This window comes from Hylobates moloch, unplaced genomic scaffold (genome assembly GCF_009828535.3).
Source record: "Hylobates moloch isolate HMO894 unplaced genomic scaffold, HMol_V3 SCAFFOLD_8, whole genome shotgun sequence".
Taxonomy (NCBI): Eukaryota; Metazoa; Chordata; class Mammalia; order Primates; family Hylobatidae; genus Hylobates; species Hylobates moloch.
The window spans coordinates 92550140-92622228 of NW_026652283.1; the positions used below are offsets into that span (position 1 = coordinate 92550140).

The 72089-nt window shown below is 43.7% G+C and overlaps 1 protein-coding gene and 1 pseudogene across 1 annotated transcript; both read left to right on the top strand.

The window, feature by feature from the left end:
• Positions 1 to 396: 396 nt before the first annotated feature.
• On the top strand, positions 397 to 2108 carry LOC116472354 (60 kDa heat shock protein, mitochondrial-like; annotated as a pseudogene).
• A 2552-nt stretch (positions 2109 to 4660) lies between these two features.
• Positions 4661 to 56892, top strand: DCLK3 (doublecortin like kinase 3). Its single transcript, XM_058442945.1, has 5 exons — positions 4661 to 5025; positions 30147 to 32023; positions 47702 to 47834; positions 51145 to 51312; positions 53800 to 56892. Exons 1-5 carry the CDS (start codon positions 4944 to 4946, stop codon positions 53991 to 53993), a joined length of 2454 nt encoding a protein of 817 aa, XP_058298928.1. The 5' UTR covers positions 4661 to 4943; the 3' UTR covers positions 53994 to 56892.
• Positions 56893 to 72089: the final 15197 nt, after the last annotated feature.

Sequence of the window (72089 nt, forward strand, 5' to 3'; positions counted from 1 at the left end):
ACCTGTTGAAGTTTAGGTCTGCATCATATTTCTCCACATTTATCTTGGACCAGCAGCTATCTAGGCTATTGGCAGAAGCATACCTGGGCAAACGAAACCATGGGAGTACTTTCTAACCCCTGTTCACATTATGTTCAATAACGTCCCACTGGCCAAAGTAAGAAAGATGGTCACTTAGCCAGGTGTGGTGGCGTGCGCCTGTAGTCTCAGCTACTCAGGAGGCCGAGGCAGGAGAATTGCTTGAACCTGGGAGGCAGAGGTTGCAGCAAGCCGAGATTGTGCCATTGGACTCCAGCCCGGGCAACAAGAGTGAAACTAAGTCTTAAAAAAACGGCCTCACTCACCGCCGACCTGCCTCGCCATGCCCCGGGCATGCCCTGCCACCACCTCACAGAAATGCTTCAGTTCCCCACAGTCTTTAGATAAGACCATTGTCCAGGGTATTGGCTCCTCATCTCACTCAGGCTTATGCCAAAGAAGTAAAATTCAGTGCAGATGCCCGAGCCTTAATGTGTGAAGGTATAGACCTTTTAGCCAATGCTGTAGCCATTATAATGGGGCCAAAGAGAAGAACAGTGATTATTGAGCAGAGCTGGGGAAGTCCCAAAGTAATAAAAGATGGTGTGACTGTTGCAAAGTCAATTGACTTAAAGAATAAATATAAAAACATTGAAGCTAAACTTGTTCAAGATGTTGCCAATAACACAAATGAAGAGGCTGGGGATGGCCCTACCACTGCTACTGTGCTGGCATGCTCTATTGCCAAGGAAGGCTTTGAGAAGATTAGCAAAGGTGCTAATCCAGTGGAAATCAGGAGACGTGTGATGTTAGCTGTTGATGCTGTAATAGCTGAACTTAAAAAGCAGTCTAAACCTGTGACCACCCCTGAAGAAACTGCGCAGGTTGCTACAATTTCTGCAAACGGAGACAAAGAAATTGGCCATATCCTCTCTGATGCAGTGAAAAAGGTGGGAAGAAAGGGTGTCATAACAGTAAAGGATGGGAAAACACTGAATGATGAATTAGAAATTATTGAAAGCTTGAAGTTTGATCGAGGCTATGTTTCTCCATACTTTATTAATACATCAAAAGGTCCGAAAGGTGAATTCGAGGAGGCATATGTTCTGCTGAGTGGAAAGAAAATTTCTAGTGTCCAGTCCGTTGTACCTGCTCTTGAAACTGCCAATGCTCACCATAAGCCTTTGGTCATAATCACTGAAGATGTTGGTGGAGAAGCTATAAGTACACTTGTCTTGAACAGCCTAAAGATTGATTTTCAGGTTGTGGCAGTCAAGGCTCCAGGGTTTGGTGACAAATAACCAGCTCAAAGATATGGCTATTACTACTGTTGGTGCAGTGTTTGGAAAAGAGGGGCTGATCCTAAATCTTGAAGATGTTCAGCCTCATGACTTAGGAAAAGTTGGAGAGGTCATCGTGACCAAAGATGATGCCATGTTCTTAAAAGGAAAAGGTGACAAGGCTCAAATTGAAAAACATATTCAAGAAATCATTGAGCAGTTAGATGTCACAACTAGTGAATATGAAAAGGAAAAACTGAATGACTGGCAAAACTTTCAGATGGCATAGCTATGCTAAAGGTTGGTGGGACTAGTGATGTTGAAGCGAATGAAAAGAAAGACAGAGTTACAGATGCCCCTAATGCTACAAGAGCTGCTGTTGAAGAAGGCATTGTTTTGGGAGGGGATTCTGCCCTGCTTTGGTGCATTCCAGCCTTGGACTCGTTGACTCCAGGTAACGAAGATAAAATAATTGGTATATAAACAATTAAAACAACACTCAAACTTCCAGCAATGACCATTGCTAAGAATGCAGGTGTTGAAGGATCTTTGATAGTTGAGAAAATTATGCAACGTTCCTTGGAAGTTGGTTATGATGCTACTAGGGTCGGAGATTTTGTGAATATGGTGGAAAAAGGAATTATTGACCCAAGAAAGGTTGTGAGAACTGCTTTATTGGATGTTGCTGGTGTGGCCTCTCTGTTAACTACAGCAGAAGTTGTAGTCACAGAAATTCCTAAAGAAGAGAAGGACCCTGGAATGGGTGCAATGGGTGGAATGGGATGTGGTACGGGAGGGAGCATGTTGTAACTCCTAGAATAGTGCTTTACCTTTATTAATGAACTGTGACAGGAAGTCCAAGGCAGTGTTCCTTACCAATAACTTCAGAGAAGTCAGTTGGAGAAAATGAAGAAAAGGCTGACTGATGTTTAAGAAATCATTATAACCATCAGTTACTGGTTTCAGTTGACAAAATATATAATGGTTTACTGCTGTCATTGTCCATGCCTACCAATAATTTATTTTGTATTTTTGAATAAAGAGACATTTGTACTTTCCTGATATTGGGTACAAGAGTCATGTACCAATGTACTACCTTCAACTTAAATAACTGAGGCATTTTTACTACTATTCTGTTAAAATCGGGATTTTAGTGCTTACCACCACCAGATGAGAAGTTAAGCAGCCTTTCTGTGGAGAGTGAGAATAATTATGTACAAAGTAGAGAAATATCCACTTATGTGACAACCTTTGTGTAATAAGAAATTGGTTTAAAGTTAAAGACAAAACAAAACAAAAAAGAAAGAAAAAGAAAGATGGCCAAGCCTAAAGTCAAGGTACAGGGAAACACACTCCAAGTACCGTAAAGGGTGGATTGTCTAATTCAACTGAGGAATGGAGTGAATAACTGAAATTAATAATCTCACCCACCACATCATTATACCTGGATTCCAGGACGAAGGAAAAGGGACAAAGGAGTGCATCTGTCAGCCACATCAGCATCTTTAAGGCATCTACTGAAAATCCAATACAACACTTGCAATTATATTTCATTGGCCAGAAACTTTTTATATGGCCACTCCTTGCTGCAAGGGAGGCTATAAAATGTATTTTTTTAAATTGCAGGTTGTAGTATGCTTAGCTAAAAAATTGTTTTTTTAAACACCAGATCAGAAAAGAAAATAGGTGTTGAGTAGGCAATTAGCAATTTCTTTGCCAATATTCAACAAGATGTATCCCTCACTCTTGTGAAGTAATCTGATAACTTACAGTGTTCATTGTGATTGCCTGATATGTGTATATCTAGTTCATATTTAAATCGTGATAATCCAGCCAGTAATTAAACACTGTGAGATTGCTGCTTTTGCAAGGAAGAAAACACAAGTCATCTGATCTCTCCTTTACAAAACTTAAACCTTTTACTAAAACTCAGTTTATTTAACTTTTATTTTCTCCTAAAATATAGGTGATAGGGCCAGGAAGAGTGGCTGTTAAAGAGAAAAGTAAGTGCTTTTAAAAAGAAAGTGTGTAAGTATCTCAAGGACCCTTGTCTCCCAGAGAGATTTCCAATAGGCTCTTCCTTCGGGTTTTTACTCAAATGTTACCTTTCCCAACCACTCAACTTGCATAAACACATTCCCTTTTTCTTGGTTCATTTTTCTTCATACTATTTATCACCATACTTGTTTATTTTATTACTTGTCTCCCCCTACTAGAAGGTGAGTGACTTGAAGGCAGGGCATTTGTTGTGCTCACCATTGGTGAACTGGATTGCTGAAAACGGTCGTTGATGATGACTTCAGAGTACCTGGCCAACAAACCAGCTAGAACCAGGAGTTATTTTTTGCACAGCAGCATCATGGGGCTGTTGCAGCCATTTTGGAACCTTGAGGCAACAAGTCTGAGGAGAAAAGGCAAGATGTTGAAGGTGGCCATGTGGAATCATGGAAAGAGACTGAGTCCTTAACGTCATCCCTGAACAGCCGAACACACACAGAGGAGCCTTCTTCCAGGCTTCTTGTTATGTGTGATAAAGAGTAAGACAGCCCCTGCCATCTGGGAGCTGGTCTGGTTCCATCAGCTCAGCCTGGGCGTTCTGTTGAGCATAAACAATTTCACAGAACAGCAACATCAGACCCAACAGACAAGACCACTTTGTGACTTGATTGATAAAGGCAATAGCCAGACCACTCCGTAATCATGTCAACGGCCCTGTGGAGAGAAGGGTATGGCTGATCCAGTGAATTTATTATCTGTCGCAGGAGAGGTCTGGGTGCCAGTACCCGGGAATATGGGTCCCCAGACCCCGCACTGCAGACCTGAGGGACCTGCAAATATGAGGAACAAGTGTGTGGTGCTGGGAAGAGGTACAATAACGCAAGGAGCCATCGAGCTGCCTTCAGATGGTACCAAGAAGCCACTAGGCTGGAGGAACGTTTTGCAGCCTATGTCTCTGAGACCATGGATGTGGACCAGAGTGTAAGCAGGTCTCTGAATCTGGGAGGCAACAAGGGTGTTAGAGTAGGACGGCCTTAGGACCTACGGTCAGTGTATCCAAGGAGCGGGAATGGGATAGGAGGAAGGGAGTGGTGTGGAAAGTCTGGCCCCTGCACTGCAGGGAGGCATGAGGATGGCTGGTGGTCCTGGGGTCGCCTTTGGGCTGCCACCCACCCACAGAGAACAGGGGCAAAGCTCATGTTCAAAACCCAGCGCAGCCAGGTTCCACGGCGGAACTGCGCGGGGAAGGAGAGCAGAGAGGCTGGACTCCGCGGACCGGGGAGAGGCGGGACCGCCTTTGGGCGCTCACTGGAGAAGCAGGGGGTGTGGGAGCAAGTTCAAAGCCCGGCCCCGCCCGGCCTCCAGGGCCAGGAGCCGCGCGCATGGCGGGACCGGCGCAGAGAGGGCGGCTGCGGCTGGTGCGCGGTTGCTAAGCCCCGCGCCCCCGGAGACGTTCCCGGTGGCTGTCGCCGGGCGCTGCGCGGCTCGGGGCTGGCAGGCGGGCGGCGGGAGGGAGAGAAGAGGGAGAGTCGGCGCGGGCTCGTGGCTGCTTGTCGCGCCCCGCCTTCCCGCGCCTGCTCGACCGTCGAGCCGCGTCCCCGCGCTGCCACCTCTGCTCCAGGCTCTCCCCGAGCCCGCCGCCGCGCCATGCCCGCCGCCACTCCAGCCCCGCAGCCGCCGCCGCCCCCGGCCCGGCCAGCCCCAGCCTGCCCGGCGCGGCCTGCCCCGGGTGAGTACCGTGCGCTCCGGCACCGACCAGTCCTGGGAGCCACCTTGGCGGGGGCGGGAGGACTCATTCGCCCTAACTCTGGACCCCGCTCCGTGCGGGTTGGAGCAGCAGTGCCAGACCCCGCGTGGGTGTACGGAGGACTGTGTGTGTGCCTATGTGTGTGTACGTGTGTATGTGTGTGTACGTGTGTGTAAACGCGCGCGCTTGTGGGTGTACACCACCTGAAACTCGCTTGCTAGGGGGGATAACGCTGTCCGGAGCTGATTTTATTTCCCTCGCCAGCAGGGGGGCCCTTCCTGGGAAACGCACTGGGCGTCTTTCAAGGTGCAGGTGCGGTGAGGCTGCAGAAGGGAGAAGGCGCAGGGAGGGAGCTGACATTTATTGTGCAACTCAACATACCAAGGGCTTCACCTAGAGTTAAGCTTATTTCATCCTCTCCACAAATCTGTAAAGAATGGAATTATCCCCATTTCTCAGATGAGAAAACTGAGGCCCACAGAGCTCGTGCCTTGCCCAGGGTCATACGGCTCCATAGCAGCGGAACTGGAGGTGGACCCAGGTCTCTAGAGGTCTCTGACCCATCTAAATGGCAAGAAACCCTTCTTAGAACTAAAGAAACACAGAAGAACCAAAGATGATTAGGAAAAAGGATACAGGCAGAGCATTTGGGAATTAATATAAAAAAATCAGAGCTCGTGAAATATCCTATCAATTAATTTCAAATATAGGATCACGTTTGCACTCCTTTCCATGTCTGGCCCTGGGGGCGAGGTGTGGCGAGGAAGGGAGAAGGCTGTGCCAGTGCTTGGCAGAGGCATCTGGGGACACCTTTTCAGAGTATCTGCCTGCTGGGAGGGGGGAAGTGTGTGAGAAGTTGTGGAGGGAATTCGGTTGTTATTCATTCCTGACAGTTAGTCATTCCTCCACCTCACCCCCTCCTAGTTGATTCCATTTCCTTTCCTTGATGTATTGTCCAAGATGACAGCTGTCAAATTGAAGCAGGGTCCCACCTTCATCATTGGCTGTCCTAAAACCTCTTGGCATTAATTAGGTGGCCCTGCACTTTGATGATTGTATTAGGAGCTGTGACATGTCTGTGTTACTGCTTACAGAGGAGATCTGTTGGGCTGATGTTGAGCTAATGATCTCGATCAATGAGGCATCTACAGCAATAGGCAAGCATTGTGCTTATATTTAGGACAAAGTAGCAAGAAGCAAGACCCTCAGGAAGAAAAAAAAAAAAAAGAAAAGAGTATTGGGTTTGCCTCACCGCCCAACTTTAGGAAAGCATTTCAATTTAATATTTAAATTGCTTCACTGAAGAAAGAACAAAGAGGGACAGAAAGTGATTTCTGAAAGATGTTCTGTAACTCCTTTCATTTAGGTTTGAAAGATTATTGAGTCATGTTCTTTTATGGTGAGCTTTGCCATCTTGGTGCACATTGGTACCCTGGGTGTCTTCACTTCCAATTGCCAGTCCCTCCATCTCTTTGTTGGAGGATGACCCTTGGGCTGCAGAGCCTATGTTTGTAGGGACTCAGAACAGGGAGTGCATGGGAATTTACATCTTCCCTGGGGCAGCCCCTCCTCAATGACTGATGGGTGCTGGAGTATAAATAGTCCAGCTTCTTTGCCCTTGATTGGGACACTCTGAAGCATGACATCCTTTGTTTCCAGAGATCCAATGTGGAGTTGTGTCAAATTGACCTCTATGGTTCTTTGCTTGGCTTGTTTCCCTTGCTTGGCTTGCTACTCTTTCTTGTTTTACTTCTTCACATCCCTACCATTTTTTTCCTAGGAATACCTCCTAATACACTTTCATAGGAATTCATATCTCAGGATCTGATTCTAAGGAATCCAGATAAAAACATGGACCCTTCTCACTGTCAATGTTTTTATTCTTCCTATGTTATCCAAATATGACTAACATTGGTAATAGGTAGCCCATGCTAACCTGTAGGGTGCCTTTGTATGAATTCACAAAAGGTGTTCCCTTCTGGGCAGATGGATCCCCATGCCCAGACAACGGATTGGCAGACAGGTGTTCAGTGTCCACTAGCCCCCTGATCAGTGCATCTTTGGCAGTGCACACAGTACTCAACGATCACGGTGGCGTGGTGCTCAGAAAAGCAAAAAACAGAGTTGCTTAGTTGTCCCAGGATATCGTTTCTTGGCTTCTCTTTTTTCCCAAGAAAAAATCCCCTAAAGAGGGATTTTCCCCTTTTTTCCCCAGTTTTCCCCTAAATATTTGAATATTTCAGGCAGATGTTTTGGTTTTCTTTGGACAAGCCAGTCTTAGTTTCTTTCTAAAGCCGACAAAGGGGAGGAAAAGGGCTGCTTTGGCTGGTGGAATCTCAATCCTGCAGCCTGCAGGAGGGTGGTGGTGCCTGGTCAGGGAGGGTGGGTAGGTCTCCACCAGCCTCCAGAAGCTCTCAGAGGGGTCTTGTCTTGATGGTGAGGTTACTGGGTAGGGGCTTGGATGGGCTGCTTTAGTTGAAGGCTCTTGCTTGAAGATGTTTTCCTTTCCTTGGATCCAGGAGGGTCATTGTATCTGATCTGGCATCCTGAGTTTCCTCACCTTTTCCTTTGGTGGCCTCTTGATAATGTCTAAATTTTGCCTGTCTGCTGGTGGAGCAGAGCCCCTTTTGAAGATGCATATGTGGGGGAGTCCTTTGAAAAGAATGTTTTTGTTAACTGCTTGGTAATGTAGGTCAGAAGAGAGAAATCTAGGGAAAGTGAAAGAGTGGGAAGAAGACATCTGTACTGGGAATTGGGGAGGGGAGTTTGGCTCCATCCCCAGAGTTCTGAAGCCTCCTGGTGACCCGGGGCAAATCACTGAACTTCTCTAGGAACCTCAGTATCTTCACCGTTCATTTAAGAACAATTGTCCAGCCAACCTCAGAGTGTTCTTTGATGATCAAAGGGGAAATATTTTCATGGACTTATCCAGTGATTGTAGGGGAAGCCCGTAAAATCTTTATACAGAGACAACTGGCAATCTCTTGGGGACAGTGGTGTATGTAGAGGCATCATGATGTGGATAGCAAGTGGTAGAATAGAGATAATCACCAGATCAGTGGCTGCATGAGGTGACAGGGGAGTCTCCAGAGCTGCTTGGGCTGGTTTTGAAAGCTAAATGTTGACAGAATTTTGCAAAGGGCAGGGTGTCATGTAGTGTGTAGTTATGGGGGTGAGTCCATCAGAATTGCTTTCACATTTGGGCTCTGACCCCTCAAACCCATGTGATCCTGAGAGAGACACCCAACTACTCTGAGCCTCAGTTTCCTTATTGGTAAAATGGGCATATTCAAATTGCTCTGAGGATTTAGTGATGTAAAGCAATCACCAGATATTATTACAAATGAAAAGTATTATTATTAAAGTTACCTTTTAGCTGAATGGATTCTGTTTGGCTGCCTGGGGCCAGTACTTTTTGAATATTACTGGACATATGAATCATCTGGGGATCTTATTAAAATATAGATTCTGATTCAGGAGGTCTGGGGTGGGGCCTAAGATTCTGCTTTTCTCCCTAGCTCCTAAGTTCTGTAGATGTTGTTTCTTTTTTTTTATTATTATACTTTAAGTTTTAGGGTACATGTGCACAACGTGCAGGTTAGTTACATGTGTATACATGTGCCATGTTGGTGTGCTGCACCCATTAACTCGTTATTTAACATTAGGTATATCTCCTAATGCTATCCCTCCCCCCTCCCCTCACCCCACAACAGGTCCTGGTGTGTGATGTTCCCCTTCCTGTCTCCATGTATTCTCATTGTTCAATTCCTACCTATGAGTGAGAACATGTGGTGTTTGGTTTTTTGTCCTTGCGATAGTTTGCTGAGAATGAAAATGTGGCACATATACACCATGGAATACTATGTAGATGTTGTTTCTTTAGGGACCACATTTTGAGAACAAGGCCCTAGGCTACTCCCTCTTGGGTAAAGTCTGAGTCCTTTGTGGGACCTGAAGAGCACTGTGTTTGGAGAGATGATGGGGAGGGTTCAGGCCTCCCAGGCAGGTCTGGCCTGGAGCTGGGGTAGAGACAGCTAGGAATTGCTGCTGTTGAGTAGGATGTTCCTACTGGGTAGGTAATGGATCAAACCCAGCGTCCTTCAAATGCCCTAGGACCAGCCTCCTGGAGGAAATTCTTCCTGGCCAAATGGCCAAATACTGCCTGCTCTTGCATGCTGGCCCTGAGGATGTAGAGATGAATAAGCCATTGGCCCATCACTGCCCCTGCCACAGTGTGATTGCGGGGAGTGGGTGAGGAGGTGTGAGACATAGAAAGGTACGATTATGACATGGTGAGATGAGCACTCTGTGGCGTTAGGGTAATGGAGAGGCAGGTAAGAGAGTTAAGAAAGGGAGGAACACTTCTTGGTGGTAATTAAATCTGAACTGGGTTTTGATGGATGAATCACTGTGTCTGGGATTGGAGGAGGGCAGAAGAGTGTGTGGAATAGTATTCTAAGACTGAGGAACGGCATGTGCAAAAGTAGGATGCCATGATGAAACAGCTTGGTGTGTTCAGGTCATTGAACTAAGAGTTGTTTGGAGCATGGAGTGTGATAGGGAGGACTTGATCAGGGAGCAGAGCTCAGTTCATGAAGCTGTGTTAGTCAGGAGGGTTTTCTAAGCTTTGCTGCAGGAACAAATCAACTTCATCATCTTGGTAGTTTAACTTAACAAAGGTTACTTCTCACACATGATGTGTGTCCCTCACAGGTCAATTGATAGCCAAGTAGACAGAGCTTCTCCCAGCTTTCAGCCTTGCCATCTGGAAAATGTGGCCACTGTAGTCACCAGTGCAGGAAGAGATAGAGGGAGAGTGTCTCTCTGGCTCCTCTGGAATGAATGCAATGTTGCTTTTATCCACAGCCCATTGGTCAGAACTAATTGTGGGGTGGTGGGGGGGGCGCTGGGAAATAGGGGATGGGGGCTGGGATGGAAGAAAAAGTCAGAGAATATCAACTCTCCCACATATGTCTTGTTATGAAGCTTAAGCCTCATTCTGAGGCCACAGTTTCTCAAATAAGAGTAATATGGGAATTCCTTTAAAGGAAAAAAATTCTTGTAGATTCCTAGTGTTGCTTAAATTATTTTTATTATAATGCAGTTCAGATATGTAGTAGTTTTACATGGGTCTAAACTCTTTATACTTAGAGTTCTCATATGACCACATAACCAAAACAAATATATAAATAAAATATCAACACAGCTACAAGTCAAATACATTTGGATTAACTTCATGAATTTAATGTTCTGGATGAAGTTATTTTTGCTAAAATGAAATCCCTATTTCTGGTTATAACAGCTGTTGTTCAGGTTCTTATGAATTTGGTGTGCAGTGTGCCATGCCACAAGGTTGTATGATGGCTCAATTTTCTCATCAGTTTCCTTTCTATACACTAAGCCTGATTTGTTATTTTCTCATTAGCCTGTGATAATTGAAATAATGTTTCTTGATGCCAACTGTCTCAGTCTGTTTGTGCTGCCATAACAAAACACCTGAGCCTGGGTAATTTGTAAAGAACAGAGATTCATTCCCAACAGTTCTGGAGACTGGCAGGCCATGATTAGGGCACCTGCAAGCTTGATGTATGGTGAAGGCTCATTCTCTGCTTGTTGCTACACACTCCAAAGGGGATGGACCTTGTGTCTTTACATAGTGGAAGGAACAGGAACCAACAAAGGGCCTAAGCTAGTTCTTTTCAGCCCTTTTGTCAGTCACTCATCCATTCTGTAAGGCAGAGCCCTCATGACTTAATCACTTCCCCAAAGCCCCCACCCTTCAATATCACCATAATGGGGACTAAGTTTTAACATATGAATTTTCTGGGATATTCAGACCATAGCATCAACTACAGTATAAATGCAAGAGTATATATGGTGAAATTATGTGGTAGCACTTAGTCATAACATGGCCATTCAGATGATCCAGAATATGTTTCTATTGATTCTTAAAAAAAGGTGATCATGAAAGTGAAAACAGAAAGTTAAACAAAACACAATTTTGAGAACTCGTGGACCCTCCTAAAATAGGTTTGAGGATCTCCTGGAATTTGAGAAACAGCTGGAAAACTACTGGAGTGTTTAATGAAGGGGACATAGATGACCAGCTTTATAGTTTAGAGACATCACTTTTCCCAGGGTGTATGGGGTGGCTGAGGGGGAGAGAGGAAGGCTGAGATAGCAGAATCTGGGGTGGCTTGCAGGTAGCTGAGCTAAGATGTGATGAGGGCAGGTGCTCAGATGTAGTTAAGGGAATGGGAGAGAGGAAGCATGGATTTGAGAGACACGTAGGAGCTGGAATCCACAGGACTTTGAGGTTGACTGCGATGTGGGAGGGGATGGAAGGGAAGAGGAGTCAGGGATGACTCTTGGTCTTGGAGGTCGAGGGTGGTTGGTGGTACCACTGACCAGGATGAGGACCACAGGTGTCAGATGTCCATGGCAAGAACAGGAGAGCTCAAGACCAGAACTGTGTTCTGCCGTATTCACCATCCCATCTTTTCTCACTGATATGACTTTTCCTGAACCAGTTTCTGAGAAACTGCTGCATCTTGCAGTGTTTATTTTTCTTCTATGGGACATTAATTAGTGCTCATTAAGATGATCTGAATGGCTTTATTAGCTTTTCTATTGTGCTTGCTGCTTCTGTCCTGTAGGAGCAGATTCTGGCAATATTGCCTGATTAAGCACACACTTTTTTTTTGTTTGCTGTATGTTCAAAGGAGGTGAAAACAATTGAGAAAATTGTGGATGGTTCTGAACTAGAAGCTGTCATACCATATAATGTGAGATTAGTTTTCTGCCTTCAGTTTTTATTTTAAGAGCACAAACGATCAACTTTCCACTCTGTGTTTTTGGATGGAGATACTGAAAATTCTCTGAGGAATGAGTAGAGGTTAAATGATCTCTAGGTAATTACATAAGAAGTAAAATGGAAACACTGCACTTTGGGGAAGTGGAGGGCAGAGAACACAAAGCCACACAAACAGACAAAAATTTCACAAACCGAAAATAAACCCCTGTGGTTTCTACAGTGAAATCTCATGTTAATTAAAATTTTGGCATTAAATATTTTAAAATGTAACTTGGTATTTACTTTTTGTATAAATAATTAACCTAATGCACCAACTGATGGAGGGAAGCAACATGAGCAGGCTGCCAGAAGTGGCTTTTACTTTCCTGTTCCCACTTGAGAAACTTCTGCTCTCTCCTGGTCTCAGGCATTGTTTTCATAGCAGAGCCTCTGAGGCCCTCCAGGGAGAGGTGTAGCCTCCCCTCCTCTGAGTCTATCTGGAACTTGTGATAAAGGTTCTGTGAGCGAAGGCATACCTGTCACCCCCAGACACCACATGCCACTTGAGGATGGCACCATGTTTTTTCATCCCAGAATCCCCCCAGACTAGCAGGGCATTTCCCCTAACAGCAGTTTCCATATCCACAAGCTAGTCCAAGGCACACTACAGGAAGTGTCTTTGGGTCTCAGGGTTGGTTGGAGGAGCAGATTTCCTAGCAATAACAGCCATAACTTTTTGGGAATGTCTCTTCCAGGAATGGGTTAGACGAGGCTGGTTATTCATTTTAGTTCAGATGTTGTTTCAGTTTCAGAGGGCTACAACCAAAGTCCCCTGGAGCTTGGGTCTCTCCGTTTGTGCCAGAGGCAGTGGTTCCTGCCAGATAACCCATGTGCTCCCCTTCTTTAGCAGATGCTATCAGTACCTGTCCATGGTCCCTGAGCATACATCTTTCCTCTTCTGGTGGTTCCCACTGCAAGCCACTGCAACACTCACTGTTGGATGGCTTTCTTTGGTTGCAGGGGCATGGTTGGCCCCCATCTGGTGCAGATGCCCAGAAGTGCTGGGCAGCTAATCTCCTGAGGGCAGCCCTCAACCACTAATGGAAGGGAATGGATGGGTGAATATCACAGTTTCCTTGCCCCTCTGGAAGGATAACTCTGAGGCATGTTCTACCTAGTCTCTCCAGAGGTTCCCAGCAGAACTGAGCCCAGGTTGGCCATAGCAGTTACCTACTTTTTCATGCCACTGTCCTACTTCACTTTTCCACTCTCCTCTAGTGCTTCCTGAGATCACCTCCCAAATCAACCCATATCCTTGCCCCAGGCTATGCTTTTGAGAGAGACCAACCCAAGAATCTTTTGGGGTGATTGGGGTTATGTGACCAGCTCTGGCCACTGGACTGTAGGTGGAAGTGCCACGTGTCACTTCTCATTCCAGGCAGTTGAAAGCCAGGATACCACCATTGTCTTTCTCATCTGATGCTGGGGCCACCTTGGAGGCCATGAGCTTTGAATGAATGATCAGAGATGGAGAAAGCTGCTAGGTTTATACTGGGATTCATACAAGCAAGAGTCTTTTATTGTAGTAGCCCTAGAGCTTTTTGATATTTATCAGTTAAGGCACCTATCTTTCTGATACACAGTGTCACACTATCATTTTTTGGGTGCCACCATTCATGTCAGCCTATCCTCCGCTTCTCCATCCTATACTGGTCCATAAGAACTCTTGGGATGTGCTACCCATGACCTCCTTTAATGCTTCTCATTTCCAAACTCCCCTCCTCTTCAGTAGTTTGATTAATATTAAAGTAAAATTTATGTTTCTCTATGGTTTTTAATTCATCTGGAAGTTATTTTGTTATTATTTGTGAAATAAGAATCTAAATTAATTTTATTTCCAAATTATTAACCAGTTGTTCCAATATTGAATAAAAATCATTCTAACCTTCCTGGCTAGTTTGTAATCACCTTTCATTATACATTAAATTCTCATATAAAGTAGTATCTATTTTGGAGCTATAGTTTTTTTCTTAAATTCTTGTGCAAGTACCAAGACATTGTAATTGTAGCTCTGTAATATATTTTACTATCTTCATTACTCACTACTCATCTCCTTCCTGTCCTCCCTCAAAAATTGTATTAGTGCTCCAATTGCACAAAACCTACAAATTACAAATAGGAAGAACTGATATGTCTATTAGGCTTTTACATTCTGGAATGGACAGTCATTTAAATGGGTTTTCTAATTCCTCTCACAGTTTTGTAGTTTTCCTTATGTTGCTCATACACATTTTTTGTTAGTTATTCCTAGCAATTTTCTGTATGTTGACATATAGATGTTATAAATTTTTCGTATATTTTTCAATTTATTGCAGTTATATTGAAAGCTTGTATGTACATATAAGCTTCACTATACGTATAGAAAATTCATAGATAGTTAATATATGTAATTAATGATTTTTTTGCCTCATAGCTGACTACTTTCTAATTATATTTGGAAGTAAAAACATAAAAACTATTTCATGAGAGTCCATGTACTCTAACCGCCTTTCAAGGTGGCTCAGAACAAACACACAGGTATGTCCTAGAATTGAAATAAGTTCATGGAGAGAGGGAAAGATGGAGAGAAAAGATACATGAAGGAGTTGGCTATGTGGTAGCAATCATAGGTTTTCTCCATCACAGAACATGTGCAGAGTTACAGGAGCCATGAAAACAAATAGCTTGGATTCATTGTGGGTTTTCTCTTTGAGACACAATCTCTCACACATTTAAAACTTACCTATAAGTGTCTCTGACTGGTCCTAGACACTACTAGCACCAAATCAAAGTCTTCTCCTAGATGATTGAAACTTATCAATAATAATGTGTTTATGTTTTCGGTCTGGATAAGAAAAGATGATGTCAGAGGACGCCACCTCTTCAGTAATGTTAAAGACAGGCCTGGCAGGTCAGACTGTTTAATGTAAAATAAAAGGTCAGTACATCCCTAACAGGGGTCTTACCTTGTGTTCAAGTTAAGAAAACCAAAATCAGTGGACTTATTAATTTAAAAAGAAAAGAGAAACAAAGAAATGAAATACATTAGGTTAAAGCTCCTTTTTCTTGGAGTCAACTGATGTCCAAGAGTTGTAGACCTCCAAGTCATCTGATTTATAAGGAAGCTCCTAGTATTAGCATATAAGTTTGCTATGCATTGGCTGCTGGGAACTGTTAGTGCTTTTTCTTTAATGCCATTGATAATACTAACTTAGAATCAAAGAATTGACCATTTTCTACAAAGACTGCATAACTGAAGATGTTTTACTGGTTTTGAAGATTATATTTTCCAAAGATGTTCTGTAACATGAATGAAAGACAGGAATACATACTCATATTAAGAAGTGGGGAACAGACTGGGCATGCTGACTCACACCTATAATCCCAGAAATCTGGGAGGCCGAGGCGGGAGAACCACTTGAGTCCAGGAGCTTGAGACCACCCTGGGCAACATAGTAAGACCCCATCTCTTTAACAACAACAACAAAAATTAGCTGAGGTGGGAGAATCACTTGAGCCCAGGAGTTTGAGACCAGCCTGGGCAACATAGTGAGACCCTATCTCTTTAACAACAACAACAACAACAACAACAACAAAAATTAGCTGAGTGTGGTGGCTCATGCCTGCAGTGTCAGCTACTTGGGAGGCAGAGGTGGGAGAATTGCTTGAGCCTGAGAGTTTGAAGCTGCAGTGAGCCATGATGGCACCACTGTACTCCAGTCTGGGTACAAGACCCTATCTCAAAAAATTAATAAATAAATAAAATAAAATAAAGCATCTGAGAACAAACTGAAAGACCTCTGGAATTCCTACGTTCTCAGGAATGCTTGTTAGTTACTTGCTTTTTTCCAATTGCTTTGTCTGCATTACAAGGCAAAAATGGCAGAGGCTTCTTGGTTCTCTTTATGTTTCCTTTCTTGCTCTTTCTTCATCATGAGTACAAAGCGATGTCTTTATTAAACTGTTTCCTTAGAAAGGAAAGTGGTGCTAGTATTGAGGTGCTAGGTAAAGAGACAGAGTGGGGTCTTTGTATTTTGCTCCCAACATGTTCACCTGGCCACAAACACGATGTGTGGGCTTTTAGATAGTCTTAAGTGAGCATGTTAACAATCAAAGAAAAAACATACATGTTGGATTTTTATTCTATTGGGAGGAGGGAGTGGGACTTTAAATATCTGCGCATCTCAGAGGGGAAAAAAAGGAAAGTTTTATATTTTCTATGCTGCCTTGAATAACTGTCAAAAAACTCTCAGCAGTTTCTGGCTAGCTAGCTGTCTCCATCTGGAGGTTGGCATTGTGTTTTTTTAACCTACAATTAACTACCATCCGCTAAAAATTCAGCCAGTAATAGTCATATCCTTTCATAGCTTCTTAAGAATTTTTTCTTAAATGTTCTTACAGTTCTTTTCCTACCCTTGACAATATCAATTTTTAGTATAAAAGCTACAAAATTAGATGCGAGGGACATAACTGATGATTACCATGAACTATTTGTTCATTGGCTCACATATATTTATTGTCTGCTACATGCCACTGTGGTAGGCTCAATACTTTTAATTAATTTAAATTTAAATGGAAAATAGCCATATGGGTCTAGTGGTTATGGTATTAAACTTTGCAGAGCCCTAGAGAGTTGGGGAAACAGGTTAAAGCATCAAGTAAATTGTCATATCAATGGTGATACATGCTACGCAGAAAGAAACCAGATTGGTGAGGGAGGGGGATGGAGCAATTTGAGGGTCTTTCAGGTAAGGCCTCTTGGAGTAATGATATTAGATCCATCACAGACCTGAACAAGGCAGGAAGGATGTTCATGAGAGAAATAGTTTCAAGATACTCCAGGCACCTCTGGGTAATTATTTGCCTTTTGTTTTTAATGAAACAGGAGAGAAGGAATGTCTTCTACTTATGAATTCTAAAAATTCCACAAAACCATCAGTGCTCATTCTTACTGTAAAATATAAAGACTTTTCATAATTGTGAATTTCAAAATTCACAATTTTCAATGGTGAGGGTCTGGTTTCCCTAGAAGCAGAACCTGAGATGTGGATTCTTGTGCATGTGATTATTCTGGGACAGCTCTCAGGAGAAGGGAGTCAGGTGGGTGGGGAGTGCGGCCAAGCAAGGAAGTGGTCTCAGCTGGAGTCAAATCTCAGCCCCAGCCATGAGAAGCTCTGGAACATGCATTGTATCATGGAATTGTCCCACCCTGGGGTAAAGGCTGGGTCTTTTGTACCCCTCCCCACACCCCTGTCCATCAGTCATTGATTATGGGCTGTCCTTGTGAAGGCAGAGTTGGATGTGTGACCTCCTGGGTAAAGTGGCTCCAGTCAGCCAAAGTAACTCTTGGGAGACTCGGGCAGCGGTGGGCTGCCAACACGTGAAAGAGCTGGAGGAGAGGGGCAGCCCTGGTAAAGGAATCTGAGTGGGTACCAATGGAATCCATGACAGTGTGCTGGCCCTATAGAATGTTGATGGCTGTGTAGCTTTAGATAAATTTGGGGGCAGAAATAGATGAAAAATCCTGAGTGCATGCTTGGATGATCACCCAGCACATTCTGATGACCCAACCAATAGTCTGTTTTCATTGAACACTGCTGTGGATTTATTGGGTTCTTTCATGCAACACCTGTTCATTGCCAGCCTACCACATACCTGGCACTAGGGCTCTGTGTTTAGAATCTTGCCACGCAAGGCCCATTTATTTAGTAGACTCCATCCCAACAAATTATATATATTTGGCAAATGCCATGATATAACATCATAAGAAATCCCAAAGAAGCTTAACCACAACTCCTGCAGAAGCTAAAAGCTGCTAAGGTTTATCCTTATAAAGGCTCTGAAGGCAGCAGTCTGTGTTGAAACATTTGTGTCTGATGCTTTCAAAAGGCTTAGATGCAGCAGTTGGGCTGTTAGAGGGAACTGTGTCAGTTTCTGCCCACTGAGGTTGACTTCTCAGCAGAGAAGCTGTTCTGCCTTAGTGCCACCACTGTCAATCTGGTTTAATCTGAGTGCTGACCATATGTGGGCAACCTTATGCCTGTCATCTCATTACAGCTATCCTGGGAGGATGGGCTAGTGGGGGCCATGCAGGTTCCCACAGCAGTGAGGACTGCTTGGTGCTCCACCAGCAGATGCGTTGTACTCAGGGTGGGTATTAGGGCCGCTGCTGAAGCTTTGTGGGTCTGATTGGATGCCTGACTTCATTGGGATGTTGGTACCATGCCTTCTCTACTTTTGAATTAGAGGAAAACCAAACCCAGTCTGAATTCCCAAAAAGAAGAAAAGTTTTCACTTTAATCCGCTTTACCCCAAAATGACTCTTCTTTGTTTGGAATCTTAATACACTTCGGGGAGTTTTTTTTTTTTTTTTTTCTTTTTGGATCATCCCGTCTACAGGGATATCAGGGAAAAGCTCATCTGTTTATTGCCAGCTTCAGGAACACTGTGTGACTTAATTTTGCCCAGTTGGATGTTGGCTGGCTTAACAACTAGGGCAGAACTAAGCTGAGGCTGCTTTGCTTCAGTGTTGATGCCTGTTGATGCATCTGAGTGCTGCTCTGTTTTCTCTGGATGACCCCATGAGTTTAACATTCCATGTTATAAATGACACCTCTAAATCTGTCCATGTCATTGTTCAAAAACATTCACGATCTGCGGAAGGTCTGTTCAGTTCTTACTAACTAGCTGTGTGGCCTTGGGCTAGTTGCTTACCTTCTCTGGCCTACAGTTATATCTTACAGTTGTGGAAACTGGGCTACTATCCTTGCAGTTCTAAAATGCAAAGATCTGCGCCCACACAGCTTTTGTATCCCACACACATGTCCTCTTTAGATTAGATCTGTGGTGTTACTTTTGTTTACAAAAGATGCATATTTCAACACAAGCAGTTTGTGAGAATTTTTACCAGCAAGTCTAATTATCGTATAAATGACCACGTCTTAACTATTTATGGAAAGTCCTTCCTCAGTCTGGTGGATGTAAACCTCCAATAAACAGCACAGTGGAGCTATTTAGCTTATTTATTTCTTCTTGAGAAATAAATTGAAAAGAAATTAAGAAAGCTGGGTGTGGTGGCTCACGCCTGTAATCCCAGCGCTTTGGGAGGCCCAGGTGGGTGGATCACTTGAGGACAGGAGTTCGAGACCAGGCTGGCCAACACAGCAGAACCCTGTCTTGACTAAAAATACAAAAAATTAACTGGGCGTGGTAGTACATGCCTGTAATCCTTGCTACTCAGGAGGGTGAGGCAGGAGAGTCGCTTGAACCCGGGAAGCAGAGGTTGCAGTGAGCCAAGATTGCGTCATTGCACTTCAGCCCGAGTGACAGATGAAGACTCTGTCTCAAATAAGTAAATAAAAAGAAATAAAGAAGAATTAAACATTAAAATAATTAAATTAAGAAGTAAAAGAAATTTATTTCTTCTTGAGAAACTTGGGTAATGTGTCTTTCATGGGATCCATCCATTTCATTTAAGTTGTCTCCTTTGCTGGCATAAAATTATTCATACTATTCCTTTATTATTATTTTACATAAAGAGCTCCAGTGTTTCGCAAGTGTATCATCTCTCCTGAATATGAATGAAGGCTATATATTTTTAAAAACATTTCTTTTCAAATTATTTTACTGGCTTGCCATTTAATTATGTGTTGGACATGGAGGTTGTCTTATCAAGAAGTCAAAATCATTTAAAAACCACTTTCTGAAGAATCTGCAGGCTGTTTGCCTCCTCGTTCCTGTAGATGAATGGATCATGGAAGTTTCCACCTCAGATCTCATTTATTAGACTGACCCCTCATCTGATAAATGAGCTGTGAGAGTCTTCAGATCCAGGCACTGACAGATGGTTCAAATATTCCAAGTATCCTTATACCTATCTAAGATCCATTCAAGCCAAAGCGTGAAGATGTAGAAATGAGATCGATCTGCTTCATCTCTAGAAAAAAGGAGTTGGAGTATGCTTTTAGAATGATTTCTGCAACCTCACCAGTAGGAATGGAATGTGGTGAGGGTCTGTCTAGCCTAGTGTGTTTTAAAGTATTGCATGACACAGGTCAGTGGACATTAGTGGGGCGGGGAGGGCCCCTAGGGTTTGATAACCAGGGAGGGAAAGGAAACTATGAAGTCTTGCGAGCATCCAGTCAGCTGAAGGGAAAGTAGCCCCAGAGTACTTGAAGGCTTCCCTTCCAAATAAGCACATCCGAAGAGCCGCCCTGTATATAGCACTGAGAAAAGCAAAACTCAGCCCCAATCAAGGTTACTATGAATCTCCTCACTGCAAAAGACAATTGGGATTAAATATTCAGGCCGTAGGAAACAGCAGCCTGGCCTGGAAGCCATGCCCTCTTGGAATTTTACTGAGTGAGTGATGAAGCCCCAGGGATGTGATCATGGGTGAGTTGGGAGAGTTGAGAGGAAACATGAAACCCAGGGTGAGACTGAAAGAGAAGCTGTCCCCAGGGGGAGGTCCGGTCAAAGCCAACCAGCATCGGATGTCTCAGAGAAGGACAATGCAGGGGAAAGGGTGGCAGCATCTGGAGAGGCTCCCCATGCATTGGCACAAAGAGCTGCATGTGAAGAGAATCCTGTTGGAAAAGGAAAGAGGGCCAACCTGCTTCAGAATTTATGGAAGAAAAGAAAAGCCCAAAGGCACAATGTGACAAAATGACTGGAAAGCAGAAGGGTTCACCTGGAGGAAAAGCGGTCAGGTGGTTATTGTTATGGTCGCTGGCAGGTCTGAGGCCTCACGAGCCCTGGGAGCAAATGAGGCCATGTTAATATTAATGCCTGGTGTGCCCTCTGCCAGTGTCCTCAGAGTCCCCAGGGCAGGATGTTTTCTGTGCTCATGTACACCGTGGCTCCTGTTCTGAATCTTTCCTCCTGTTCCCTGCCCCTGTGGTCCTCCTGCTGTTGCTGTCTCCCCAAGGCCCCTCATCACCCTCCTCTGCTGAGGCTGCCCTGGGTCCTGGGGCCTGTTCTGGGGAAGGCAGGTGGCTGGTCCTCCTCTCACTCTGCTGTGCCTTGTCACCTGGGTCCCAGAGCTTCACACAGTCTTTGAAACACAGCTCCTTCAGCATTCTCACTCAACCCTGTGTTCCAACAACACTTAAACCAGCTGTTCTGGGATTGGGAGCACAGGGGCAGAGGCCATACTGTCCCCTCTTTCTCATTGCTTCCCAGGCCTGTTATCTCCTCCTTGGGGGCTGCGAATGCCTGTGCACGAAACACCTCCTTCCCTATTCACCCACACCCTTGTCTGCCCATTTGGCAACTTGTACAAATAAACAGATCCTGGAAAAATAAACCCACTGCTGAGCCGAATGTAATCCTGGGTCCCAGTTTGGGTTTAGTTAGGTCATGCTGCCATACTTTAAGGGCTAATGAAATAGATACGTACAAGTCCAAGGGCTTTATGATCCCCTCACCCCCACTGAGGGCTGCATATTTTGGTTTCACTAACCACTTTGGCAAAGCAAGAGATATTCTATGGCAGTGCATTTCAAGCAAGTGTGCATCACGCCACCTGAGGGTCTTGTTAAAATGCAGAATCTGTTTTTGTAAATTGGGGGTGGGGCCTGAAATTCTGCATTTCTAAGATGCTCCCAGGTGATACTGATGCTGCTGGTCCACTTTGGGTTGTAAAGGGGATCAAAATATGCCACCCCCAAATATGACACTTTGTCACAAGAATTATTTTAAGCTGAAGGTATTTGAGGAACAGCAGATGCAAGAAAAGATCTCTATCCTCACCCTATTTATTTAAAAGCGGACATAAATTTCCCTTTGTGAAGTTGTTCCTCTCACTTGCCTTGTAACAGGAAGGGCTGAACAACTGTTAATCACCAGAGAGGACTCTAGACTCATATCAGCCCAGAGATGGCTCTGAGAGGAATATGCATAACAACCCTTACTAAAATAATCTTTATCTTCTACTAGTTTCTCATATATATACACATATATACACCTTTTTTCCCCCATAGAAGCTCAAACCTTTTCCCTTTGTTTTATTACTTCTCTACAAGTTTATCATTCTTTGTTAAAATGGTATATAAGTCTCTGAGTCTGACTACCTTTTTGGGATTTTCACTTCATTTCTGTGAGGCCCTTATATGCATGTGAAAGAGACATTTTTCTCCTGTGAATCTGTCTTTTGTCAATTTATTTTGCAGGACCCCAATCATTTAACTTAAAGAGTAGAGGAAAAAAAGTTTTTCCCCTCTCTAACAGTGGGCAAATTCTAGATCATTTCCTTTGCCACTTCTATATACTGTACAGAAAATCTTTTGTCAAGGGAACCATGGCTGGACTTTGTGTTTCACTGCACTGATGCCATGTTTTTATAACATATCAGAAATTACTTATTAACTTTATGAAAATAACTACTTATAGGCAACTTGCACTCCCAAAAGGATACTCTGGAATTTCACTATATATCCTTGGTGCTCAGAGTGCATCCAGGGCCCAACAGCATCAGCATCACCTGGGACCTGGTTAGAAACACAGACTGTCAGGCCCCACCCAGACTGTCTGAATCAGGACCTGCACTTCAACAAGATTTACAAGTGATTTGTGTGCACATGAACATTTGAGAAGCTCTGCTCTGTAGCACATAGTAAATTGGAAATGGGAGCTTCCAGTTTAACCACTTCAGCAGGATCCTCTAAGGAGACATGTTGGCGACAGCAGGGAAAAATTCAGACCTTGTCTGTTAGTCCTCTTTGTTGTCATGGGGTGTCTGTAGGGTATAACCCAACGTCCTGGGATCTCTGAAAAGAGAGGAAAATGCTTTCTGGTTTGCATGAAGCATGAGGGTTTTTCAGACATAATAAAGCCAGCAGTGGAGGAAGTGTGAACTGTGATACAATGATGAGATGGGTGGCATATACTAGACAAGGGTGAGTAGGAAAACCGAGGGATGAGGGATGAGGATTATCGTGGGGGTCAGGGATAAGCTTTAAAAGTGAGAAAAGGAATGTCCACTTAAAAATACTCTGTAAACAACTGATGTACTATGTAAAACTCATGATAACTCCAAAGTTATCATGAGATGGGGCAGTCAATCCCATCTTTAAATTTGCGAGTAGCTTAGAAAAAAGTATCAGGCATCTGTTAGGTGGGTTAGAACAAGGCCTGGCAAATATCTCTCAGTCAGAGACCATACAGGGTTCTGAGCCAGTATGCTGGGAGGCACTAAGGGAAATTGGCATGGGTAAGTCAGCAGATAAAAGCCAACCCTGGACAGAGGCACTTCTGAGAGAAGAGCAGGAAAAAGTCTCTTTAGTTACTTTGTTTCTGATGTCTCAGTCAATGTCATGTTGGTAATAAAGAGGTTAGGTAGTGAGGATGTTAATTAGAGATTGGAGTGTCATCAGTGATGACAGCTAATAAACAGCATGGCAGTTTCATTTTATTACCTCGCTCTTATTAATTTCTACAGCTCTGATCAATATAGACATTGGCCAGGCTTCTGAGTTACGAAACAGTAGCATTTTTGAGGCTTAGTGAGAGAGGCTTCATTCCAATTTTTTATTTGTTTACAAAGCCTTCCTTGGGGTGTTGGCATAATCAAATGTAAGTTCACAAACATTTCTCCTGCCTCATCTCTGCATATGAGCAAAATGAGTTTATTCCCAAACAGCCCCTGCAAAATGCCCAGGACAAATGATTACGCAGTGAAAAGTAAAATTATTTCAGCCAGTCTTTCTCTATCTTCCACAGAAGAATAGACATGAATACCCTCTTAGCCCTACATACTGAGGCCACAAGTGATTAATCTAGTGAAATCACAAAGAAATAAAAAGTTGATAAAAGGGAAAGTATTTTCAGGGGCACCTTTCTGCTAGGAGGAGGGGGTTAATAATGTGGTGTTAGATGCATTGACCTTTCTTTTTTAGTCATCCTTTTGTTGTATTGAATATTACCAGATAGTTTAAAACACCTAATTCATTTTGTTTAGTACACATAATTTGTAAATGTTTATAGAGAGAGTATGTAATACTTGAGTCCTATGGCAATTTTGATTATCTCTCATTATTTTTCTTGTGTTATTATGGCTTTCTAGGAGCCAAGATGAAAATTCTAAAGTTAATACTGACCACAGACATAGGTTTCTTTGCATTTTAATTAGACATGTGAGTTATTTTAAAATGACTTGGAAAAGGTAAAATCTCTTTAATTGTGATTTAAAAACACAATATAAAAGAGAAATCTTTTATTTTTTTCTTGATGCTAAACTTGATTAGCAGCTAATGTTGTAACACAGAAAAGTAAGTGTAAGTAATTATACAGGAAACTGGGTTAATGTGACTTACAGTCACTCTGGTAGCCTTTCTAGCATAATAAGGTGGAGAGCTGATCATCGTGGAATCAGGTTATGTTACTTTATCTGAATTGTGGCAGCAGATAAGAGACCCACTTTCTGAGCATCAAACCTATTAGAGGCAATAATGGCATGCCATGCCGGTGCAGTTACTGAGTTTATTAGCTCACCCCAGAATCAGAGCATCCTAGGATCAATGAGCAGAAATTCCGTTTATCTCCCCAGCAGACCTATTTGCTTAGGTTTGCTGGAGTGTTTCTTTTATTATCCCATCCCTACTGGTTTTTCATTTCAATCACTATGTGAACGACAAATCCATCCTGCTGAGTCACATTTAGCATCATATTCTCTTTGGCCTTGAGATGTACGTGTACTTGGAGGAAACTCAAGGTTACAGGACTTATTTTCTCTATGAACATGTGAAAAATGAGCACAAGTTGAGTGCTCACTCTAGGCAGAGCAATGCACTGGACATCCTCAGCAATGAGTAAGACATTAATGCCATTTGGCAGGTGGTAAAACTGAGGTTCATAGGGATTAATTAACGTTCCCACGGTCACACAGCTAATAACAGCTTGGCAGAAGTCCTCTGACCCATGGTCAGTGTTCTTTGCACTAAAACGAAGCTTTCTCAACCTGAAGCAATGTACTGCTGTCCCCTACCTCTATGAGTCGTTCTTCAGAAATGCTACTTTGTCAAATTTCCTGTCGCAGATGGATGTTTGTGATTATATTTTCTTTTCACCTCACTTATCTAATGCTTTTAGGAGGTCTTTTGTGTGATGTCTACTGGTGCTGCAATTAGCAATGCTCAGTTATTTACAGTGAGAGCTGGAAGACTGAAGCTAGATATTTGTGTTTGATGTTAGGGTTGGGAATTTGTTCCCCAAATCTTGTGTGCTTGCTCTCTGTACTGGGGCAGAGTTGAGGGGTTTGCATAAACCCTGGTCTCTGGTTTTGGAGAGCTTACAGTTTAGTTGAGAGGGAGAATGTTTACACCTACTAAGATGAAGTAACAATTAGCTGAGATGTGCAGCAGGCAAAACCATATGTTCCACATTCTGTGCTAGGTGTTGGTCTCAGGCATTCATGCTAAATTTTGCCTTAATGAATGAGCAGGTCTTCAGAGGAGGGAGCTATCACTGTGAACTTACGAGGACAGAGAAGGCTTGGTAGTAGAGATGGGTCTTAGGCTTTACAAGATGGTGAGGCTTGGATTGGTGGGGGAGTGGAGGTGGAGTGGGTTGGAATTGTGAAGGGCCTTATGTGTCAAGCAGAGGAATTTGGGTTTGGAACTCAAGGAGGCTAATAAGGAGCTACTGTAGGTTATTGAGCAGATGGATGGCTTATCAAAAGCAGTGCTTGCTCTTCTGTATATGTGGGGTTAGATTGGCATTGAGGAGAGACCCTATAAACATTTGTATTTTGGTTTAATGAAGTAGAAGCAGCAGTTTTGTCAAGTCCAGGCCAATTTATGTTGCTGTAGCAAGTTAACAGAAAAATAAGGTGTTAATAAGAACATATTTTCCCTGTGTTACTTCATGGGACGTGGTTGGCTTGGTGGCTGAAGACAGAATTAGCATGTTTAATTTTTACTATCTATGGCTTCATAAACAATTTACTGTTGATACAGGGACAGAATACGGATTATTATCCTAGATTATACAGGTTGAGTGAGTCTCCCTTATCCAAAATGCTTGGAACCAAAAGTGGTTTTTTATTTTTTAATTTAATTTAATTTTTTTATTTCAAAGAGTTTTTTTTTTTTTTTTGGATTTTGGGGTATTTGCGTTATAATTACCAGCTGAGCATCCAAGATCTGAAAATCTGAAGTCTGAAATGCTCCAATGATCATTTCCTTTGGTAAGAATGTCAGTGCTCAAAAAGTTTGCAGGCTTTGGAGCATTTTAGATTTTGTATTTTTGGTTTTGGGATACTCAACTGGTATGAGGGTGAGCCACATGAAATTTGTTTTTTTATGGTTCAAAATTGGTAGAACTACCAGCAATTTCATATGGTTCCATTTTACTGATTTTGTAAGTACAGGTGTTGCTGGAGCTGAGTGGACTTGGGCAGGCTGTGGCTTTCTAATAAGTTGATTGGGGTAGGTTCTGGACAGTGGTGCTTAGTGGGAGACTGAAAGTACTCTGTGTGCAGTTGTCCTGGGGCATGAGCACGTTCCTGGAGACTGAGCCCCAGGCCTAAAGGATATGCTGTGCTCTCCCTAATGTTTGCTCTCCCTGCCCATGGACCAGGCATTCATAGTCTTCTTATTTTTTTTCTCTTACCTGTAAAGAAGAAAATTTTGCTCTAGACTACTTTAAAAGAGGAAAGAGGTCTTGTGAAAGAGAAGATAAAAATCGGTGCATCCCAAGGTTGCATTTTCCTGGTGCTTCCCAGTAGCTTGAAGCAGCCATAGCTAGAAGAAGTGCAATTTCAGTAGGACCCAGTTATGCTGAGAAGGTGGAGACTGAATTGTCACTTTTGCTGCAGACCAAGGAGCTTTTGAATAAGCTTGTGAATGCCCAGGCAGTGGAATGAGCATGTCTGATGTTGGTGTGGTAGAGGCTGAGCTGTTCTCTCTTTACATCCTTTTACACCATGCCCTGGGTTGGAGGCTGTTCTTACAGAGCCCATTCTTTGCTCAGGGATGGGATGTTCCCAGATTGTTCTCCTAACCACTAGGGATCAGGGCAAGTTTTGAGGTAGGGTCTGCTGAAATTGGCTGAGCACAGAAATCCCAGAGAGCACATCCCCTCTTCTCCCTACCCAGCTCTGGATACCATTGTGCCAAGTCATCCATTAACACACTCAGACTCTACAGTTCCAGTGTTTGGGAACTTGAGGCCACTGCTCCTGTTGTAATTTGGGCCTCTTTGTCACTCTATGTCAACACTCAATACATAGAGCCCATTACTGTCAGTCCTGTTTCATGAGCACTGCTTTATGCCTCCTTGACATCCCATCTTGGACCTTTTAGGAGGGTTCAGGGGCTTTCCTGAATCTCCTTCTATGCTAAATGTTCGAACATCCTTAAGGTATTCACTGAATGTTCCTTTGTCCTATTGGTTCTCCCTTGAGGATTCCTCTCCTATTTCTTCCCTGTAATGGATAATTCTTCCTTTCCAGGGACTATAGATTTTGAAGGTAGAGCTCAGAATTTAGCTCCCCAGGTCTGCTTCAGAGCTATTATTTTTCTTCCCTCCTATAACACCTTTCCTTAGCTGAGGCTTATATCATCCGGTGATACAATATACACCCTTGCTTTGCCACTGTCATATAGTGGCTGACCATTCATTTCTCCATGTTACCACTGTCTTCCTCTCCACATTGAGTCTTACCTTCATCTGTGATGACCTCAGTGGCTATGTGGACAGCTGGTCCAGCCCTATGTCATGGTTCCTTTGCTATGTACTGGGTGGCCTCCACCTCATCAGGTGTTGAAAACCCAACTCAAATCTTGTCTCCCTAGCAGTCTTGGTTGCTCATTCTCCTGGTACTTCCATTGGATTTCATTACATCTTCTTTATGCCTCTAGGTTTTCCTGGTAGGTCTGCCCTCTTGTGACCACAGCCAGCAGTTGATCCTTTGGTCCTACCTATTCTTTTCCCACATCTGCTTGGAAAAGCCTCAGTCCAGGCTATAGGCTAAAATCTCTTTCCCTGTCCCTATACTGAGTCTTCTGAGAAAATAATCAGGACTTCATTTACTTAGTCTGACAGTATGTATCAAGGATCCTACTATCTGTGAAGCACATAAGAAAAACCAAGAACACCAGCCCTTTTGTGCACATGCATTTGACAGTCACCTTCCTTGACACCCTTCCTCAGTTCCCCAATGCAGGAAATACAAACTAGTATTCCTTCTGTAGCTCTTTTTCTTTCTCTCAACATCAGCTATCTCAGACAAAAATGGAGGCAGATTAATTAAAGAGGCTGTGAGAAGAAAGGGGATAACAGATGTCCATATATAGTTTAACTGTAAATGTGATTGTTAAGCTCATAAATTTGTGGTGTGTGGGAAGATCAGTATCAGCCACTACCTTGTCATCTCATCTGACACCTGCATCTAGATGGAAATCATCTCAGAACAGATTGTACATTATAATTAAAAAACAAAAAACATTCTGTGTAGATTTGCTGGGCCAAAATCCCATCCTGGCACAACTGGAGTTTCTGCTACAGTTGATTCAAATACATGTATAAATGATTATTTTAAGTTTCTTTTTAAAGGAAGCATAAATAGCAGATTCTTCCATGTAGGATATGACATATAGGTCCTGCAGGGTAACTTTAATAATTGTCATCCCCCCCTTGTGGCTTGACTGAGTTATATATTCTGTTCTTTTCCAATTTCTCTTCCTGACCTGGATAGAAATTGAGGAAATTAAACCACTCCTGCCTCACCTGTTTTACTCTGGCTGGGTATTGTCAATCAGGAAATACAAAAGTCCTGTTTTATTCATGTATGTTCTCATTATTTAAGCTCTGAACCTTGGTTTCTTTACATTTTTTTAATAAGAAGAGGGAAAACCATCTGGACAAGGAAGTTTTTACACCTAGATTGAAACCTTCTTCAATTTTCCTATACTAACTCTAATGCAAGTGAATCCCAGTCAGAGCTTTAAGAAATACCTACCATATCATGTTGGCCCATGAGTTCTTGTGATGCCAGATGAAGCTGTGCACAGTAGACTTCTACCTTATTGATAGATTATACTACCAATAAAGTGAAATTATAATATAAAATAGATATTAAGATCGTAAGGACGGTGTTAATAACTAGCAACTATTGTGTCCTTACTATGTGTCAGGCACTCTCTTAGGTAAGTTGTAATTTGATCATTTATTCTTCACAAAAACCCTGGGAGGGAGGTGTAGCATTCTTACTTTATAAATGAAAAAAAAAAAAAAAAAAGAAATGCAAATAATTTGTCCAGGTTCACACAAGTAGTCCGTGGCTGTGCCAGGATTTAAATCCAGATCTGTCTCAAACCCTGTGACCACAACCTCTTCGCGTACTGCTCCACCTTGAGTGAGTTCAAAGTCAAGCTGAAAAAAAAGTTCTTGGCAAAGAGATGGGTAAGATTGGGTTTTTCAAAGTTCTGGAATGTTCCTACTTCTTGGCGTTTCATGGGCAGCAAACCTGGCCCTTCAAAGTTTTAGAATGTTCCTGCCTCTTGTTGGTGTTTCATGGGCAGCAAAACTGGCCCTTTTTATCTCAGTTGTAGATCCTTGAAGGTCAGTTCACTTTGGGGTAGCTGGAGTTGTGTTTACAGAGTCAGACCTCACTGTGAGAGGGCTCCTGTATTAGTCCCTTTTCATGCTGCTGATAAAGACATACCTGAGACTGGGCAATTTACAGAGAAAGGTTTTCTTGGACTTACAGTTAGTTCCACATGGCTGGGGAAGCCTCACAATCATGGCGGAAGGCAAGGAAGGGTAAGTCCCATCTTACATGGATGGCAGCAGGCAAAGAGAGAATGAGGAAGATGCAAAAGCGGAAACCCCTGATGTAACCATCAGATCTCATGAGATTTATTCACTACCATGAGAACAGTTTGGGGGAAACTGCCCCCATGATTCAATTATCTCCCACTAGGTTTCTCCCACAATACGTGGGAATTATGGGAGTACAATTCAAGATGAGATTTGGGTGGGGACACAGGGCCAAACTGTATCAGCTCCCGAGGTATGGCCCATCCTGGGGGCCCCTATGAGGCCTACAGGAATCACTGCAAGCCCAACGCTGACTCTGTTCTGCACTCTTGGTGTAGAGGAGACTGGGAATTAGACCTAAGTATAAAGGCTCTGTTATTTCTAACAGGCTCTCAGGAACCACACTTACAAACTGTAATACTAGAATCAGTCATCTTTAGTAAAGTTTTGGTGAAGGCTGAGGGCTCTCTGAACCCATCTTAACTAATACTCTATTGTCCTTTTCTTGTTGCAGGACAGCAAGGCCTATGTGACCATTCTCTAAAATATTTAAGCTCGAGAATCACAGAGCGGAAGCTGCAAGGCTCCTGGCTGCCTGCCAGCCGAGGGAATCTGGAGAAACCATTCCTGGGGCCGCGTGGCCCCGTCGTGCCCTTGTTCTGCCCTCGGAATGGCCTTCACTCAGCACATCCTGAGAACAGCCCTCTGAAGCCCAGGGTCGTGACCGTGGTGAAGCTGGGTGGGCAGCGCCCTCGAAAGATCACCCTGCTCCTCAACAGGCGATCCGTGCAGACATTCGAGCAGCTCTTAGCCGACATCTCAGAAGCCTTGGGCTCTCCCAGATGGAAGAATGACCGTGTGAGGAAACTGTTTAACCTCAAGGGCAGGGAAATCAGGAGCGTCTCTGATTTCTTCAGGGAAGGGGATGCTTTCATAGCTATGGGCAAAGAACCACTGACACTGAAGAGCATTCAGGTGGCTGTAGAAGAACTGTACCCCAACAAAGCCCGGGCTCTGACACTGGCCCAGCACAGCCGTGCCCCTTCTCCAAGGCTGAGGAGCAGGCTGTTTAGCAAGGCTCTGAAAGGAGACCACCGCTGTGGGGAGACCGAGACCCCCAAGAGCTGCAGCGAAGTTGCAGGATGCAAGGCAGCCATGAGGCACCAGGGGAAGATCCCCGAGGAGTTTTCACTAGATGACAGAGTGAGGACCCAGAAGAAGTGGGGGAGGGGGAAACGGGAGCTGGAACCCAGTAGCAAGCCGCCCAGGGAAGCCACTCTAGAAGAGAGGCATGCAAGGGGAGAGAAGCACCTTGGGGTGGAGATTGAAAAGACCTCAGGTGAAATTATCAGATGCGAGAAGTGCAAGAGAGAGAGGGAGCTCCAGCAGAGCCTGGAGCGTGAGAGGCTTTCTCTGGGGACCAGTGAGCTGGATATGGGGAAGGGCCCAATGTATGACGTGGAGAAGCTGGTGAGGACCAGAAGCTGCAGGAGGTCTCCCGAGGCAAATCCTGCAAGTGGGGAGGAAGGGTGGAAGGGTGACAGCCACAGGAGCAGCCCCAGGAATCCCACTCAAGAGCTGAGGAGACCCAGCAAGAGCACGGACAAGAAAGAGGACAGAGGCCCAGAGGATCAAGAAAGCCGTGCTCAGGGAGCAGCCAAGGCCAAGAAGGACCCTGTGGAAGTTCTTCCTGTCACAGAGGAGGGGCTGAGGGAGGTGAAGAAGGACACCAGGCCCATGAGCAGGAGCAAGCATGGTGGCTGGCTCCTGAGAGAGCACCAGGCGGGCTTTGAGAAGCTCCGCAGGACCCAAGGAGAAGAGAAGGAGGCAGAGAAGGAGAAAAAGCCATGTATGTCTGGAGGCAGAAGGACGACTCTCAGAGATGACCAACCTGCAAAGCTAGAAAAGGAGCCCAAGACGAGGCCAGAAGAGAACAAGCCAGAACGGCCCAGCGGTCGGAAGCCGCGGCCCATGGGCATCATTGCCGCCAATGTGGAAAAGCATTATGAGACTGGCCGGGTCATTGGGGATGGGAACTTTGCTGTCGTGAAGGAGTGCAGACACCGCGAGACCAGGCAGGCCTATGCGATGAAGATCATTGACAAGTCCAGACTCAAGGGCAAGGAGGACATGGTGGACAGTGAGATCTTGATCATCCAGAGCCTCTCTCACCCCAACATCGTGAAATTGCATGAAGTCTATGAAACAGACATGGAAATCTACCTGATCCTGGAGTACGTGCAGGGAGGAGACCTTTTTGACGCCATCATAGAAAGTGTGAAGTTCCCGGAGCCTGATGCTGCCCTCATGATCATGGACTTATGCAAGGCCCTCGTCCACATGCACGACAAGAGCATTGTCCACCGGGACCTCAAGCCAGAAAACCTTTTGGTAAGCCTTGACTTTTGATGATATGGGAGAGGGTGTTTTTAGAATATGGGATAAAATCGATATTAATTGTTTTATACTCTTTACACACTAGAATTTTACTTTTATGTTATTATAACATACTTGTTCCAGTATTTAAAACTATGGTTATAGGTCATAAGTTGCTGAGATAAATTAGTTTTGATTAACTTACGGAAAAAGAAACCTTCCAATTTAAATAAAATGGAAAATGTCTCTTCATCTCTGGGAGAAAAATGCTTTTGTCTTGATAGTGAACACGTGGACTTAATTTCTTGGTACTTAGGTACTGGGATGCCTACTGGTGGCAGCTTCCCCTCGAGGCTTTGTGTGCATCATCCACCCTCCCACTGAGATGCCACTTTGGTCTTTTTGAAGATAACGCTTTGCTAAGCAGCTCAAAAGGTGAAAAGGTGCAGCGCTGTAAGGGTCTGTGTAAGGAGTGCTGATGAGGCTGGCTCTGGAGTCAGATAACTTGGGTTTGAATCCTGGCTTTCTTAGTTGCTTGCTCTTAGATAAGTCCTTTATCTTGCTGGACCTTAGTTTCATCATTTTGTAAAAGAGAGATGGTAATAGTGCCTATTTTGGAAGGTTGCCTGCAGTTTGAGTATGGGAAAAAGAAAAGCAGCCCCTGACAGCTGGGAGCTGGCCTGACACTCTTATCTCAGCTATGCCATTCTCCTGTTGAGCATAAGCAATTTCACAGATCACAACATCAGATAAGGCCACTCTGACCATAAGGGATCAAGACAAAAGCAAAACGGCTTTATACTGATGTCCAAATGTAGATAAAAATAAGAATATTGTCCAAACCACAAATAAGGTCACATGTCCCCTTCGTGGTTGCTGTGAGTACTGACTGCGTTGCTTCATCCTTCCTACCTTCATGTAAGAATTATTAAGATACCCGATTATAGAATTACCCCCACGTGCTGACACTATCCAGCCCAGAGCAAAACCCTGCTTTCATGAATCCTCCCCCAAATCATCTAACACAGCCCACATATTATCATGAGTCCTTTAAACACTCTCTTACTTTGATTCCCAGATCCCAGTAGTACGTGTTCTCCCTTATTGCAATGAGTCAGTAAACTTAGTGTGTTTGAGTACAAGTGTGTGCCAGGAGGTCTTTGTCAGGATGACACTGTCACCCTCTGGCACGTTCACCCACTTTCTTCTTTGTAGCCCCAATCACCACTTGATAAGAGTCTATATTTGCCTTTCTGTCTCCCTCTTATTGGAGAGAAAGTTCCATGACAGCATGGACTTTGTTTCATTCAGATTGTGCTCCCAAACCTAGAACAGTTCTGTCAGTTGGTCGACATTTAATACATGTTAGTTGTATGAATGCCTAAAGGCCATACCATGCTGCCTGGGAAACAGCAAGAACTCCATCAGTGGCAGAGACTATCACTATTATTACATTAAAAGCAACCCTGATATCAAGGTGAGTATCATGAGTAAGCATTCAAAGTCACATCACTGCAGATAAAGCAATAGTGAATGAACACAGTGATTTTGATGGGCCATATTTTGGCGGGAAGCTGGGAAGGTGGGGGAAGGGATTTATGCTGTTTTCTTTAATTTCCATGGCTGTAGACTCAGCCTGGAGACACTATCCCAGTTGCATTTGCCTGTCTGTAAACTGCTCTCACAAGCAGGTGAAACACTGAGTGAGTCAAGCTAATTATCCAGTGAAATGAGGTCTACGTTGACCACTAAGTCGAGCAACCTTGTTTTTGTGTTTTTGTCCTAACCCATAGAATTACAGAAGCAGTTTGACTGGTTGGATGAGCGGTCTGAATTACCATCAAATAACTCTCTTTGAACAATTTCATTTTTTGCATTAGCTGGATGTCCTTGTCCTTTCTTTACTCGCTTTTTGATTCTTCCTGTCTTTTAGGTCTGAGCCCAGATGTCTTCCATGTGCAATGTACTATACACTCTTTATTATGGACACTTTGGAATTGCAACAGAGCAATGTTCTTTAACAACTCTCTGCTTCTTTCACCAAATTGTCTAAGCAGGAGAGATCCCTTTCGAGGCCTGAGGAGGTCCCACGAGCTGAATATTTCAGTCATGTGCCTACTGTAGCATTATAACAGTTATACAAGTTCTCAGCTATGTGGAATGAGATCATTTTCTTTTGGAGACAGTTAGCTTAGTCTGCATTTTCTAACAAGATCCTGGAACCAGTCGGTTGAGTCGACCCATCTCTTGGGCAATAGAAGCTCTCATTTGTGTGAAGGGATTTATCTGCTATTTTTGAGATGAAGAAAGTCAGTAATGTTATAGATCACATGGAGGATGGTTTGAGGAAGTAGGAAAACAGCAAGGAATATGTTTAATATGGACAAGCTACTTGCCTCTGGGTAGTTCTTCATGGTTTAAATGTCAGTGCATGCATGTTTTAATGCTCTGGGGCAATGGAATTGTGTGTGTGTGCGAGAGAGAGAGAGACAGAGAGAGAGAGAGAGAGAGAGAGAAGGCAAACTACAGAGTGGTTATAGTTTTTTCAGTCTAAATGCATGAGCTTTTGTTTATTGGAATTGATCCCAATTGATATATAGACCCTTTCTTTTTTCTGATTTTGAAGAAAGCCTATATATATATATACACACACACATATATATATACATATATATATATACATATATATATATTTCAAATAAACTTTTTTTGTGGTGGTATGGCTTCTTCAGAAACTGTAGAAAGCTACATGTTTGAGCCATCTTATGTGGAATAGGTTAATATATTTGTTTTCCTGTGGATAATTTGTCAGCTTGCATTTATCAAAATGGACAGGTCTGGCACATTTATAAAACATGTTTATCCTTTTTCTGGGTGAGTGAAGTTTAACATATTGTTATGTCAGAAGTCTAAATGCTATCTAATGTCAGCACTTTTTGGTTTTTCAGACAGAGGTAGAGATAATATTGGATTGACAGTTGACTCATTGTCTGGGTTTAGCAAGTTGTCATCTCTAAAGTTGCTGATATAATTACATTGCAAATTTGGCCTTCTAAGATTTAAAATATTAATAAATATTACATTGGTGACTACTGTCCATAAGTTGGTGTTCTTCAGTTGCCTTTAATTTAGTGTTTTGCACTTGTGTTGAGGTTTATATTGTCAAACTAATTGTTTCTTCCTTTAGTGGATGGCTGCTGTGTCTGTTAAGACCTGTCTTTGTTAAGCTTCGGGAAGTGATTATGTCGGAACTAACTTTTGATTACACGGCTGATTGTAAGTGTTGCTGCTTTTAGAGACTATCTGTATGTGCTAAAAGCTCCTAATGAATATAGTAAGCTTTCAAGTTTTAATCAACAGAAATATTTATATCTGATAATTGTGCCCTAGAGTAAAATTTTAGGCCTATATTACTGAGTTTATCTATTTCTACTGATCACATTTCCTGATAAGATGATGGTGCTCTTCTTCCCTTAGGGTTATTTAGACTCCTGAGATCTTACAAAAGAAGTTTTAATTATAAGAATTTCCAGCTTGCAGAAATACCAGTGTTAATTGCTGCTTCTGCCAGTGTGTGCTCCTTGGAGGAGTTGGAATATGCTGGGTGGTGTTGGCTGGGCTCTGGGGAAGGAAGTGGGAAAGCAAACAGGAGCTGGAATAGTGATGATGATGATTAGACCAGCTCACACAGGGTGGAAGGGCACAGGCCAGGTTATTTATAGATGATGGCTGAGAGATTATATCCAGCAAAGAAAGCTGGGTGAGCGGGATGGGGGAAGGGACTGAGGAGGTGTCAGACATGAGCATTGAGCATGGTCATTTGAGAACATTTCTTCCAGAATAAGGGGAAGAGAAGGATGTGTTCCTGCACTGGAAACAGAGTGGGAAGGAATGAGCAGGGTGGGCATGCTGCTACGCCTCCACTAGCATATAGGGTGTTCATGTCTCCAATTCTGCTACTACCCCCAGACTAGCTGTTACAGCCCTGGAGTGCTGGGAGCTGAGATCCCTGAAATCCAGGAGAGACGGTGGTGGTGATGGTGGGAACAGGTCTCAGCTTGGTCAAGGACAAAGGTTGTACCCTCTTTCTGGTCTCCTGCTGGTTCTAGGAAGAAACAGGCTTGTCTATATATTTACTGGTGAATATGACTAGGACAGGGCAGTGACTGGTGTCCCTAAGGGTGGCAGGGAAAATCTAGAAGGATAAAGAGTAGCCGGCCACACTTCCTGCGCATTCTCCCTTTACCATGAACCTGTTCAATCATTTTCTTGGTCTGAATTCTGTAAGTTCTTTTTCTCTTCTATTTTGATATACAAGAAGGACTCACTGATTATTGCTATGGTAGTCACTGGTTCTGCAATGCATAATTCTCCTTGATCAGCAAGATTTCTCTTCTAACAGCTTCAATTTCAATCTCCTTTCCCTTAGCTTCCAAGACAGAGGTATTCATGTCTTCTCATTAATAGTCCAAGTATTCATGAATGCATTTATACCCCAATCACATTAATTAAAAAAACTGGTAACAACTATGAAGTATACTTAAGCTCTACTTAATAAAATAAATAAATGTGAATTTCAGCAGTAACATGAAATTACCAAAGAAATTACCAAGTCTTTAGGTCACTGGCCAATTTTGATCTAGTCAGTGAGAATGCTGTTATATAAGAGATTGAACTCCTCTGGAGAACTGCGGGGTATATTCTTGTCAGAAATCATTGTGGTTATGACTGTAGGTTTACATTGGTAAGACAGGCTCTCAGTATCCATTTCAGCAATTTCCAGGACAATAATAGTATCTGTACACTCAGTGAACTTATGTATTTCCAGGGTTTGGCCACATAGGCAGAGGTCACAGGAAATTTCTCAAAGTCTTCAAAATTCTAGATACTGGATCATCTTGAGGATTGAGGTTTTCTTTCCTCCATAAGTTCCTTTCGAAACATCCACCTAAAAGGATAGGTGTCTAATAAGTTACTGTCTGTAGTAAATTATCAACAACAAACATAATTTTAAAGTGTGGTTCCTATTTATCAACTTGGTGGATATGTTCTAAAACTGTGACCTCATTTCATCAAGGAAGCCTGAAGTTCAGGTCATTTGGTAAAGGAACATAACAGCACCTTCCTTTAGTCTGCTTAATCCCTGTGTTCATGTATGTTATCACCTCTCTAAAAGAGTATATTCTTGTGAGCCATTTGAGGGTCTAAGATTAACTTTCTTAAAACTCTTTAAGGGCATTCGGAAAATGCTCTTAAGCTGAGGAAACAGCTTAGTAAATCTCTTCAGGTTTCTGAGGTCTAAGGTCTAGTTGTCTAATTGCAACAGAAACCCTCAGGTTCTGGTTCATCTTGTGGAAGTCCCACATGTTAGGGGTTATGTGAGGGGAGGGAGAAAAGAAGGAGTGAGGAGTCCGCAGCCATGGTCCCAGCAAGAGATGATGGTGGCTTGGTCTTGGGGACTGCAGTAAAGATGATGAGAAGTGGTCATCCTAAGGGTAAAGACAAGACTTGTGAGTGGATTGAATGCGGTGGATGAGGAAAGAGAAGACTCAAGGGTAACAGATGTTTATGACCTGAAACTGGATCAGTCATGGCCCCATCCTTCTAATGGAGGAGGGTGGTTTCTGTGTAGTTATGGGGATGAGAGTCTGACTGAGCTAGGATAGAATGGAAGGTGGAATACTGTAGACAGTGTGTATAGACACATCTTTCAAGGGTGCGTGTGTGTGTGTTTGTGTGCACGCACGAAGGAGATCATAGAAATGGACAGTAGCTAAAGAGGGATGCAGAGAAAATAGGGTTGTGTTTTTTTTAAGTTGAGAGATATGACAGCATCTTTATGTGATGATGGAGCCATTCTCTGTGTTCGGGAACTGTGGGAGAGAAGCAGGGTCGAGGTGAAATCAGTTTCCAGCATGTTGAATTTGAGATGATCATCTGATTGGATGACTAGGTGGTGAAGTAAAGTGTACTGTGAAATATGAGGCTATCAAGTTCAGGAAACACCTACAGTCCAAAGTCCATTCCTTCATCAGCTGGGCTGGCCACCTGTGACCAGACACGGGGTTAAAAAGACAGTGCATTACAGTGACTTCTTTGCTTAGAGCTGCCGTTAGATTCCCTTCACATTCACATTCAGAATAAAAGCCAAGGTCATTTCCACGACCTGGAAGGTCTTATATGATGTGGACTCCGTCTTCCTCTCAAAGCCACTCTCCAGCCACTCAGCTCCTCACTTGCCCTGCTCCTGCCCCTGCTTGCTACATCAAACCATGCATGCCCCCAGCCTTTGCATTTGCTGTTTCTTCTACCCAAAAACTTGCTCCTCGCATCTTAATATGGCTCACCCCTACCTTCTTTCAGATGTTACTTCCTCAGTGAGTCCTTCCTTAACCACCTTATTAAAAACAAAACAAAACAAAACAAAACCCTGCCACTGTCTGTGCCAGCACTGCCAGTAGAATTTTCTGTGATGATGGAGATACAGATTTCCTGTATCTGCACAGCCCAATGTGGTAGCCTCTAGCCACATGGGCAGTTCCTCCTGTCTAAGGAACTGCATTTTAAGTTTCATGTAAAAATCAATAGCCATGTGTACTTAGTGGATACTGTGCTAGACAACGCAGTCCTTATCCCACTTTTACTTTTTCATAACGCTTATCACTGCCTGACATTACATATTTATTTGAATATTGTTCATTAATAGAAAGGAGGCTTCATAAGAAAAAGAACTTTGTTTCATTCACTACTTTATTCTTAATATTGCAAACACTGCCTGGTAGATGGTAGGTGTGTAAATATTTGTTGAATGAATATGAGATTTTAATTAAGTAGAAATAAGCAGATGCAATAAACAGACACCAAAAGCATTTTGTGAGCATGCCATGTGACAAGTCCCAGGGAAGACTTTGTCCTCACTGATTTTTTTTTCAGTCGTACTTTTGTATTATGGTATGTTTATGTGTTTGTGTGTGTGTGTGTGTGTGTGTGTGTGTATATATGGTATATGTACATATATTTTGAGACAGTCTCACTCTGTCACCTAGGCTGGGGTGCAGTAGTGTGATCTCAGTTCACTGCAACCTCCGCCTTCCAGACTCCTCCCACCTTAGCCTCCCAAGTAGCTGGGACCACAGGTATGAGCCACCATACCTGGCTAATATTTTGGTATTTTTTGTAGAGATGAGGTTTTGCCATGTTGTGTAGGCTCACTTCAAACCTCTGGACTCAAGTGATCCACCTGCCTTGGCCTCCCAAAGTGCTGGAATTACAGGCCTGAGGCCACTGCACCTGGCCTGTGTTATAGTACATTTTGCTGTCGTTGAAATATAAACGGATTTTAGGTACTGGCATTTTAACGTGAATTGGTTTCTAAGATCATTTCATTCTTCACAGCTAGTTGAAAATGGACCTTGGAGGGAAAAAGTACGAGAAACCATGAAGGATCAAGTAAGAATGTGGCAAAAATAAATAAACTTTATCCCTGTCTTAATCCTTAAGGGAGCCACTTGTTGTTTGGTCTGTACTCTGCTTCCATCTTCTGTTCAGAGATGAGAATTGCAAGATCACATTTAAATTGAGATACCAGTGAAGGAGAGAGCAGAGTTAATTGTTCAGAAAAATAAAGATTCTTCTTGAAGCTTTGAGATTATCCAGATGCTATCTGAATGCCTATGTAAATAATGTAGATCACTTGAATTCCAAGCATGACACTTTGATGTGGCTGGAAAAGGATGATAGATGTAGACAGATAACAGTCATTACAGTGCCACGTAAAGTAACCTCTTACACCCTTTCAGTTAGGGAACAACCGAAAATAAGCCCCAGCAGGAACATGGCCCAGAGCAGCAAGTTTAGCTAGGCTGCAAAAGAGATACAGGGAGATGTGGGGTGAGGGCAAAGTGAGATGTGTGTAAAGGGGGCTTTAGTACCCTCCCCCCCCACCACACAACCCGGGAAAACCCTGAAAGGTTTTCTCAGGCAGGGACACTGAAGTGGGTCATTTGATGGGGTCTTTGGCTGTCTTGATGACCACCCAGTGCCTGGTCAGCCGAGAGTCCTGAGGTCCTCCGTTCTGATCAAATCACATCTGGTGTGTGGTGTTTGGTGCTGGGCATTCTTGGTTAAGAAAGGCATCAATGACATGGGGGCCATCCAGAACTTTACTGTGCACACAGACCTCTCTGAGGTTGCGAGGAAATGCAGATTCTGGTTCAGGGGCTCTGGGGCAGCTGAGAGCTGTAACAAGCTCACAGGAGATGCTGATGGTGCTGGTCCAGGGTCCAGGGGCTGCACTTGGAATAGGGATGAGTGAGGGAGGGTGACCAGGAGACCAGGTCCTATAAGGATTCACCAGAGCATCCTTGGTTATTGTATTAGCCAGAGTTCTCTAGAGAGACAGAACCAATAGGTTATATGTTTATAGAGATGTATGAGAGGGGATTTATTAGGGGACTTGGCTCACATAATTATGGAGACTGAGAAGTCCCATGACTGGCTGTCCACAAGCTGGAGACCCTGGGATACCAGTAGCATGGCTCAGCCCAAGTCTGAAGGCCTGAGAACCCAGGGGTTACTGGTATAAGTCTTGGATCCCAAAGGCTAGAGAGCCTGCAGTTCTGATGTCCCAGGAGGAGGGGGAGGAGGGGGTGCAGAGAGAGAGAGACAGAGAGACACCAATTGCCTTTTCCCTACTTTTGTTCTATCCAAGCCCCCAGCTGGCTAGATGCTGCTCATTCATATTGAGGGCAGATCTTCTGCACTTGGTCCACCTGGATTCACACACCAGTCTCCTCTGGAAATACCTAACAGACACTGTCCCCCCGCCCCCCACCAATGATACTTCATCAGTACTAGGTATTCCTTAATCCTGTCAAGTTGTCATCTAAAATTAATCATCACAGATACTAGCTTGGAGAAGCCAGAGGCGAGCTGGGGATCATGGTACTTGCTTCCCATCTTTGGAGGGATGCGTTCTTATTCAGCCTCACTGGAGAGGGCAGATTTAGAAAACAGGAGTGGGAAAGGAATTCTGAATCAACATAGGGGTGAATCTCCTCACAAGCTAAGCTTGCCATAAATGGGATGGACTACAGCATAGAGTTGTGGAGTCTTTTCCATTTTGAGATTTCATTCAGACATGAACGATAGTCTAGTGGGAGGATGTTTGAGACACGTTTTTCGTTTGGGTGGAGGTTTGGGTTTGATGGTATCAGATGTCCCACAGATTCTGTGAAGAAGAATTATTCTAGGACAACATCACTCATTTAATTTCAAGGTTTAAGATAGGAAATATTCTGAAGCCAAATATGTGAGGTGCTTTTTGCAAAAATAAGCCAAAAAACTTGCAGACAGTGTGCGACCTTAAATGTAATTAAGCTGCTTAGGTAGAGGAAATAAATGACAACACTGAAGAATATTAAATAACTCTTGACAGCAGAAGCTGGAGACAGAAGAATTAAAAACATCAGGCCGGCCATCTGGGGCCACTTTCTGGAAGAGACAAGTGGCACCACTGATCTTAACTGCCGCCCTGCCACCAAGTTCTGCTTATGCAATTGTTGATGCTCAGGGGATGATCCTGAGATTGAAAGAGAAAAGCTATAGCATGAAGAAACTAGAAGAGGCATAATATATCTCACATAGGTCCATATCATACTCTAAAAACAAATTTGGCATTTTGAAAATGTATCCTTCAGTCTCTGGATAGTTAACGTAATAAATTTTCAAAGTAAAGTGTGAGTTTCCAAAACATTTAATCTGCTACAAGCTCAGTGGAGCCAGGTTTTGGAATTGGGGGCTTCCATGAGGAAGGTAATGTTTCACTTATTTCACAATAGGAACACACTTCTTACTTTGGTGTACTAAGTCAGCCAAATGCTTTGTTTATTTTTAAGACTAATTATTTTAAGATGGAGCTTCATCCTTTCACCCAGGCTGGAGTGCAGTGGCTCGAACCTCAGCTCACTGCAACCTCCATCTCCGGGGTTCAAGTGATTCTCCTGCCTCAGCCTCCTGAGTAGCTGGGATTACAGGGGCCCGCCACCATGCCCAGCTAATTTTTTTTTTTTTTGTATTTTTAGTAGAGATGGGGTTTCACCATGTTGGCCGGGCTGGTCTCAAACTCCTGACCTCAAGTGATCCACATGCCTAAGCCTCCCAAAGTACTGGGATTATATGAGCCACCGTGCCTGGCCAGTTAGCCAAATGCTTTTATGCTGCTAATTTATAAATATCTGTGAGAGACATATTTTTCCAGCAATCACCCAGGAACTATGATTAATGTATATGATCCATCTGGTCATTCTGGGTATCACATTATTTTGTTTTCTTTCCCTTCCGAACAAGGTTTTCGTAAATTATTCTGGTAATTACCCTGTTGTCTCCTTTTGGGCTACGTCAGTTTCTATATGCAGACCGAGCGGAATTTCATTTTAGTTCTAAATTTATGACTTTCCATTTGGTGAGGTTAATTATGGAGACATTGATTAGATTGTCTGGTGGTGACTGGGGCTCAGTAATTAAGACACATGCTGCTTATGGAGATATAAGCTCACTGGCAGAAACCAAAGCAACTGTGGAGAATTTATTGTGGTTTGGAGAGACGGCTCCACCTTGCCATTCTAGGTGTTGCCTATGGCTGTGATGGGTCCCAGGGAGAGGCAGAGTTCCTCTACTGCCCTCCTGTCCTGGCACTGGTAGGAGCATTGAGAGCCTTTGCCCCAGTTCCAGGAGAGATGTGAGGGTGTATGCCTGCAGACAAGTTGATAATTTCTCCTACAGCTGTGGTGGCACTAATGAGTCTCCTGCTTGGATAAGATTGCCCAAATTTATTCTAGTAAGTTTTCACACAGTGGTCTAATTAACTGCTTAGTTCACCTTTGGTCTGAGCAATCAGCTTCTACCATGAGAAACAGGGCAGTTACCCTTGGACCTTACGTGTGCGGTTACAAGCTAGTTTGGAAGGAGGCTGGAGTATTGAGTTGTGTCTGATTATTTAACCTTCCCTGAAACTGGAAAACTTATTTAATGGCAGGCGGCACCGATGCATCTTTTACTTATTACAAGATATGCTGGGTTTGCGCCCTCATGGTTTGGTTTTTCTTGTGAAATTTAGTTTTATTTTTTCTAGCATAGTGACCTAAATACTTGCCACGCTTACCTCTTGCAATTAGTTTCTTTTAGGTTAAGATCCAACTTTTCCCAACGGTCATAATCTTGTATCAAATCCCTTGTTGGGGAAGGAGGACAGGACATACTAACTTGGCAATGGGAATTGGTTTACCAGAGATGAGAAAGCCAGTCACCTGGACTTGTTTGAAGGAGTGAGACAGGTGGGATAAGTTTTGAATGGGAAAAAGGAGGGAGCATTTGAGATTCTGTATTCATTCAGAGTGAAGGTGAGTGTGCCTTTTCTCTATTTTAAAAATTGACCAATTCTACCCTTTTCTAAAACCTGGTGGAGGTCCAAGGCAAACTGGGCCTTTTGGTCATTCTAGAGCTAATACTTTGCTAGGCAGATTACAGACATTGAATGAAACTTGTGACATAAGCCTATTTGCTGGAAACTGTCACTCCCATTCTCCCCTCTTTTATTTTGAGACAGGGTCTTACTCTGTTGCTCAGGCTGGAGTGCAGTGGTGCAATCATGGCACACTGCAGCCTCGACTTCTCAGGCTCAAGTGATCCTCCTACCTCAGCCTCCTGAGTAGCTGGGACCACAGGCATGCACCATCATGCCTGGCTAATATTTTTGCTATTTGTAGAGATGGGGTCTCCTCGTGTTTCCCAGGCTGGTCTTGAACTCCTGACCTCAAGTGATCCTTCCACCTTGGCCTCCCAAAGAGCTGGGATTACAGGTGTAAGCCACTGCACCTGCCCCACCCCCATTTTTTTTTTTTTTTTTTGAGACGGAGTCTCACTCTGTCACCCAGGCTGGAGTGCAGTGGCGCAATCTCAGCTCACTGCAAGCTCTGCCTCCCGGGTTCACGCTATTCTCCTGCCTCAGCCTTTGGAGTAGCTGGGACTACAGGTGCCCGCCACCAGGCTGGCTAATTTTTTGTATTTTTAGTAGAGACAGGGTTTCACTGTGTTAGCCAGGATGGTCTTGATCTCCTGACCTTGTGATCCGCCCGTCTCGGCCTCCCAAAGCGCTGAGATTACAGGCATGAGCCATTGTGCCCGGCCCATTTTTAAAAAAATTTTATTATTATTATACTTTAAGTTTTAGGGTACATGTGCACAATGTGCAGGTTTGTTACATATGTATACATGTGCCATGTTGGTGTGCTGCACTCATTAACTCGTCATTTAGCATTAGGTATATCTCCTAATGCTATCCCTCCCCCCTCCCCCCACCCCCCCCTTTTTTTTAAATGAGAAAACAGAGGCTCAGATGAGTAAAGAAATTTGTCCAAGACCATCCAGCTGCAAGTCTTGGAGTTGGAATTGTTCAAAGACTCCTGGCCTGTTTGATTCTTAATCCCCCACCCCTCCCAATGAGGGCCTGTATTTAACATCTCTCTCCTGTTTATTAGTTTACTTCTTCATTTTTCATAATTTTAAATTTTTGTGGGTATGTATTAGTCCGTTTTTATGCTGCTGATAAAGAGATACCTGTGACTGGGAAGAAAAAGATTTAACGGACTTATGGTTCCACATGGCTGGGGAGGCCTTCCCACAATCATGGTGGAAGGCAAGGAGGAGCAAGTCACATCTTACATGGATGGCAGCAGGCAAATAGCTTGTGCAGGCAAACTCCCACTTTTGAAACTGCAGATCTTGTGAGACTGATTCACTATCATGAGAACAGCACAGGAAAGACCCGCTCCCGTGTTTCAATTACCTTCTACTGGGTTCCTTCCACAACATGTGGGAATTGTGGGAGTTACAATTCAAGATGAGATTTGGGTGGGGACACAGCCAAACCATATCATTCCACCCTGGCCCCTCCCAAATCTCATGTCCTCACATTTCAAAACCAATCATGTCCCCAAAGTCTTAACTCATTTCAGCATTAACTTAAGAGTCCACACTCCAAAGTCTCATCCAAGACAAGTAAAGTCCCTTCCACCTATGAGCCTGTAGAATCAAAAGCAAGTTAGTTACTTCCCAGATACAGTCGGGATACAGGTATTGGGTAAATACAGCCATTTCAACTGGGAGAAATTGGCCAAAACAAAGGGGCCGCAGGCCCCATGAAAGTCTGAAATCTAGTGGGGCAGTCAAATATTAAAGCTCCAAAATGATCTCTTTTGACTCCGGGTCTCACATCCAGGACATGCTAATGCAAGAGGTGAGTTCCCATCGTCTTGGGCAGCTCCGCTCCTGTGGTTTTGCAGGGTACAGCCTCTCTCCTGGCTTCTTTCACAAGCTGGCATTGAAAGTCTGTGGCTTTTCCAGGTGCACGGTACAAGTTGTCATTGTCCTACCATTCTGAGAGCTGGAGGACAGTGGCCCTCTTCTCACAGCTCCATTAGGTAGTGCCCCAGTAGGGACTCTGTTTGGGGGATCCGACCCCACATTTCCCTTCTGCACTGCCCTAGCAGAGAGTCTCCATGAAAACCCCGCCCCAGCAGCAAACTTTTGCCTGGACATCCAGGCATTTCCATACATCCTCTGAAATCTGGCGGAGGTTCCAAAACCCCAATTCTTGACTTCTGTGCACTGGCAGGCTCACCACCACGTGGAATCGACCAAGGCTTGCATCCTCTGAAGCCACAACTCGAGCTCTATATTTGCCCCTTTCAGCCATGGCTGGAGCAGCTGGGATGCAGGGTACCAAGTCCCTAGGCTGCAGACAGCATGGGGATCCTGGGCCCAGCCCACAAAACCACTTTTTCCTTGTAGGTCTCTATGTCTGTGATAGGATGGGGTGCCATGAAGACCTCTGACATGCCCTGGAGACATTTTCCCCATTGTCTTGGGGATTAACATTTGGGTCCTCATTACTTAGGCAAATTTCTGCAGCTGGCTTTAATTTATCCTCGGAAAATGGGATTTTGTTTTCTATTGCATTGTCAGGCTGCAAATTTTCCAAACTTTTATGCTCTGTTTCCCTTATAAAACTGAATGCCTTTAACAGCACCCAAGTCACCTCTTGAATGGTTTACTGCTTAGAAATTTCTTCCACCAGATATCCTAAATCATGTCTCTCAAGTTCAAAGTTCCATAAATCTCTAGGGCAGGGGCAAAATGCCACCAGTCTCTTTGCTAAAATGTAACAAGAGTCACCTTTGCTCCAGTTCCCAACAAGTTCCTCATTTCCATCTGAGACCAACTCAGTCTGGACTTTATTGTCCATATCACTATCAGCATTTTGCGCAAAGCCATTCAACAAGTCTCTAGGAAGTTACAAACTTTCCCACATTTTTCTGTCTTCTTCTGAGCCCTCCAAACTGTTCCAATCTCTGCCTGTTACCCAGTTCCAAAGTCACTTCCACATTTTTGGGTATCTTTTCAGCAGTGCCCGACTCTACTGGTACCAGTTTACTGCTGCTGATAAAGACATACCTGAGACCAGGAAGAAAAAGAAGTTTAATGGACTTATGGTTCCACATGGCTGGGGAGGCCTTCCCACAATCATGGTGGAAGGCAAGGAGGAGCAAGTCACATCTTACCTGGATGGCATCAGGCAAAGAGAGAGCTTGTGCAGGCAAACTCCCATTTTAAAACTGTCAGATCTCGTGAGATTGATTCACTGTCATGAGAACAGCATGGGAAAGACCCACTCCCATGAGTCAATTACTGCACACCAGGTTCCCCTCACAACATGTGGGAATTGTGGGAGTTACAATTCAAGATGAGATTTGGGTAGGGACACAGCCAAACCATATCAGGGTACATACTAGGTGCATATATTTTTGGGGTACATGAGATGTTTTGATACAGGCATGCAATGCGTAATCATTACATCATAGAGAATGGGGTATCCATCCCCTCAAGCATTTATCCTCGTGCGATTACTTTTGCACCAACCTAATACAAACAATCCAATTATACCCTTTTAGTTATTTTAAAATGTACAATTGAATTATCATTGACTATAGTCACCCTGTTTTTCTATCAAATAATAGGTCATATTCATTCTTTCTAACTATTCTTTTTGTACCAATTAACCATCCCCATCTCCCACTCACCCTTGCCCCACCCGTACTTCTTCATTTTAATTCCCAGTCTTTTTCCTTTCTTTTTTCCCTCTGCCCAGCCTTTGCATTGCCCAGAGGCATTTTCTAATGCTCATGAAAGCTAGTCTGTGCTCAAAGTATCCTTGATCCGTTTTCTAAGTCAATGCTGTCTAATAGCCCTTCCTGCAACATGGAAGTGTGTCTATCTGTGTTTCCCAATATAGTAGCCACAAGCCACAAGTGACTTTTGAGCACTTGAAATGTGCCTAATGCAGCTGAGAAGCTAAATTTTAAATTTATCTTTACTTAATAAATTTAAATAGCTACTTGTGACAATATGGTGCTGCCATATTGGACAGCATAGTAAACCTAACTCATTGGTTCTTTAGTTGAAAATGTGAGCCCTTGTCATTGAGGTCAAGTTAGCTTTGTCAGTGATGGGCTAAGCTGTAATCTCATATAGGTTTATCTTTTGCTTTTCTTGACCTTGCATGCCTGTTGTTTCATTAGTATCCCTTCTTTGTTCTAATCACAATTTTGGTGGTTTGGGGATTTTGGTTTCTTACAGGTTCAGCGAAATGAGGACAAATCTACTACTTTGAAATTGGCTGATTTTGGACTTGCAAAGCATGTGGTGAGACCTATATTTACTGTGTGTGGGACCCCAACTTACGTAGCTCCCGAAATTCTTTCTGAGAAAGGTAAGTGTTACACGTCGATCTGTGGGACTCTAGTTCCCTTACTAACCTTACTAACATGTTTCATTTGTAATATTTAGTAGTTTTCAATATGGAATAAATCTCAGAGAATTGATACTTAAGCTTGGATTTGAACTTCAATGAAAATATTTGAAGTGGGCTTGACCAAAGCATGAGAGCTTTCTCCTCAACAGGGCTGCTCTTGTTACAGTCAGTGGATCAGTGTGTGTGCATGTGTGTGTGTGTGTTTAGTGTGTTTAGGCAGGACAGTGAGATGAAAGATGATGGAGAATTGGGTGGGGAACTCAAGCAAGCAAGGCCATTTGGGCTACTGACCCAAGGCTATCTCTAATAGGAGAGAATTGAAGCAGTCCTTATGGCACTTGGTTTAAAAATTTCTTCACCAACCTTGCATTTAAAGGAAAAGGGGATCGCATTTTCCTCCATGAACTCTATGAATATTTATTACCTACTTGTATATTGTGCAAGGATCCAATGAGCTGTTTTAGTGACAAACTTTCTAAAACATTTAAAAAGGAAATAATTGTTATGATATGGCTCTAAATATATGAATGACTATTTGACTACTGTGGCACTCCAGGGGAAATCAATTTACCCACCCTTGGTAAGATGGGAAGACTCTCATCGGGTTACAGGGTTGGTGACAGGGAGAGGGGATGGACGGATAGTTTCCCAGCAGCAGAAGCATCAGGACAATTAAGATGAGGAGATGGCCAGGCATGGTGGCTCATGCCTGTAATCCCAGCTCTTTGGGAGGCTGAGGTGAGTGGATCACCTGAGGTCAGGAGTTCGAAACCATCCTGGCCAACACGGTGAAACCCTGTCTGTACTAAACTACAAAAAAATTAGCTGGGTGTGGTGGCACATGCCTGTAATCCAAGCTACTCAGGAGGCTGAGGCAGGAGAATTGCTTGAACCCGGGAGGCGGAGGTTGCAGTGAGCCAAGATCGCACCATTGCACTCCAGCCTGCACAACAAGAGTGAAACTTCATCTCAAAAAAAAAAAAAAAAAAAAAAAGATGAGGAGATGACAACATGCATGAGGTCAGATGTTAGAGACATGGAGAAGACTAGCCTTAATGGACCAGAGAAACACAATTGGTTGGTGTATTAGTCAGGTTTTTCTGTTGCTATAGAAATAACGAAGGCTGGGTAATTTATAAAGAAAAGAGGTTTAGTTGGTTCATGGTTCTGCAGGCTGTACAAGCATGGTGCCAGCCATCTTCTCTGCTTCTGGTAATTGCTTAAGAAGCTTACACTCATGGTGGAAGGTGACAGGGAACCGGCATGTTACATGGTGGGCCTGGGAGCAAGAGAGACAGAGGGAGGAGGTCCCAGACTTTTAAACAACCAGATCCTAAGTGAACTACCTGAGTGAGAACTCACTTGTCACCAAGGGGATGGTACTAAACCATTCATGAAGGATCCACTCCCATGATCTAATCACTTCCCGCCAGGCCCCACCTCCAACATTGGGAATCACATTTCAACATGAGATTTGGAGGGGACAAATATCCAAACTATATCAGTTGGGTAGGTTGAGCTTAAATTCTCCACAAATGGGAAGACTGGATAGAGATGTTTAGACTTGGTGTGGCATTGATGAACTGGATAAGAGAAGAAAAGAAAGCAAATAGGCAACACGAACTCTTGGGAAAACCACATATTGATGGTAGCACCAACAAAAACAGGGTGTTGGAAAGGATAGCTCTTTTGGGAGATAGGGGGATGGGGTGAGTTTAGTTTTGAATACACTGACTTTGTAGCGATATCAGGATGGATAATGGAGTTGTCCACTCGGCAAGGAGGTGAAGCTGTGAGCTGAACATGTGGCTCTGAGACTCCTCAACACAGAGATGGTTGATAATGGGCTCCTTGGTGATGCCAGGAATGAGAGCCAAGGACAGATTCTTGAGGAGGCCAAGAGCTCAGGGATGAGAGAAGGAAGGAGGGGTCAGCAGAGAAAAGGCTGAGCAGCCCAGAGAGGATCTGGAAAGTGCATTGTCACAGAGGCCAAGGGACATTTCTGGGATTGATGAAGTCCAGGAAAATCAATCCCTCGTTAGTGACTTATTCTCTTAATATTTTCCTGCTGATTTGTGTTTTGACAAACTGACTCTGGGGCTTAATCATGAATATCTAACTTCTAAATTACAGTAGTCAAGTGTTTTCTTTTTCTAACTGTAAAAAGTTAGAAAGTGTGTGAAAATGTCTATATTGCTGTGATAAGTTTTGGGAGGACAATGTGTAATATGTATCAAAAACCTTTACTGTATATTGCTTTGTCTATTTCATTGCTGAAAGGTTGTTTTAGGAATATAATCAGACGTGCACAAATATTTAATAAATGCTCATCAGAAAATTCCTTACAGTTGTAAAAAAATTAGTAAAAACTTAAATGACAACATAGGGATTTATTATGTAAAGGGGATACTAATAGTTATTAGAAATCATGTTTGTAAAAAATATTTTTGATATTTTTCATAGGAAATTCTTATGTTGGAAATGCCATTGTATAATATTCAGTAAATAAAATAGAGTATAGGTGAAATGTGATCCTAATTTTATTTAGAAAAGTAAATAAAAGTTTTATTTAGAAAAGCATACATGTCTCTATATGGGTGTGTGCATGTGTGTGTGTGTGTGTTCTGTACCAGTGTGTGCACATGTGGGGATACAGCTAGTAAACATCAGTCTTTTAAAAATCATTTAAAAAGCCAGTAAATGATATTTTTTAAGTGAGAGAGAAGGCAATGGATATATAGGAAGCAGAGATTGCTAGTGTAGACTGGGGCTTCTCTAACCATCTCCAGTGAAGGGTCAAGTTTTAAAATTTCCAGTACAGTGTGGACTCACGGTCCTGCTGCATGTGACTAGAACACATCTCGTGCCACATGCGACTCACCACATGTGTTTGACAACACCTGATGTATGTGCTGTTCAACGAGATGTGCCCTTCAGTCATGCAACTGAGTGTCACAGTCTTGTTAAATTGCTGTAAGAGTTTCCAAACACTTGCTTTCAATTTCTGTGCTCATTTTATTACAGACCATTAATAAGGCATTGCAAAGTGGCGGTGGTCCATGGACCACACTTTGAGTAACGATAGTGTAGAGTCCTTATGTATAGGAGTTAGCAGGGAGCTGTGTTTGGAAATGGCTCTTGGTTGCTGAGAGCTGGGATCCTCTATAACTTAGATCTATTTAGAACCACAATACTCCATCATTTATTTCATCACCTTTGACCCTGCCTGGTCTCAGGTTTGCTTGTGTCTCTGCCTCTGTCTGCACAGGTTATGGACTGGAGGTGGACATGTGGGCTGCTGGCGTGATCCTCTATATCCTGCTGTGTGGCTTTCCCCCATTCCGCAGCCCTGAGAGGGACCAGGACGAGCTCTTTAACATCATCCAGCTGGGCCACTTTGAGTTCCTTCCCCCTTATTGGGACAATATCTCTGATGGTGAGATTTGGGCCTTCCTCACACAGCAGAGGAGGGGATGGGTTTTTCAGGTCAGATGTGTAGAGGACCCACCACTGTGTCTGGCGCAGAGTTGGACTGTCAACATGTCATGTCTCAGACTTGACTTCCTCAGTAGCTTCATGTAGGTTTGTGTAGCACTCTGAAAACATGGCTTGCTTTGAGATTTAGTGAAAAAGCCTAACCACCAGTTACAGTCACCAAGTACTTTTCCTTAGGGCAATTCAAGAACCTCAGAACTGAAAAATATCAGAAACATTGTAACTCTCCTTTGGAAAGAGAAAGGCCATCTTATATGCAGATGTGTTTGTGAATGGAACAGACTGAAAATGCTTATTTTACACATGCATAATCAAGGGTCCTATAGCAGCACACTTGAAGCACAGGGGCTCTGCAATGAAGATCTCAGTTATTTTTTAGTGACCTGGAGCGTGCATAGTCCTCCCTGCTTTTGGCCCTCTGTTCCATTTGATTCCAAATGAAATCCTTCCCCTTGTCTCTACTGATTTGTCTGTGCTACTCACTGTCCTTGTAAAACTGGGAACTAGATAATTGGGGATTTTGAGTCTTTAGCTTAAAAAGTAGAGTAGGAGGCTGGGTGTGGTGGCTTATACCTATAATCCTAGCACTTTGGGAGGTCCAGGTGGGAGGATTGCTTGAGGCCAGGAGTTTGAGACCAGCCTGGGCTACTGGCGATACCCCTTCTCTACAAAAAATAAAACAAATTAGCCAGGGGTGGTCCGAGCTGCTCTGGAGGCTGAGGCAGGAGGATCACTTAAGCCCAGGAGTTTGAGGCTGCAGTGAGCTATGATTGTGCCACCACACTCCAGCCTGGGTGATAGAGACCCTGGTTCAAAATAAAAATAAAAATAAAGTAGAATAGGAGTGATAACATTTTGTTTTTCAATTTTCCCTAAACATGCTGTTGAATTTTAATTATTGAACTGCCTCCATTCCTAGCCTCTATTTCCTCACTGGGATTGGAGGATGAGGGAAAGGAAAATCTTCATTTTCCCCCCTTTAAATAAGGTAGGGAGAGGGTGGTTGTCACAGTAGATGAGAATCTTGAGCTGCCAAGGCAGTGGCAACTGGGAATTGAGGGACTAAAAATCATTTGAGAGAGTTCTATGCAGCACTCCTTAGATTTGGGCATGGATGGCCCCTGTCCTGGGCCCTGCTCTAGTCACACCCTTCTCTACAGAGTGAGGAGAGTATGGGGCCTAGGGGATGTGCCCCCAGAGCCCAGGTCCCCTCTTCTAGATTACTTCCTTAGGACCCCTGAATTCCCTGTCCAAATGGCCCAAGCCTACATCCAAGGTTTGTGAGACCTCTTTCCAGCCTCTTCCCACTATGCCATAAAGTGGCCAAGGAGTGGCTGTGTGGAGGGGGTAGACAGAGCTTGGACGTGTTGGCTGGGTTGTCTGGTTGTCCACACTTGTACACAAGAGTCTGAGGATTCTCAACTTAAATCTGCCCTTCCAGCCTCCGAGTCATTTGAGGACCCTGAGGGAGTGATGCGGCAGCAATGGGGCTGGGGCTCTTTGGGGCAGAATTTTTCTAGCTTGAATTGGGTGGTGTAGGAGGAATCTGGGCCTTCTGTGCTCAGGAGGTGGCTGGACATCGGGGTAGGGGAGCAGTGACTGGTGGGTGAGCAGCTGGTCTTGAGTAAGAGACAGCCTTCAATAAAGGCAAAGAACAACAACAACAAAAAGTGGATGTTTTCTTCTTGTGCATTTATTGAGTGATTGGAAGAGCAGGCTCAATGAGCCAGGCTGGGAGAGCTGGCAAGCCAGGGGTAAATCTCTTCTGCTTTCTGCCTGCTGCCGGGGCCACCAGTTGGGCCCTCATTTCTCTAAAATCAGTCATGGTCTTGGGCAGAAAATGAAATTATTTTTGAATTTGCACTATTTACTTTTTAGATTTCTTTACACGGTTTTCAGTTTTGTCAATGTGAAGTCGTATGTATTGACTTGGAAAGATTGAACATATTTTATTTAACAGTGTGTTAGTTTTGATCTGAAACCTTAAAGTATGTAGATGTATGGCATGTGGTCTCCATTTGTTCCTTTGCCCTGAGTGCCAGGGATGTTAAGAGTGGGCCTGGCCCTGCGATTCTAGAGAAATGAAGGGACGTCCTCTCGAGCTGTGCTGTCCAACATGGTAACCCCCCTCTCTGCTGCCACACATGGCTATTTAAATGCAAATGTAAATTAACTCAAAGTAAATAATATAAATATTCACTTCCTCAGTTTCACAAGCCAGATTTCAAATGCTCAATAATCGCAGGTGGATAGTGTAGATAGAGAATGTTCCTGTCTTCTATTGGACTGTGCTGCTCTAGAATATGAAGGAGGCTTTCAGCCAGCCATGGTGCTGACGTGAATGTTTGTGTTCTTCTTTCATGTGTGGGGAAGAAAAATTCAGAACCACCTGCATTCATCACATTTTCCCCTTCTCTCATTCCAACAGCTGCCAAAGATCTGGTGAGCCGGTTGCTGGTGGTAGACCCCAAAAAGCGCTACACAGCTCATCAGGTTCTTCAGCACCCCTGGATTGAAACGGCTGGCAAGACCAATACAGTGAAACGACAGAAGCAGGTGTCCCCCAGAGGCGAGGGTCACTTTCGGAGCCAGCACAAGAGGGTTGCGGAGCAGGTATCGTAGTCACCGCCTTGGGAATCTGTCCAGCCCCCAGTTCTGCTCAAGGACAGAGAAAAGGATAGAAGTTTGAGAGAAAAACAATGAAAGAGGCTTCTTCACATAATTGGTGAATCAGAGGGAGACACACTCAGTATATTTTAAAGCATATTAAAAAAATTAATCAATGTTAAATGTCACAACATATTTTTAGATTTGTATATTTAAAGCCTTTAATACATTTTTGGGGGATAAGCATTGTCATCAGTGAGGGATTTTGGTAATAATGATGTGTTTTGCTTCCCCTTTGTAACCAAGTTTATTCTGTACTACAGGAGTGGTGCTTACCAGGGTCTAAACTCCCCCTGTGAGATTAATAAGGTGCATTGTGGTCTTTCCGTGTTAATAAAATGTGCTCTGAATAACAGAAGTGGGCCTGTATTCTGATTACTTCTTTGTGCTGGTGATGACAGCCAGGGAATAAATTATAGTTCAGGCACATCTCCTGAAGCTGATATGACTACATATAGATGTGAAGGACACTTGATTAATTGACAAGACCTGTTTATTTAGGATGTACTAATCTTGGTCTCTTGCGTTTCAGTCTTACCAAAAATCAGTTTTGGTGCAGTCTGAGACATGGAAACAAAAAAACCAAACCATTGAATCATTCTTGCCCCTGCAATACTGTTATACTGCTTTTCAGCCCAATTATCCCTGAGCCTGAGTCATTTATATGTGAAGTCAGGCACTCAGGCTGTGACTGTGTTAACATTTTCAGATCACGAGGTAGCCATTTAGTACATTAATATTTCAGAAATGCAGTAAATGGTTTACACTGGGGCTCGAAGGAGCTCAGAGTTCAAGCACATTCCTACCTGCAGGGCATACACCCAGGACACATTCTAGATTTCCGTGCTGAAATATCGGTCTTTGCAGATGACTCTGGGAGTATGTGTGAGCTGACAGCAAAACATATCCTAATATTTCCCAAAATGACCTTCCTAGATTATAAATGACCTGGTCAGTAGGCCACAAAATCCAGTCAAGAGAGTGGCTTTTTCACATCGACCTTCCCTAACAGTTTTGGAGCCATCTGGGGGGAGGGGTGTGTTAGGAAAACAGGAACAGTACTAGAGAATTCAACATAAGGAATTGCTTAATCAGGTTTTGGAAAATGGAAGAAGCACAAAGGAGGCTTTGGTATAATTTAGAGATAGTAACTGCAGGAAGTGGCTCCCGTTCTTAGGTGGAGAATTAAGGGAAGAAGTTGGGCTTATTAGAACCTAGAGATTGAAGGAGAAATTCCTTGTAGTGGACACTGTAGTATGCCACTCAGGTCCTTCAAGACTGAAGGGAATAAGCTGCTTGGGGTGCTGCTGGATGATGGCTCTCAGCTTTCAGCCCTCTACAGGAATTACCCTCCACTGGAAGAGACACCTTTCAGCTCCCTCCTGAAGCAGGCCATATCAAATGACTAGTCCATGTAGGGTATGGCGGCTCAGCTCCTTTGTCCCAAATAGGGACAATACTGAAGGGCCATCCAACTACGGACCTGCTCATGGGGGTTGGCTGAACTGTTGGTTGAGACTGCATCACAGCCCACCTTCTCCCTTGCCCAATCCTGCTTCTTTCCTTTCCCTTCCAGAGGTAATGATCCTGAGACCACTCCCTAATAAGCCTTTTGGACGCTAATCTGGATTTCAGAGTTGGCTTCTCGGGAAACCAAACCCTTGACACCCGCTAGAAACTTGAAACCACATCAAAGAAGTACCAGCTGGTGCTTTAACCTCAGAAGCTTGGAGAAGGGGCCCTGTGGAGCAGGGACTCAGACCCCTGAGGAGAGGGTGCTGCCCAGCAGGCAGTGTAATGGGACTCATTCTGAACATGTGAAAGAGGCCGGAAGCTGGATTCAGTTGCTACTAGAACATCTTTTGATAAAGACACCAGTAACCTTCATTTCACTAAATCCAAAAGAGAATTTTCAATCCTCAAATTAGCATCACTTGACCCTATCGACCACTTTCTCTTTGAATAATTTCTCCTGTTGACTACCATGATGTCACATTTTTCTGTTTTTTATTCTCCTATACCTTTGGATCTCCTGTATAGATTCAGTCTTCTTCCAGTTGCTAAAAGCTGTAGTTCCATCCTTAGTGGCTAGGGAAATGCAAATTAAAATCACAATGAAATATCACTATACACCCATTAGAATAGCTAAAATTAAATGGCTAAAATGAAAAGACTGACCATACCAACTACTAGCGAGGATGCAGAGTGACTGGAACTTCCCGTACATTGCTGTTGGGAGTATAAAATGGGACTTCTCCTTTGGAGAATGGTTTGGTAGTTCCTTTAAAAGTTAAACATGTACCTACCATATGATATTCTACTTCTAGATGTTTACCCAGGAGAAATTCAAGCATATGTCCTATGAAGACTTCACAATATTTATAGGTGCTTTTTTTGTAGTAGCCCCAACGTGGAAACATCTTGAATGGGCATGATTTGGTGCATGGATAAACAGATCGCATATCCACACAATGAGTAACAGCCACAAAAAAGGGATGAACTATTCATACATGAATGACATGGATGGACTGCCAAAGAATTAGGCTGAATGAAAGAAGAAAAAAAAAGACTACATTTTGATTATTTCATTTACATACTATTCCAGGAAATACAAGTGAATCTATAGTGACAGAAAGTGATCAGGGGTTTGCTGGAGAGGGAAATGGGGCGAGGAGGGACAGAGGGATTGCAAGGGAACACTTGGTAACTTCGGGGATGAGGGATGTGTTCATGTTCTTGAATGTAATAATGGATTTATGGGGTTATATATGTCAAAACATACCAAATTGTACACTTTTGTTATGTGCAGTTTATTGTGTGTCAATTATACCTCAATAAAGTTGTTAAAAATATAGTTGCATGTCCTCAAAGTTCAGTCCTAGACTCTATTTTCACTCTATTTCACCTGGCAACTTCATTTACACTCACTATCTATTTGCAGATGAGCTTCTCCTTCCCTGCCCCCAGTTATGTTTCCATCCAAGGCTTCTCTAAGTTCTAGGCCCACCTTTCCAACTGCCTACAGAACATATCCCTGCACAGCCATCAGAAGTTCCTCTACAGCAGAATGCACAATTATCACCTCCAAACGTGTCCTTCCTCTATTTCTCCCTATCTCAGGGAATGGTGTTGTTCAGCAAGTTCAAAACACAGGCATCACGCTTGATACCTCACTCTCAGACTCCTGAATCAGTCCCTCCCCATTGATTTACTTCCTCAGTGTTGCTTGGATCTGTCCACTAAACTTCCTTAGTTTCTCTTCCAATGGACATTTAGGCTGTTTCTCAGTAGTTCTTTGTTCTTACAAACATGCTGTATTTACCTTCCATCCTATATGCATCCCTTGTGCATGTGTAGGAGAGTTTCTTTTCTTAGATAGAAAATCTCCAACTTGATCAGATATTGCCAACTTGATTTTGAATTAATTTATCCTCCCATAAAGAGTGATGAAAGCTTCTTTTCTCTCACGGTTTACCACATGGTTTTGCTTTTTATTACTCAGATGATAACATTTGAACATAATTGAGAAATAACACAGAAGCTGTGTTGTTATTACAACAAAGCTGTGTTCAAAACTTTGACAATTGTGTAGCACTTAATATATAGCTCTTGGAGTGAATTCCAGTGTGTATCTCATTTCCACCCAGATCAATGGCACCACTGGCTATGATTCTCAGCCCTACTTTACAGATGGGGAGACTGAGGCTCAGAAAAATAACCTGACTTGCCTATCATCACTTGGTTTACAAAAAATGCCAGCTGCCAGATAAGCACCGCAGTGCAGAGTGGCACCATCCCTTCAGTTCCCAGCCTCTGCTCTGTGTCTGATCCTGCAAGGCCAGATCCCAAATACCTGTGGATGAGCAAAACTAAAAAGACTCCTTTCTGCAACAGAGGTACTTTTTCTAGAGGCTCCTTTAACTCCAGCCCCAGTCTTTCCACTTCATGAGACCTGGAAGGCTGTGTTTGAAACCAGTGGCCAGTACTGTGGGGCCAGGGGCATCGCATGCAAGCCAGTCACCTATAGATTTGTTGGGAGTTGATGGTGAATGTGGAGGTGGCTTAGGAGTCATGGTTTGTCCTTCCAAGGGGGACACTTCCAGTGGAGAAGCCCCAGGGGTGACCATCAAGTGACTTGTGTTCTTTCTAGGGCTTGGCTCCAGCTCCTCCTGAGTTGAGCAGTCATAAGGCAACTGCTTTGTATTTCTTACCTGCTCCAGGTGGCAGGGGAGTTTCTGATTCTCTCTTCCCCTGAAAACTCATGACACTGATGTGGAGGCTCTGGTTGCCTTATCCATCCCTGAAGCACCCACTATTCCGATCCTGCCCTGGGCTGAATTGAGTCTCCTCACTCAGTCATATCTTTCTCCGGGGAAGCTCACATCCAGCAACTGGTTGATCTGGGTTGAAAAGTTCCAGTCCCCTTGCTTCAACTCAGGACAGCTCCACAGGGCCATGCTGTAGCTCCATGTGGGATCAAATGTGGCCTTTGCTTCAACTAGACCACAGTTAGCTCCTTCTTCTCCTCAGTCCCATGCCATTCATACCTTCTTCCACAGCAGGTGCTGACACAGAACAGTCCCCAGTAAACTTCCTGCACACATGCCTCTTTCTCAGTGTCTGCTTCCCAGGGAAACCAGCTTGTGACTTTCCCACAGCCAGTGAGAATGAGCAGGGGGCCACTGAGCTTGGGGACCATCTAGCTCCTCTTGACTGGAATGGACCTGCCTAATGCTTGGCTGCCCAGACTGTGGCTGATCCCAGAGGACCAGGGCACAGATTGGCTCTGGGTCCAGGGCTCTCTGAGCGAGTGCACCCTGCTGGCTTTGAGGAAGCTTTTAGCCATGTAATCCAGGGTACCAGCAAACTCAGAAAGTTTGCAGAAATAATTCTGGTTTTCTTTATTCAAAAGAGGGATTAGAACAAGTTCCAGTGTGTGAGCAAGACTGGCTGGGCCTGTGTGAGTAACGAGGGTCCAGCTCTACAGCTGTGCTGAGGAGTGGAGAGCAGCTCACCCAGGTAGTGCTGGTTGCTGCTGGCCAGAGTGGGAGGAAGCTCAGCCTACCTGGAGAAATCTGGGGACATGGTGTTCTCCCAAGCAGACCCTGAGACAAGGACATAGGTGGATAGTTTATTTGGGAGGCAAATCCAAGAAGTGTGGAGAAGGAATGGGGAAATGAGTCCAGGAAGAGAAGAAAGCCAAGAAAGGGTGCATTCACGTGTGAGGGCTGCTGTGGGCACCTGGAGCTCACGTCCACTGAGAGCGCTTTCGAACACACTTCAGAACTGCCCCATACTGGGCAAGAAAGCTGGAGTTGTATCCACCAACTACTGTCCTTTGTTCTTTGAGCGTTTCTCTTGGTGTGTGAACTCCCTGCCACTTCTGTCCTGTTTTGAGCCAGGCAAGCTTCCAGTATATGCCAAGTCCTTGACATTTTCTCAGCGAATCCTCAAACAACCTCATTGTATAGGCATTATTATCCCACCCCAGCATCTCTTGCATGAATGACCATCATTAGAGTGAATTTTAAACAGAAATTTAGTCATGTCGTCCTCGGCTTAAGATGGCTTCCCATTACATTTTAGAACTCAGGCTGCCTCCTCACTATGGCCTAGAGGAGAAAAATGGCCTGGCTCTCCCTACCTCAATCATTTCATCTCCCACCCTCTCCACATGCTAGCTCTGCTGTAGTCCCACAAATGCTTCTGTGGCTTCTCAAACACAGCCATCTACTTTTGGGGCCTTTGTACTGATCATTTCCTTTCTCCAGAATTATTTTCCTCCAGCTCTTTGAGGTCTCAGCACAAATACTGCCTTCCCTGAGAGGCGGCCTCCCTCAGATGCTGTCCCATCCCCTTGTTTCGTTTCCTCCAGTGCACTCCTCAGCCTCTGAAATAATCTCGTTTGTTTGTCTACCTGTTTGCTCCCCACCACCCCCTTTCAGAATGTAAACTTCAGGAGGACAGGAAGGAACCTTCTCTGTCTTGTTCCTTTTGTATTGTCAATGCCTAGAAAAACGTAGGCTCACAATAAACATTTGTTGTATGCATGAAGCAATTCCCGATGTATCCGTGAGAGAACTGAGGCTCCAAGTCACACAGGTCATAAATGGCAGAGCTGAGATCTGAACTCATAATTATCAAAGACTGTGGATCTTCTCTCCATGCCACCCTGCCTAGGAAACCTGGAAAACTCACCTCTCTCCTTTCCTGTATCTTGATCCCAAGTTTTAGCATCCTGCCTTTAGTCCCGATGCAAAATCCCCAGGGTCATTCCTCTATGGCAGATACTAATGGCTGAGTTTCTGAGATAGAATCTCCATTGCTGTTTTTCCTTAACTGAATGAATATTTTTTCACATTTTAGAATTTCTTCAATTGGAGTGCATTTTATTGTTTATGAATGCTTAATATTGTTTCCTTTTCCCCTTGAAAGATCTTATTAAACCTAAGGTGTATCTTACAGTGACGATATCCTAGAATCTGGAAATAGATTGTGGTGAAAACCCTGTAGTTGTTTTCCAGAAAGCAATGGTAGTTGAGATAAATAGTGGAAATTTCTCTCTTTCCCTTGGGTTGTATTCTTTCTGTTTTACACAGGTACTGTACAGAGTAGCATCAGATATTTATTTTGTTGTTAATGGTATATGGTTTTTTTTCCATGTCTATCTTCCTGATAGAATCTTGGAATCAAATAATAAAAGAACATAAAGATATATCTAGATTTGTTCTGACAAGTTTCATATTTCTGAATATACTCAGAAAGGAAAATTTGACCTTAAGAAAAATTACATTGAGAAATCCAGCTGCTATTAGAAAAGCCATTCAGCACAGAGAAAATGATGTGTCTTCTATTGTGGTACCTGTGTAATTTATGTCAACAGAAAGCCAATAACTTCATCATGATCTGAAAGTAAATTTCACTTGTGAGATCTTGGGCTCTCTCCTGATCTGATAGAAAGAAGCATGCTGTATACATTCTCAGCTCTAACTTCTCAAAAGAACTTTGGTGGGAGGTGAGGTTAGGGGAAGACAGATGGCTCTCAGATTGCTCTCATTTCCTGTCAGTCATCACCAAAGTCTCCCAGGCGTTTGACAGTGAGAGATTTATGCAGGAGCATCATGGAGGTAACTCTGGAAACAGAAAGTATGATTTTAATAGGAATTCTTCCTAAACCTCGGATGTCATTTTAAATGGACATGTTTAAATTGATATGTTTTTCCAGCAAATACAGATTCATGCAGTCTTAATTCAAGCTGCTTAATTAGCCCATTGACCTTGGTTTCCCTATCTGGATATAGCAGGTGTTAAAATTTGTCTGAAGCCACAGGTATGCAACAATATTGCCTAATTTTATTTTCTGTAAATCTAATTATGTATTCAGTGTGTACCTCCATCCTGCTGGCCAGCAGGCAGTGATCTTAGCTGTCACTTCACATTGGACTGCAGTCCCTGCGTCTTGTGAAGTGCTAAGTCATGGGGTGCATCCTTTAGTCACTAGTTCCCCTGGGGTTACTACTGACTCACTCACCTTCCCTGCCCAGTGGTTCCCTGCGCTTCCTCGTCACTCTAGGGCCAAAGAATACTTTGTACAACTGCCCGTGGCCCTCTTTCCATGGCCACACTGATGATTCCTCCTTGCCGTCTTGACCCCTTGCTGTGTCACCACTTGGTTCCCGGGGTTTCCAGAGCCTGTAGAATTCTTTTTCTCAATTTCCTTGAGCTAGGAAGGCTCTCTTTGTATGATTTTGGGAGAACCTTTTCTTCTTTTCTATCTGTAAACCCCTTTCTCTCTTCCTACATCCTCCACAGACCTCCAAATCCTACTCTGGGCAGGGCTGGGATCAGGTGAGGTGGATCAGGTATCCTCCTCACCCACTACATTCAAGAGTGTGCCTCAAAAATCAGATTTCATTTGGTATCTATTTTCTTTTTCTAAACTATTGAATGAAAATATTACTTATCTTGATTACTGAGTGTTTTGGTAGCTCCTTAAATTTTGCAGCTGAGGAGGCTAGGTGCAGTGGCTCCCATCTGTAATCCTAACACTTTGGGAGGCTGAGGCAGGAGGATTGCTTGAGCTCAGGAGTTTGGGACCAGCCTGGGAAACTTAGTGAGACCTCATCTCTATAAAAAAATAAAAAATTAGCCAGGCATGGTGGCATGTGCCTATAGTCCCAGCTACTCGGGAGGCTGAGGTGGGAGGATGGCTTGAGCCTGGGAGGTGAAGGTTACAGTGAGCTGCGATCATGCCACTACACTCCAGCCAGGGCAACAGAGCCTGACCCAGTCTGAAAAAAAAATTTGCAACTAAGGATAGTGCCTCACTCACGTCACCCTAATTCTGGTTGTGGATTTTGGGAACAAACACAGTAGATCCTATGGCTTATTTATTGATATAGTTTGGATGTTTGTCCCATCCAAATCTCATGTTGAAATGTGATTACCAGTGTTGGAGGTGGGGCCTGATGGGAGGTGTTTGGGTAATGGGGTGGATCCCACATGAATGGCTTGGTGCTCTCCACTTGGTAATGAGTTCATGTGAGATCTGGTTGCTGAAAAGAATCCGCTGCCTCTCTCTCTTGCTTCTTTTGTTTTTTTTTCCTCTCTTTCTTGCTCCCTCTCTCACCATGTGACATGCTGGTTCCCCTTGCCTTCTGCCGTTATTGAAATCTTCCTGAGGCCTCACCAGAAGAAGATGCCCACACCACACTTTCTGGATAGTCTGCAGAACTGTGGATCAAAATAAACCTCTTTTCTTTATAAATTATTCAGTGTCAGGTATTCCTTTATAGCAATGAAAATGGACTAATACACGCTTTCTTTCTGTCTTGCCATGTATCCTAAGAACCAGCTTGAAATGAGAGAAAGAGGGGAAATTTAAGGTGGAAAAACCGTATAATTACTATCTAGGGACGTTATTTAGCCACAAATAGAATTAGAGGGATGGGCTTTATCTCAAGAGCTCATTCCTCAAGAGTATATATATATTATATATATATATAATGCTCTCCCACCTATGCTTCTAATACCAGGGAGAGGATGAGGCCATGTTTGATATCTTGGATAGGTATGTAAAAAGGAAGACACTTGCTCCCCCATCCACCTCAATCATCAGCAGGAATTAAAGTTGCTTTTCAGCTCAGATTCATGGCTGTGGAGACATAGCCAACTGACACAGTCTCACTACTACTAAAGTTACAACAGAAATGACAGTGGGGCTGGGCATGGTAGCTCATGCCTGTAATCCCAGCACTTTGAGGCCGAGGTGGGCAGATCATGAGGTCAGGAGTTCGAGACCCGCCTGGCCAGCATGGTGAAACCCCATCTCTACTAAAAATACAAAAATTACCTGGGCACCGTGGCAGGTGCCTGTAATCCTAGCTACTCAGAAGGTTGAGGCAGGAGAATTGCTTGAACCTGGGAGGCGGAGGTTGCAGTGATTTGAGAATGTGCCACTGCATTCCAGCCTAGGCAACAGAGCGAGACTCCGTCCCAAAAAGTAAAAAAGAAAAAAGAAATGACAGTGGCCCATGACTTGTCGATGTCTCTTAGTTTCAATTTTCCTTATTTCTTTGAGGCACAACTCTTCACTTTTTGACCGTGGCCCTAGGCTGATCTGTACTTTTGGACTCATTAAGAAACAAAACCAAAAACAGTTTTTCAAGAAGAGCCTCCATTCTCCAAATTGAGATCAGTGAAGTTTGATTCTATTTTTATAAAAGGCTCAACTTCTGCCCAGTAGCTCCAGCTCAGCGCTATCATTAAGGAGGGAGAGCGGAGGCTTCAAACGTGAGGGTGATTCCTTTTATTGTGCTTCTCGCTTCAAACTTCCCCTGAGGGAGGAAGAAATCAAAATCAGAGAAACAATATAAGGTTGTGAAAAGTCAGCGGAGCTGCTCTCCCTCCTGGAATCAGAGGATTCTGGGTCTTTGTACCTGCGAGGCAGCCGCTTTCAAGCTGCCTGGCTTGACTCGTTCAGCCCTCATAAAAATCGTTGAAGGGCTGAACATCACTCTGTTTCTCCGCTTTGTCTACTCCCTTGAAAATAAACAGAAGCACCATGGGACATTTTGTCCCACATTTGCTGCTTCTGAGAGTTTTTTCCTTTACCAGGCTTCCCAACACAGACTTCTTCCCTTCCATAAGCTCTGAGTGACTGAGTGTTGTTTTCTCTGGTTCTGTTTTCCCAGGTTGTGCTTTCATGGCTGGCTCACATCCCTCTCAAACAGAACAGAGGCAGCAGCCGGGTCTCGTCCCTCACACACGGGTTCCCCTTACCTCTGCTTTGTTCCTTCCTGCTTATGGCACTGTTCCTGACAATGGATCCATGCCTTATGAGCTGCATTTTCATCGGGAATCAGGGAGTTGCCAGGAAGATGAACAGCCCAAACAACTCAGGTGGAAAGGGGGCTTATTGAAAGGTCGTGGGGGGAATCTCCAGGAAAAGATCTTCCTGAGAATAAGACGGTCACCTGCTTGGCTTCTCCAGCCTTGCTGTCCCTCTGAGGCTCAGTGAGCTCTCGGCAAGGCCTTGGAACAGGGTGTTCTCTCTTTTCTCTGCTGCACTCCAGTGCACTTCACACCGGCTTCCTGGGTCTTGCTCACTCACATTTATGGGTGTCATGGAGCCCACTCTGGCCCCCAAACCTCCAATACCTTACAGCTTGTCTCCTCAGAGCTAACCTGATTGTTACTGAGTCATGTATGGATCTTTTTTAGAGGAAAGAAATTCTCAGGGTTCCATATCCAAATTCCTGGGGAGGAAACTGGCTCAGCCTGGGTCAGGTGTCCACCTCCAGTCCAATTAGCTGTGTCAGCTAGTGGCGGCAGGTCATATGGTACGTGGGCTAGCCTTTTTAGAGGAGAGTGAGTGTGGGTAGATTTCAAAGAAGCGGAGGGTCTTGGGTGTGTAGGAAATGGTTAGAGTGTCTAGTGCCATCCCTAAGTGCTACTTCCCTACTTTCTGAAAGCTTTCCTTTCAAGAAAACATGATCTTCTGATAGTCTCACTCCCTGGCCTTCTGTTTTGGGTTCTGATGTTGGTAGATTGCTTAGAGAGGGCTTCCCCACACCAAGATTAAATATTAAAACACCCTCCTGTGTATACACTTATTAAATATTTAAACAGTAAATATTTCATCCATCCAGAATTTTTTTTGGTGCAAGGAGTTAAATATGGAATCCAGCTCTATTTTTCTCCTCCAAGAGCTAATCACTTGTCCTGACATAATTCTTATTGATCTACTCATTTAAAAAAAAATTTTCAAGAATACCTCATTTATTATATACAACATTTTCTTATGCATTAAGTCTATATCTAGGCCATATTCTGTTTCATTAACCTGTGAATCCACGTGCCAGAGTTGCAATAGTTTAATAGTTTAGTTAGTATGGGCTTCTTCTTCTTTTTTTTTTTTTTTGAAACAGGGTCTCACTTTGCCACTCAGGCTGGAGTACAGTGGCACAATCACTGCTTACTCTAGCCCTGACCACTTGGACTAAATCAATCCTCCTGCCTTGGTCTCCCCAGTAGCTGGAACTACAGGCACACACCATCATGCCCGGCTAAGTTTTGTATTTTTTGTAGAGATGGGGTTACACCACACTGCCCAGTCTGGTCTCAAACTCCTGGGCTCAAGTGATTCTCCTGCCTCAGCCTCTCAAAGTGCTGGGATTATAGGAGTGAGCCACCGTGCCCAGATGGGCTGCTTCTTTTAAACTGTGGAGTCATTTCTCACATCCTGTGATTATTCCCATTGTTCATTTTCATAGACAAGACTGGTCTCATTTGCATAATACTGGACACTCGGGCATGTCCATTGAGGGCCAGTGGAGGGCTTCCTCTCCATGGAGGGAGGCATCTTACCATAGGAGTGCCACTGTTGAGCATTTTCTCTTCCATGTCCATGTCAGCAGCCCAAGGCTGCCAAGATCAAGGTCTTCTCACCACCCAGCCCAGTGGCCGATGGCAGGAGTCATTACCAGCAGGGCCCATGTACCCTAGGGCTGGCTATCCCCATGTACAGTGTATGCAGGGTGATCGCCAGTGAGAGCTGAGGTCACCCTCAATTCCATTCCATGGGACCTTGGCAGCAGGCCACAGGGCCACTCCTGCAAGGCATTGTTCTCCACTGACTGCAAGCACCATCCACCTCCATCTCTAACTTCTTTGGTCCCAAGCTCAGGTGAAAGCCAGGTTCCTGGGATCCCATCACTTCATGTCCAGCTGAGCCCTTCTTAGACGTCCATGCAGCAGATGGTGAAAAGGACAGCACTTCTTCCAGGTTCCCTTTATCAGTTTAACCTCTATTTCAGTTTTTAAGTTTTAGGCTTAAAGCCCTCTCTGGCTTCCTGTTAAGAAACCTGTTATGATTTAGAATTTTTTTTTTTTTTTTTTTGAGACATCTCGCTCTGTCGCCCAGGCTGGAGTGCGGTGGTGCCATCTCGGCTCACTGCAAGCTCCGCCTTCCGAGTTCACGCCATTCTCCTGCCTCAGCCTCCCGAGTAGCTGGGACTGCAGGCGTCTGCCATCACGCCGGGCTAATTTTTTTGTATTTTTAGTAGAGACGGGGGGGGGGGTCACCGTGTCAGCCAGGATGGTCTCGATCTCCTGACCTTGTGATTCTCCCGCCTCGGCCTCCCAAAGTGCTGCAGTTACAGGCATGAGCCACCGAGCCTGGCTGATTTAGAATTTTTTTATCCTGAAATTTATTTTGTTATTTTGATGGAGATTTGATGGGGGAAGAGAATAAATTACATGGACTTAATTTACCACTTGGATTGGAGGTGCTACATTTTTTTAAAGAAAGTAATGGGAATGTAAATTATTCCTTTCCTTGAAAGCAGTGCTTCTAAAATGTGGATCTGCAATAGATGTATTATTTACCCATAATTCTACCTTTCCACCTCTCCCTCATCCTAGGCAACTTCCGTGGGAGGGAATGTACTTCTCTCCTCCATTGATGTTAGCCACGTGACTGGCTTTGGCCAATGAGATATGAGCAGAGGCTTTATATATGTTTGCCTGCTTCGTTTGGCCTCTCCTGCTTCTGCCATCTGCATGTCCTGAGAAGTTCTGGTTCACAGATGAGAGACACATGGAGCAGACATGAACCTGGCCTGTAGACTGATGCAGAGTGGCCCTAAGTGACCTGCAGACCCGTGAATGAGAAAAACAAATGATTGTTACTGTAAGTAACATTGGGGTTGTTACACAGCATAGCGCTATCTCGGCCAAACCTGACTGAGTCACGTATGGGTCTTTTTTAGAGGGAAGAAATTCTGGCAAACTCTCTGTGTTGATATCATTTATTAATTCATTTAACAAATAATACTGTGTGTGTGAGTGAGAGAGAGACAGAGCGAGAGAGCGAGCGAGAGGAAGACCAGTTGGAAGTAATTAAATCATTTTATACAATGAAACTTAAATATTTCAAACAATACTAGGTATACATTTCTTACCCTTGTAATCAATAATCATAAAGCAAAATAACATTGCAAATTAAGTTAAAATAAAACTGCATCAATAATCTATGTCAACTTAATGGGGTAGATGATGCTTTTCTTTCTTATTTTTCACACTACAAACAAGCTCCTAACTGCTCTGTCTCAGGTTCTTTTGAGTTAGGTGTGCTTACACCCTTGTGAACCCTGCATCACTTAAGTCTCACATCACTTTTCCATAATCACTGTGGAGCTTGCAGCTGAGTCCTTTGGCTTTTGTTAGTATAAATGCTTCCTTAATGAGTTAGTCCACTTCTGTTCTGTTTCATTAACCTTCAACAATTAAAATAATAGCACCTGTCACGACCTCCTAGCCATATCCTAACAATGCAAAATAAAGGTCTGGAATCTGGTTTTATGATTTTCCTTTACTTTATCAGTCTGACAACCTGGCATATGTTTGGATTAACTTTAAAAATTCATTATAAAAGTGAAAAATAATGCAACAGATCACATATCTTGGACTTTGATAGCATACTCATTCAGTTTGAGACCCTCTCCATTGAAGCACTTTTTGCTGATGTTGAAGAGAAAGGAAGGACAAACCAGACTCTGCACAGTCTGGGCAGCAGGTGGTGCTCTTGACATTGGAATCACACAGGGCCTGCAGTCCTGGGTGCGTTGGTCGTCTATGAGATATAATTTACTGGTGTTGCATTGCAGTGGGTTTGTTGCTTTTTAATCTTTAAAAAATACTCTCTATGTGATGACCTTATCTGGGCCGAGTCAGCCAAGCTTAGCCTAATGAAGCACAGGCAAGTGACTGCTGGGCTGCAGTTTGGTCCTTGGGCTATGTTCTATATATATATATATTTTTTTTTTCCTGGGCTGTAAAAGCAATGCTGGCCCCAGCCTGATAGCCAGTGGTTTGCTGGGGAGACCTTTGTACCTCCCTAGATACAGGCAGGCTGGATCTTTCAAAGCTAGTCCACTCCAGAGCCCCACGCTTGTAGGCTAGCGGGTCAATTCTCATGCTAAGGCAGAGGTATAATCCTTTCTGCTGTAGTTTGCAAACAGTCAAAGGGGTCTTTAAAATGCAAATCTGGTGATTTTACCCTTAGCAACATGAAAATCCCAGTATACATTTCTCTTCAATAGTATGGGATCATAAGGCACTTTGTTTTCAATTTGCTATGTGGCCTCAACCACGCTAAGGCTTGTTTTTCTATTTGGAATCTTGGAATAACAGCATCTTCTTAAGGATGTTCATTTATAGAATGTCTCACTTATATGATTTATAATGAAAGTCACCCTGAGTTTTTCTGGAGATATTAAACATAGAGTCATAAAGTTTAAGATGTAGCTATCATCTTGTTCACCTTGCTCCTCTTACATCTGGATATCTAATGCCCAGGAAGGGGAAATAAACTTGCTCAAGGGAGCTGAGTGGATGAGTAACACAGCTTAGGTCTTTCTCTTCCAATCCAGTTTTTAAAAACACCAGAATTTCCCCCCAGCCGTAGTGCAAAACCTACATACATTGTCATGCTGGCATTGTGCTACGGGCTGCTCACCTGGGTCTGTCTTGCCCAGGTAATCCCTATTGAAATAGATTGAGCTCATGCTGTAGACTGACAATATTATATACATTCAGTCTCCAATAATGTAACTCAATCTAGGGCATCGTCAAGTGTGAGACTTGTAGACATTATAACATCAGATTGAAGATATCTTTGATGACATACATATGTCTATGCTTCCAGATTTTAGGGACTCCCATAACAAGTGTGGCTTTTTTTTTTAAGTTGAGGGCTAATTAACATATAATAAAACACACTGATCTTAAGTGTTTAGTTTGATGAGTTTTGACAATTAAGTAATTGCCTTTTGAGAACAAAACTGACTGTACATCTAAGTCTTACACAAGGCCTGTCTGGAAAGAAAGACAAAAACCTTAGAGACCCTGCCAGTTCTCCTGGTCTTCTTAAGAAAAATATTCTGATTATGCATTCCCAGAAATTAACCAAACCTCCTATACCTTGTGAGAAAGATGCCTGAGCCAATTTTATTTAGAACTCAAAGGGGAAAGTGACCACACACAACAGCTGTAGCTTCTAATCAGAGGCTCTGATTTGTGTTTCCAGGTGCCCCTCACTAAGGATCCAGTCACTCTTCACTAATGTAAGTCAAATACCAGGTTTGTCTTTGTCCACTATGGGGACTGTGTGTGGCTATGGGTTTTAAATGCTTGGATTTTAATTCCTTACTTCTGAGTCTTTGTCCTCAGTCTCCATCTTATATTTCCTTCTGGGTCCCTATAATTCTAGTAGCAGGTTTTGCAAAGTCTGGTCCTGCCCATGTGTTTGGGGTGGTATAAACCTGAGTCTTTAATGTAGGGTGGGTGGGGAGGATCACCTCTTTTATGTTGTAATATTGTTTTGTTTTTTGTTTTTTTGAGTCTTGTTTTTTCCAGTCTTGTTGTCCAGACTGGAGTACAATGGCACAATTTTGGCTCACTGCAACCTTTATCTCCTGGGTTCAAGCGATTCTCCTGCCTCAGCCTCCCGAGTAGCTGGGATTACGGGCATCTGCCACCACACCCAGCTAATTTTTTGTATTTTTAGTAGAGACAGGGTTTCACCATATTGGTCAGGCTGGTCTTGAACTCCTGACCTCTGGTGATCCACCTGCCTTGGCCTCTCAAAATGCTGGGATTACAGGCATGAGCCACCGTGCCCAGCCTTTTAATGTTGTAATATAGAAGCCCCATTCTGCTAGGCTGACAGGAAATTTCACCTCTGGTATAACGGGTGGTCATCTCTTCACCCTGGGGTTGTGCCAAGGTCCTGGGAGTCCTTCATGGAGATATGCAAAGGGGGAAACTTCTCTATTCATGAGCCATGGGTCCACATTGGCTAGTGCTGAGGCCTGTTTACGTTTCACTTGAGACATCATAATCTTTGGTGAGGCCAGGAGGCCTGGTGCTTTGGGTCACTGGTCCAGCCCCCTGACCCTGGTATCCCCTAGAGGTCTTAGGACCTACTTGGAATACTGTCCCCATAAACTCATGGGACTCGTAGACATTTTTACCATCAGGAGTTCTGCCCTGCACTCTCTCGTTGCCAACATAAGATCCCTCTTTCCACTGTCTATGGAACACCCAGTATTTCCTCATCAGAGGGTTGTTACAGAGAACAGGAGAACAGGTTTCTGATCTCGAGTAGCTTCTGTCTCTGGCTCTGCAAAAATGCCCTAAGGTATAGAATTACAAAGGCTGCTTGCATGAAATCCAATGAGAGGAAAACAGCGCTGAGCAGAACACGGGTTAATATCTCAAAGGAAGTATTCTCTGTCAAGTGTTTATGGTACCTTGATGGCCTGCTTTGCTTATGACGCTCCACGGTTCTCTTTCCTGCTCACTTTCAGAACATTCTGTGTCCCCTTTGTCTGCTGGAGTTCCCCTAGTAAGACTAAGAGTTATCATGGCAGGGACTTCATGAATACTTTTACCTGGAAATCGTCATTTTCTGTACCCAGCTGGGCTGAAAGAACACCTCTTGGTACATTCCAACAGTGGTCCTGGCTGATTTGATGTCTAATGCACCCCAACAAAGAAAATGAATAAATTGCTTTATTTCAAACTGAACTTGGGTATGTCTGAGTTTTTCCTTATTATACTCATTACCAGGACCAGATAAATGTTGGCAGTTGAACAAAAGTGAGCAGGTGAGAGAAAGAATTAAAAGCAGGGTGAAGCTTTGACTTTTAGGGTATACCTTTTTGGTTTAGGTTTTGCTGGTGTCTTCAGGCTCTGCATTTTGGCACATCATCAAGGAGCCAGGATATGGTGCTGTGGGCAGTATCATGTTCCTCTCACCCCAGGCGAGGAGAGAATCTATCCTTGTCGCCAGGGGACACTGTGTGTCTGGCCTGGGGAACTAGCTTGGCTGTGATCAGGGAGCGACTGACTTTTGTTAGGTGCAACAATGCCTGGGCCTGCATCCTGCTCCCTGACCTTAAACCTGAGGGATTGGAGCTATATTGGCTTCTAATAAATGCTTTTCCTGACAATCTGTGTTTGGTATCTTTCTCATTTTCTGCCATGCTATGTTTAGTCTCTCAAAATGGGATATTTCTGTTTGACGAGATAAGGGTTGTGTCATCATAACAAGATACTCTTGCTCATGGCAATGACAAGCCTCATGGATAAGCTCTAAATGTGCAGACCTGGTCTCTGATCCTCACCTAATCTCCTTGGCTTAGCTTCCCTCCATCCCAGAGGTCAGCGAGGGAGAGTGTGGGTGGACCAGGCCCAGAGATGGACTGATGCTTTGACAAGGAGCAGGAGAGGGATGCGCTGAGGCTGTCGGGGGTCAGAGGATGGGATTGTTGATAGGAAAGGGCTCAGATGCTGAGTGACGCTGGGGGAAGCTGTGGGGTTGTGGGAGGGCCTTATGCACGTTTACAAAAAAGCGTGAGTGCTTTTTACACTTTGATAAGGTCTATTTTGTTATAGATGCTATAAAAAGCTAGATTAAAAGTCCTGAAAGTTAGAAGGGCTTTGTTAAATTGCTGCTTTGAGATCTTCTGATTCATCCTATGGGCA

Excerpts from the sequence above, each read along its gene's own strand:
- DCLK3 (XM_058442945.1), top strand. The coding sequence starts at position 4,944 with ATGCCCGCCGCCACTCCAGCCCCGCAGCCGCCGCCGCCCCCGGCCCGG. Across the intron at positions 5,026-30,146 it reads CCCGGCGCGGCCTGCCCCGG|GACAGCAAGGCCTATGTGAC; the intron begins GTGAGTACCGTG and ends TTCTTGTTGCAG. Across the intron at positions 32,024-47,701 it reads TCAAGCCAGAAAACCTTTTG|GTTCAGCGAAATGAGGACAA; the intron begins GTAAGCCTTGAC and ends GGTTTCTTACAG.